This window comes from Micromys minutus, assembly GCF_963924665.1.
Source record: "Micromys minutus genome assembly, chromosome: 1".
Lineage (NCBI taxonomy): Eukaryota > Metazoa > Chordata > Mammalia > Rodentia > Muridae > Micromys > Micromys minutus.
In genome coordinates, this window is record NC_137969.1 from 247,122,154 (window position 1) to 247,194,242 (window position 72,089).

A 72,089-nucleotide genomic window follows, 5' to 3' on the forward strand; every position below is an offset into this window, starting at 1 on the left:
AAGCTGTGACTCTTTCCCTTTCCAGGATTTGCTCCCAGGAGCTCCTCATGGCTGAGCGGCTGAGCTTCCCAGAAGATTTAGTTCAGTCCAGGCTCTGCAGGACAGGGGATGCTGCCTCTGCACTCCCGGGATGGGTGTTTCAGGAGCACATGGACGGGCCCAGGGACTCCTGCCAGCTAACAGGGACTGGCAGGCAGCACAGGGGCTTCAAAGGGCCCCTACGTTCTAACAGAGCACGAGACCCGGATGTGGGGCTCTGGGTGAACTTGGGATTCTTGTTCCAGCAGGATAATAACCTGGGCACCATCCTGATCTATTCCACCTTTCTTCCTTCCTAAGAAAAAAACTGGATTTTACTGGAATGTTCTAAAGTTAATGTGTGGGGTGGGCAGAAGAGGTAGATAAGAATTTAGCCTTATGTGGGGGTTAGGATTTGGTGTTAGACTGACAAGCAGGTACTTTCTCCACAGGACAAACTAGTAGTAAAGACTTGAAGTACTTTGATAACCAGGAAGTCCACTCAGGCTAGAGAGAGAGGGTGGCTCAGTGATCTCCCACGGGCACATTAAAGGAGGGAATAGTCCACATCTCTCCTCCATACTGACCTGGCTAGAATACAAGGTTGGGGTGAAGGGAACGGAGGCCCCACCACTGTAGGCTGAGCTTCCTGGGAGTGGAAATGGGGTGTGATCCCTCCGGGATGTATCTGAAAACGTACATGTCCAACAGCCACAGACAGCCTTGGGCCTCCTCAGGGCTCAGACACGGCCCAGCCCAACCTTGAAATTGTCGAGGCCCAACCACTGGGCTTCCTTCCCTTTCTGCTATGCCCAGGTCCTGCTGTTCTCCCACACGTGATGTTCTCCACACAGTCCCAGCCACATTTAATGAACAGCTGTGAGGCATTCAGGTATCCCCATCTTCCCCATGTCCCCTCCATGGCCTCTGAGCTCCTGATAAGTTGAGCAGCACCTTTGGGAGTGCGGGTGAGCCGAGCCAAGGGCCAAGGTCCTAGTCTGAGCTCAGTGTCTTAGACAGAACAGACACCTTCTTGTCTAGGAAATCTGAAGGCCAGGGCCTCACGCTGTTTACCCTAATGTTCCAAACGTATGGCCTCAAGAAGGAATTTTAGGGGTTTGTTACATGGGTTAGAATAAGGAAGGGACAGTGACACCTCTCTCTCTCTCTCTCTCCACCCATCCATCCATCCATCTATCCATTGTCTATCTTCCCCCTCTCTATCTCTTCTCTCTTTCCCTTACTCCCTCCCTCTTTCCTTCTCTCTCATCTACCCTCCTCTTCCAATCTCCCTTTCTTGCTGTCTCCTTTCTTAAACAGCGCTAAACACCAGCAAGATAAAGTCTGGCCCCTTACACACTGAGTGTGCATTCGTGGCCCTCAGCCTCTGTGGTCTCCGTCTCTGCTCCCCTTTGCCTGTTTGCCATCTGATTACCACAGCCTGATCAGCTCAAGCGCAGAGTCCCAAACCCTCTAAGGAGCTTGTTGATCTGGTCAGTCCTGGCTCCACCCTCAGCCTCTCTTGCTGCGGGGCAGCCTGAGAGACACACCTTTGGCACCTGGTCTTCCAGGAGTCGCTCACTAAGGACCTGTCAAACTCCTTGTCCAGGCTGCAGAACGACCTGTTTCCTTCCTCTAAAGCGTCTTAGGACGCTCCGCCCACAGGGAAGTGAGGCCAACAATGGAGGGCTTCACAGTGGGGCGGCGCTCCAGGTATGTGGCACGCCACGCCTCTGGGAGCAGTGCGAGGATGAGGATGATGGGCTATCACCTACAGGGATGTGACTGCTGAGGTGAATCCCTAAAGAGCCACAGGCTAGCTCACAGGAAGCTAACCCCACCCCAGCAGTGCTGAGGGCAGGGCTGCCACTCAGCGAAACTATTCCCAGAAGCCGTGGACACCGCAGCCTGATGGTGTCGCCCCAGAGCCCTCTCCTCCTGGCGTGAGCTTCAGGGTTCAATTCTCACCAAGATGTGGGCAAGCGGCTTCATAGCTTTACATGCCTCGGTTCCTCAGCTCACATTTAGGGGTAAAGAACTCTCAGGCTTGAATAGGGGTGGGCAGCATGGGAATCGATGAAATGCCAGCCCTTTGGTGCCAGCTCCCCACGGACGCCATTGCTGTGTCTAGGGGCAGCCCCGCTGTCCTTTCTGCCAGTACCTCTGGGGCTTCATAGCTCCCCTGCAGTCATTCCATCCATGTTGTGGACAGACTCTCTGCCCATAAATGCACCGTTCTGCTCTCGGAGAAGGGATGGGCAGAAAGGGCAGGGAAGCACACAGGTTAGGGACGCAACGGTATTGATATTGGCAATGGATTCTCACACACTTCCATGGGCCAGTTTATAAAGGATCTACATGAGCACTGTCTGCAGGACAAAGAAACAGGAACACATACACACACACACATGCACTCACACACTTATGTACACACGTACAGGTGCACACATACACATACAAACACACACATGCACTCATACATACACATGCACTCAAACACACATGTACACACATGCATATGCAGCATATGCACTCACACTCAAAAACATACATGCACTTACACACGCATGTACACAGAGATGCATACACACATACACACAAACACACACATGCATGCACTCACACATGCACATACAAACACACACATACACACTCATGTATACATGCACATACACACATGCATACACTTACACATGCACATACAAACACACACATACACACTCATGTATACACACAAACACACACATGCATATACTCACACATGCACATACAAACACACACATACACACTCATGTATACATGCACATACACACATGCATACACTCATACATGCACATACAAACACACACATACACACTCATGTATACATGCACATACACACATGCATGCACTCACACATGCACATACAAACACACACATACACACTCATGTATACATGCGCATACACACATGCATACACTCATACATGCACATACAAACACACACATACACACTCATGTATACATGCACATACACACATGCATACACTCACACATGCACATACAAACACACACATACACACTCATGTATACATGCACATACACACATGCATACACACATGCACTCATGCATGTACATACAAATACATACACACACTACACAAAGATACATCTCTCCAGGGACACCTTCCAACTCTTTGATAGTTGGCTAGGACACATCATCACAGGAACAGGTGTCTGTCCCCATTTTAAGCAAAAGAAGCTACATCTGAAAAGCGCCCAGAAATGGCTAGTACGTTATGTTCCGGCTATATTCATATGAAAGCAATAAAAATATCAGTCTCCTCTATTGAAAAGAATGTTACACAACCAGCAGTCCACAGTGTCGTTGTCAATAGTTAAAAGCACAGCCACGTTGCCGCCCTGCCCCACCCCCACCCACGTACTGCAGTTTGACCCTCCCCAACATTTACCAGGAGACATGCCCACATTCAGAGCAAACAGCTTTTCTCCCCCCTCTCTTCAGTTCTGGTTGTGGAACTCAGGACTCACATCTGTTGGGGAAGTGCTCATCACTGAGCTATGTGGGGAGGTTTGCTATAACGAATCTGGTACTACCTGAAGACTGTGGGAACCAGTCCACTTCTGGCTGTATAGGTTCTTGCTGTGTGGCTACGGGTGAGTGACTTACCCTCTCTGGGCCTCAGGTTTCTTATGTTTGAAATGGGAATGTGGATATGGAAGTATTGATGGCCCTTGCCACAGTTCTTACCAAGTGGTGGACCAATGATCTTGGTGAGCATCGGGACTCGGCTACTTGGGTCTGAGATCAGGGCTCGGCTATCTGGGTCTGACTGAGGTCAGGGTTCACCAGCCCCTGATTTCCCAGCAAAGTGGCTGGGTGCAGGGAGGGCCTTGTGACAGGGGTGGAGGTGGGGTGTGGTGTGGGGGTGTTACAGACCAAGTCAGGGTCATGAGCCCCAAGATGCTGCTTTTCTGTTTGCGGATATCCGACCTTTCCTGGGTACCATGCTAAGAAGCAAGCTGCACGCATTATGGCCTGTGTCGGGCATGTGTGTAAGTTCAGTCCCTCTTAGGGCTTTAGTATTTGCTGTGTTTAAAGTGCCTCTCTGTCTGTAACACTGATGATGATAATGATGAATAGGCCTGAGAGCAAACACACACACACACACACACACACACACACAAGACAAATTCCATCTGTAAAAAGGGAGTGTTAAGTCTTTTCTAAAAGTTAAAAATAAAAAGTGTCAGTTCAAGGTGAACCTGGTCCAGTTTTAAAGCACTTAGGAATCATCCCAAAATTTCCTGGTTATGTTTCCAGTCTTAGGCTTAACCTGGGATCACCCAGGTGCCTCCCATCTGTGCCTGGAGCTCCCCTTGCCTGCTCTTGCCTGGGGTCAGACAGTGAGTCCCCGACCCACGGGGGAAGGTAGGACCTGCCCAGCCTTGTAGACCCAGCAGCCTGCACAGTCCCTTCTCGGAAGGGAAGAGAGCCCCCTTCAGATGGTCTGAGTCTCTCCTCTCTGCTTTGGGTGGGCCCTTGAGCCCTGGCCTGGTGGGGAAGGATCTCTGCTCACACCCAGGCTGCAATGGCACAGGCCTCCCAGGGCTGCCACAGGCCACTGCAGTGTGCTTCACCCCTGTGCATAAGAATAAAAAGCCAAGTTCATCTTCTTCTTTCTCCTGGAGAAATAGATAAACCCAGCCACTTCCTGAAGACAGGGGTCGCAGGCCTTCCTCCCCTGTCTGAGTTATCAGAGGCCGCTGTGCCGGGGTCGGGGTATCGGCGCCATCATTTTGTGGAGCTTGGTTGGGTCCCATCTTTACAGTTCTGCTGCTCTCATGGTGTCCCTGTGACACATGTCCAGTCTCGCTGCTCTGGCTAAGCCAGTGCCGGATCATCACGGCTCCTCTTTATCTGGCCCACAGCCCAAGTACCTGTGGCTTTAAAACTAGGCGCATTCATAAGTCCCGGGGCTCCGAGATAACCACTCAGAGGCTTCTTCAGCAATATCTGGATTTCTGGGAGACAGGTTTGTCATAAAAGTAACGTGGTTTTTTTCCCGTCCCCCAGGGATAAAAGGCACAAGCGCCACAAATCCCATTAGAGAAACTGCCAGGGGTTTCCCTAGGAGCAAAGAGGCGTGGTCTCTGAAGTTATCTACACTGAGCATGTACGAACATGGCATATAAAAATTCTGTACATAGTTCCTAACCACACACAGTACACATTTCGTATAAATAGACAGAAGCAGCATCAAATAGACAAAAGGCAAGTCTGTTCGGGGAACCGATGCAGCATTTGGTCTAAGGCTGCTGTGGGTGTGTCTGATCGGCTACTGTGCCCCCAGCAGCCAGCCTCTGAGAGACTGAGGAAGGTCACCTGTGCGTCCAGAGGGCTAGGTGGGCGGGGGGCCGTTGTACCGAAGCATGAGAGCGAAGGAGCGCGCAAAGTTGTTGGCCAGGGCGCAGCTGCGCTCCTCCTCGCCGGCCGGAAGCAGGAACAGGAGCAGTAGAAAGAGCAGGAGCAGGAGCTGCAAAGGCAGTGCCACCCTGCATGCTTTCTGTAGGAGCGAGCAGGGACTCCGCCACCGCTTCTGCCGCCGGCTCTGTGAACCAACAAGAGATACGGGTAAGTGGCTAGGAGGCTGGGGGCTGGAGGGGGAATGTGAGGCAGGGAGGACATGCTGGGCCAACCGTGTGACCACAGCACACTGTGAAGAGGGGTGTGGTGGGCAGTCTTGGGTGTCAATCTAGAACCGCGAACCTCTGAGCATGCGTAGGAGGGAGTTCTAGACTGGGTTGGGGTGGGGCAGACCCAACCTAACAGTGGGAGGCGCCAGCTCATGAGCTTCGAGCTGAATAAAAGGAGAACATGATTAACCGAGAACCAGCACCCATCTCCCTCTGCCACAGTCCTCAAATGACAATGGTTTGACTTGGAAAGCACAATATCCTGACTGGAAACCACACTTCAGGCTTTAACTGTTACTCTCTTCCGGGGTTAAGTAGGCCGCGTGGTCTGGGCAATAGCATCTGAGCAGCTCCGCAGCGACACCGTCACGCAGGATGGTGAGCGGTGTGCTGACTACCGTGTGGACCCATGTTGGACCGCTGAGGCCCAGAGGCCCCTGTGGTTTAGCCATCTTTAGCCATGGTTTCTTATGAGGTGCACCCTGTAGGGTGGTGGGGAAGCCTGGGTTAGTGTTGATGGAAATCGAGGCTGTGTGTGACCTCAGACTGCTGACTCTCCCATAGCCTTACTCTCCTCCTCTATAAAATGGGCAGAGGACAACAGCCTCGCAGGGCAGTTGAAAGCATTCAGGAAGCCCGTGAGGAGTTGAGCATGAGGCCTTGGGTGGAGAGTATGTACAGGTCAGAAGAGGAGCCCAGATGTTCTGGGTGGACTACTGGGGTAGTGAAGATGTTTACAGAGAGTGGGCAGTCTCTGTGGTCTCCTCCTGGGCACGGGGGGATAGGCAGATGGCCAGAGCACAGAGAGTGACACTCTGCTATTCAGCAAATGAAGGATGGAAGCCTCGCCCCCAGCTCCGGTGGAGCCCCTACTCTCTTGGATGCTTCGAGTAGGGCATATGTAATACTCTGCAGAGAAAGGGAGGCTAGGATTGTCAATTTCCTTGTTGGCCCCTTAAAAGTATTTGCTAGAAGTCTGTGTGTGTGTGTGTGTGTGTGTACACTCAAGTGTATGCATGTGTCTACACACGGGTGTGTGTCTGAGCTTTCGTAACTCTCATTAAAAGATCCCCTTTCTTTCAGATTGTTTTTGCAAACATTTTAGAATTTGGAGCCCTCGGGAAGGATGCAGACCTTCCAGAATCAACAGCAGAGCATCTGCAGACCCCTCTCAGCTCCAGCAAGGCCCACATGGAAATGCCAACAAGACATCAGGGGATAGGATGAGTGAGCTAAGAGAACACTACTTCACGTTCTGCTCAGTTCTCCTTTTCAAAATTTTGCTATTTGTGGTGTGTGTGCAAGTGTATGCATACGTGTGTGAGCTTGTTGCACTGTGGTGTGTGAATGGGCATGTGTATAGTATATGTGTATGCCCATGTGTGCACACATGTATGCATGTACATGTGTATATGTTTGGTGTGTGTGTCCTGGTGTGTGATGTGAATGCATGTGTGTGGTCTGTGTGTGTATACCTGTGCACATTTCGTGCACACACATGTCCATATGTGTGTGCATGTGTGCACATGTGCATGTCTGCGAGTGTGTACACATGTGTGTGTATGGTGTGTGTGTGTGTGTGCGCATGTATGCATAACATAGGGAGGTACTTGCTGACCCATGTGGGCATGCACAACATTTGGAGAAGCCAAAACTTGATATAAAGATGTCTTTCTCAGTGTCTTTTCCACCTTTGTTGCTGTTAAGACCTGGTTTCTCCCTGAATCTTTGTGTTCACAGCCTGGTCTGATCATCAGACCTCAGGACCTGCGTGTTCCTGCCCCTCACCCCAGAGTGCAGGGCCGAGTGTGCAGCTTTGACATGGGTGTCAGGATCTGAACTGGGTCTGGAGGCCTACACAGCACTCACTGTAATCACTAACCATCTCGCCAGCTTCTTCCATTTCCAATCAGAAACTGCTCATAAGGTAGTCCATTAATTTTTTAAAAAGCTACTGGCAAGGAAGGTTGATGGAAGGAAAGGAAAGGCAGAAATACTGAAATGATGTCAAATGGTAAAGTCAAATAAAATATGGCTTGCTGTTTAAAAATTTTAAATACATGTCATAGGTTAAAGCATTATATGTTGTCAACATTGAGTATCATCTTTACATTTGGGTGAGTGGGGAGACAGAGAGGAGGCAGGATAGCTGAAGAGTTAGGGCAGCCTCCGGAGGAGGTGAATCGGCAGTTACAGGTTCCCTGGCTGCTGCGAGTTTCTGAGAAGTCTGGTGGAGTGGGAGAGAGGAAGGCTTAGCGATGGCAGGGCTGCGATCAAAAGGAAACAGCCCATCTAGATAAAGAGGATGAAAGCAGGGTTTAGGGTTCTGTGGGTGAAAGGAAGATGGCATCAAGTGGGGGCTGGAGGTCAGTCGGGGCCAGAAGAGAGGGGGGAGCTATTTCTTGAGAATTTGAACCAAAAGCAGGGACTCCCCCAAACAGATGGACTATCTGTGTACCCCAGCGTGTAGCCCAAAGAAAGCCAGAATGAAATGCAATCAGCAGCAGAGATTTTGACTTCCAAGGTTCCCGAGCAAAGGTGCCCTGGTGGGCAGGAGGAAGCCATTGTGAGTACTCCCCGGGGAGGCTAGATTGGGACAAAAATCTAAACTCTAACAAGGTGAAAAGGGGGGGGGGTGGTGAATCTTAAAACCTTGGAAATACAATCAGGTATACCCAGGGCCACTCCTAGGTGGGTCTGTACACCAAGAGCCGCACTGTGTGTTGCCCAGCATACCAAGAGCCACACTGTGCGGTATGCCGAGGAAGCATGTGCGTCCAGCCCCTGCAAACCGCCCCGATCTGCCCTGGAAAACAGAAGCACCAGTCAGACTAGGCCTTGAGTGAAAAGGCCATTTTCAGGGAGGGTGGCATCACATCCCAGGCCACAGAAAAAGCTTGAGATGAGTCACAGCCCAAGCCCAGCTGCCATCCAAAAAGAAACTACAATTTATGTGTCTGAGGGCTCCAGGCAAGCATCTGCTGGCACCGAGCTGGCTAACACATTGGCAGTAGAAATCTAATAAGTCTTAATTATTCTGTTTATGCAAACAAACAGGCTGGAGCTGCTGATGTAGCTGGAGTGTTCCATGACTGGAGGCCGGAAAAGAGTGAGGGAGTGTGGAGAAGCGACCGCACGTAAATCGTCAGCCCAGCAGTGGCTGTTCCTCCCTGGGCACTGAAAATAATGCACAGACTGTTTTGAAGTTGGTGAGATTACACAGCCTCTGCAGAAGCCACTTCTGTTCTACCTGGTGGCCTCTGTGTATGTTCGTGTACGGACGTGCATGTGTGTGTGTGTGTGTGTGTGTGCGTGTGCATGTGTGTGTACAAGTATGCATGTGCATAAATGTGTTTGCATGTGTGTACAAGTATGCAATGCATAAGTGTGTGGTGCATGTGTATATGTATGTACAAGTATGTATATGCATAAGTGTGTGTGCATGTGTGTATACATGTGTATGGAGTCATGTCACACTTGCATATACCTAACCAGATAAATAACAAGAGACAGACTATGAATTTGGACCATGAGTGTCCCATAGAGACTCGTAAGTTAAAGAACTGATCTCTTCACTAGCTATTTGGAGAAGTGGAATCTTTAAGAAGCAGGGCTGCACATGAGTCAGCTGTAAAGAACACTGTCTGCTCATGCAGAGGACCTGGGTTCGATTCCCAGCACCCACATGGCAGCTTATAACAGTAACTTCAGTTCCAGGGGATTTGGTGCCCTCTTGTAGCCTCTATATACACTACATACATGTGGTGCACAAACTGCAGGTGAAACACTCAAACGTAAAGTCAGTAATAAGGATAAAAGGTGTGGAGTCTAGCAGAAGGTCCTTAAGCCATTGGAGGTGTGTGGGACAGACACTGGCCTTCTCTTCTTCTTCTTTTGCTCCCTGGCCATGAATTGACTGGTTTTGTTCCCACCATTATGTGGTACTTCATACAGGTCCAAAGTTACAGGGACAAGTGAGTGACCTGATGAAAAATTCTATAAAAGCTGTGAACCAAATAACCCTTCCCTCTTGATAAGCTGATTTCCTCAAGCATTCTGTAACAGTAACCGAAAGCCGACTAACACGAGACGTCTGTCACTGCTCATTCTGCTCTTGGAAAAAGTAGGAGTGTCTACAGGCATCCGAGGCCCTCATATACACGAAAATCGAGAGCCTACTATGTGCCAGTTGGCAGTATATTCATTTCCTTCATGGAAAGATCATGGTTGAATCATTTGCCAAATGTCTCACACACACACACTCATGCATAAAACGCCATGTCTCAAAGTGTGGTCCCTGAACTGGAAATGTGAGCAACACCTGGGAATGGTAGGAACACAGACTCACAGACTATCCAGACCAACGGATTAGAGCATCAGCAGGGCTGGGCACAGCCATCTGGGATCACAAGCCATGCTGTAGGTCATCTCTGAGTACCAAGCAGCTGTGAATGGCCTCCTTCTTTACAGGATACCAGGGCTTCCTGGCTTAGAGAGAAGCCAGCACAGAAGCCAGCCTTTTATATGCCTCTGTGTTTGAGTCGGTGTGGATATACACAAAGAACCTTCTGGGCTTTTTATACTCAACAGAACAATAGCTATCATCTCCTGGCTGTATCTCAACAAGGCTATTTGTTAAACTTTGGGGCCATGAACCCTCACGGCTGCTGCTGTCAGAGCCTCCTGACCCAGAGACCGCCCAGTCCCAGCTCCACATAGCTGCCCCTGCCACTGTGCACCCAGCCAGATGCTCATGCCCTAGGGTGGCGTACATCCCTTCTGGTTGGTGTGATTTCAGCACCTTAAACAGCACTCCACACAGAATCAGCAAGGACTCCATATTTACAAAATAAACGAATGACTGACAGGAAAGGCAGTTAGTAGGACCCATGACTGGACCAGGGATCCACTTATAATCTTTCTGACAGATACAATCCATGGCCCATGTGTCACATCACAGCTAGGAATGTGGTCCAATGCAAAACTACAAACTTATTTAAAATATTGTGAGTTGTTTTTTTTTTTTTTTTAAAGAAGGAGAAGAAAGAAGAGAAAGAGAAGGAAGAGGAGAAGAAGAAGAAAAAGAAGGAGAAGGAGGAGGAGGAGGGGGAAGAGGAGGAGGGTGAGGAGGAGGAGGGGAGGATGGGAAAGAGGAGGGGAAAGGAAGAGGAGGAGGGAGGGAGGAGAAGGGGAGAGGGGAGAGGAGGAGGGGGGGAGGAGGAGGGGAGAGGGAAGAAGAGGAGGGGAAGGGAGGAGGAGGAGGAAGAGGAAGAAGAAGATGATGAAGAAGAAGACGGTGATGATGAAGAAGAAGACGGTGATGATGAAGAAGAAGAAGGAGAAGGAAGAAGGAGGAGAAGGAGAAGGAGAAGAAGAAGAAGGAAGGAGAAGGAAGAAGGAAGAAGGAGGAGGAGGAGGAGAAGAAGAAGAAGAAGGAGAAGAAGTTGTTCTTCATAACTTGTTCTGTCTCAGTGTTAAAAGGTTGGATAGCCATGATCAACTCTGGACTAGGATACATGGATGTGGACTCTCAACCATGGAGGGGAGGAGCTTAAAGTGCAGCAACCACAGGCTGATTGAATACTGATCTCAGGAGTTCCATCTTCCACCAGGGGCTACTAGGCCGGACTCTAAGGGTCACAAGCCCTTTCCTGACACCTCGGCACCCCACAAAGCTCACATTATTCTGAACTAGGGGGTATCCTGGGGGAAACACACCCGCCTCAGTATGTTCTGGTTCACAGGAGCCTTCAAAATTAATTCGCGGAGTAAATTAAGCCAGTATTGATATTTCAATTTCACACACTGGGAAGAGAGACCTAAGGCAAGGTGATTTGTCCAAGGCCAAAAAGCTAGCTGAAGGACAAAGGGCTCAGCCTTGGTCCCCTAAAGCTGCCAGAACCCAGGAATGAACCCAGAGTGTCCACACCAGGGATGCTGACTCTGAGGCATGAGGGGTCTGACGTGATTCCAGGTCCTTTAAACTAGAGTGTGCTGGGGGCCCATTATGGTCAATGTTTGAGAGGAAAAATGATGATAAGACAGGGCGAGCAAGGGACAGGATTGAGAAGACCCTCCAAGCCCCAGGGAGGCCTCCAAGGCACCTTGTGAAACAGTGAAGCATTAGGTGCTGAGGCCCGAGGGCTGGTGGGCACATCCACTCTTCGTGATACCTTCCCCCTTGGGCTTAGAATGCAGTTAAAGCTATTCCTTGTCGATGGCAGGGTGCACTGAGATGCCCAGCCACAACTGTCCTGGCTTGAACTGCAAATGTCCCCACAGGCTCATGGTTTTTATGGCTTGGTCCCTACCTGGTTGTCCCTGTTAGGGGAGGTTGCAGAGACTATGGGAGTTGGGACAGAGCTGGCTGAAGCGCCAGGCCTCAGTACTCTATTTCTCTCCCCTCTCCCTGCTTCTTCTCCTCCCTCCTCTTCTTTCCGTTCCACAGCCTTTCCCTCTCCCGTCATGGCAAGTTGGTCAGGAAGTGAGTGACAGCTATTCTCTGCCACAGACTCCCAAAGCAATGACACACTGCCCAAGCACACGAGTCAAAGACCGTGGCTGTAGTCTCTAAAACCCTGAGCCAAAGCAAATCCCGTTTTTTTCCTGTTGGATATTTAGTCACAGCACCGGAAAGGGAACTGAGACCACTAAGCCCCAGTTCTGGCACACAGAGCCTAGGCTGTGTCATCTGGTGTGACGCCTAGTGTCACTCTAGGAGTGCCACCTAGAGGGCAGGAACTGGTACTGTTCTCACTTTCACCCTGACTAGCGTGGGAAGAGCCTGGACGGCACCACCTTTTCTAATGAGGTCCCCCCCCCCCCCGGGACCAAAGGGGCCACTCGATCTATTTGCCCAGGATAGCCCAGGCTCCGGGGTCAGTCCTGGTTTACACCTGCTGTCACAGGTGTTATCAGAGCAGCATCCAGTCACTCTCCAGAGTGTCCCAGGGTCTGGATGACAAATCCAGGGTCCCTCTTCCATCTCCTGTCAAGGCTAAGTCATCTACACACACCTCAGGGCCCCAACCCATTACAGCCCAAAGCTGATTCTCCATCTGTGCGCTCCGACTCTTGTGGAACGTTCTAGAAAACCCAGACACCCGGCACCAAGAGTCACAGTTCTTCTAGCCTTGCACATTCTCTGTGTGGAGCAGATGGCAGACACGTACCTTCTGGAATGTAGTCAGCTCCCCTGGAGGACGCTCTGTCTGTTATTTTAGGGAAGGGGGAAGAAATGGGGTAAAAGTCAGCTAGGCGCGTAAAACTTAAACCCCAGCAGAACCGGTAACAGAATATTCATTTTGTCAGGGGATTATTTCGTTCAAACTGCCGGTCATCTGGACAGCCCGCGCCAGCAGGAGATCCCATTTAATGAGCTTTTTAACACACTTCAGGTCCAGGTGGCACTGTCTGAATAGCCTAGTCCCCACAGCTGGGGACTCGGTCTAACATGGCCTGGGCTGAGCTGACACCTGGTGGCCAAGCTGGCAGTTGCAGAACCAAAAACAAAACAAAACAAAAAAGCCTGGCTTTCAGAAAGCTGTGGCTTCTCCATTCTGAGGCCTGAAAGTTGGGGTCCAAAGGGCCATCCTACCTACTCCTTCCTGGGCCCAGGACACTTAACTTCTTAGTCTCGCTTTTTGTCGCCAGTCTGGAGAGAAGGATGCCCCTCTCCTAAGTGAGTGAGTTAGGAGGCCATAACATTTAACAAAGGGCTGTCATTACCACACCCAATGCTTTGCCTAGGAGACAGGAAGTCCGGGAGATAAAATGGCTGGGTCAAGGTCAGAAAAAGAGGGGAGCTGAGCCTCAGGACTCAGTTCCCTATGGCATCGCTTTGGCAACACCACACCCCAGTGAGGTTTGCATTGGGGTTAGAGGTGGGGCTCAGCTATCCCCTCTGGGTGCAGCTGTTCCGTCAGAAGACGGTTCTAGGACCAAAAGGGAAACCACATAGAACTGTAACGTGGACGGAGCACGACATCTCTGCACTAGGCAGGAATCACTGCCCTTAGTCACAGGACTCCAGCTCCTCCCAGAGGTAAGATGGACAAATAATGTTACACATCAAGAACCTGAGGCCCCCGGCTGGAGAGGTTGCTCAGTGGTTAGAGCACTGACTGCTCTTCCAAAGGTCCTAAGTTCAATTCCCAGCAACCACATGGTGGCTCACAGACATATGTAATGGGATCTGATGCGCTCTTCTGGCGTGTCTGAAGACAGCGACAGTGTACCCACATACATGAGATAAATAAATCTTTAAAAGAACCTGAGACCCAAGAGTGTCCCTCTCTTCCTTTAAGCAGCAACATTGGAATGAACATATATAGATGCAAATCTGTCTCCCCAAGACATGGTTGCCTCCTGGGACTCCCAACCTTTAGCCCCCAGCACCTACCAGCAGGTGGTCAGAGTCCTTGAGCTTGGACTTGTACAGCATCCACCGGTAACGCAGGTCTTCCAGCTCATTGGAGGGGTCCCTTGCCGGCCCAAGACGAAGCAGGTTCTCAAAGAGGTGCTGGCCTTCTGGGATTCGAGCCTCCAGCTCCTGAGAGAGAAGGGCAGCATCATGCCACAGCTGCCCAGTGGCTCAAGAACCCCACCTGGCTGGTAAGTAGGCCAATCAAGTGCCTGCCACCTGAGGCATGCTGGGAGATGTGGACAGGACCAGTAATATGAAATTCTCATCCTAAGTTCAATTCTCAACACCCAAATGTGAACTCACAACTATTTTTAACTCTAGTCCCAAAGAATCTGATGCCCTCTTTCTGGTCTCCAAGGGTACCAGGTACCCAGGTGGCACGCAAGGGCACAAACATATAAGCAGATAAAATTTTCTTTAAAAAAAACTGGTCCTAGATGTGTTTATTTATAGGCATGTATTATATGTATGTATTTATATGCATGGGCATTTGCCTTCCTGTATCTGTGTACATCCTGACTGAGCCTGCTGCCTAGAGAGTTCAGAAAAGAGCATCCGATCCCTCGGAACTGAAGTTATGTATGGATGGTTCTGAGCCCCATCTGGATGCTGGAAAGTAAACCCAGGTCCTTTCCAAGAGCAGTAAATGTTCTCAACTACAGAGCCATCTTTCCAGCCTTGCATCCAGAATATCAGAGAAAGCCCAACATGCGGAATAGCAGTGAGGCTGTTGACCACAGCGGTTACTCCCAACACTGACAAGCTGGGACCACGAGAGGTTTGTCACAGTGATCATCATGATAAAATGATCACCTTGAGATGGCACTGCTGGCATTTGAGACTGCCAGGGTAGGCGCTCAGTCGGGTAAGCTTTTCTGTCTAAGTAGACCACAACTTTACTCTAAGGTGACACTTTCTCTTCCCGGCAGTCCTGAGAGATGCTGTAGGGTGCATGAGAGGTCTACAGGCTGGAGCCTAACCTTCAATCCCAGCTTTGGACCCTGGCTAAGCAGTGGGTGGGCAGACTTGCTGGTGAAGTGCAGCTCCCTCTGTGGGATGAGCCATGCACCAAGAACATGGGGCAACATTCAAAACTAGCAATGGATTGACAAACAGGCTCAATCCTGTTTTGTCCAGTAAGGACAAAACTGAGGAAGGGGGTGAAAACATAGCTCCACAGCAGAGAGCACTTGTTTAGCATGTCAGAGGCCTCGGGTTCAATCCAGAGCACTGAAAACCAAGTAAAACACCACAGAAAGCCCTAGACACGGACAAGGCCTGAGAAGGAAGACCAATGTCCAAACCTCCTTTTGCTCTTAGGAGTTTTGCCAACCTAGGGAGAATAACTCCAGCTTTAAAGCTGATATATGTTTCCGTAGCCTCCCAAGGATAAGGAGATGAAAGCCGAAGCCTGGGCTTGGCAGAGGCAGGGACTTATTCTCTTTGTAGGTGAGATGCCCACAGCCTTGTTCTCAGGATAGAGAGAACCATAAGTGAATCCGGGAACTATAGCCTAGTTCCACATCATCTTAGTGGTCCTTGAACGTATACTCTGTGGTCCCAGAATCATAAAGCACCCATTTTTTTGGCAATAGCAAACAAAATCATCTCTGGAGGAAGAGATTATCCTAAGTCCCAAATTAGTCATATGTATATTTTGTCCAGGACAGAAAGTAGCCACACAATATGTGAAATCAAGAATGAAAAGTATGACACATAAATATGTCTAGACACCTGGAGATAGCAGAATTATTTATCAATACAATTATGGTAGATTACAGTCCAAAGAATTAAAAGACAAGCTTAAACATGTCATCAAGATGTGATGGAAGCCAAAGAATGGAACCAACCAGACCAACCGGAACCAAGTAGAACTTTAAAAACTTTTAAAAATTGTCACGACAACCAATGTTAAGACCTTAACAGACATACATAAAGGCGGATAAGACACAGGCAGAAAGAGCTAGTACTGAATGGAAGATGAGTCAGAAAAAAATGTTCAGAATTCAACACTCTGAGTCAAAGGTGAAAGATACACGAAAGAAACAAAGAGAAAATACACAAAAGAAAATACACACAAAGAAACAAAAAAATCCCGCAGTGTGTGTGGGATGTAGATTTCAGTGACATTTGAGAAAGAGAAGGAAGGGCATCAAGGCAAAGGATATGATTGCCAAGCAGGATAAGGAAGAGGAAAAGTGGACTCTGATATCTGACTGAGGTCTCACAGAAATAGAGGGAAGATGTAGACTGGGCTCCATTAGGGAGGTCTTCCCTGTGCACTGACGTAGGCTTGAATGTCCCACTAAGATGTTTCCATCAGGGTGTCAAGGTCACATTGGTGATTCTGTTGGGTCACGGCTCACTGCAGGAGACTTGGCGGGGTGGAAGACCACCAGAAAGGAGGCCATGGAGAAAGCTGCCGCCATAGTCACGTGAACACCGACAGAAGCAGCCACTCAAGAGTCAGGTGAGAGCAAATGCAGAGGGGACAGAAGCATCCAAGGAAGACTCGAGAAAGGTTTGGTGACTTCTATGGGTTGAATGGCTGTCCTGTTCAAACTCATGTGGACAGTATGGGGGGATGGGACCTTTGAGAGATGACCTGGTCTGAGGGTAGGGTTCACAACCTCAGAGGTGGGTGGGACTAATACTGTCACAAAAAGGCCTTTTTTAAGACCCTCCCCTTTGCCACTTTAGGCCACCTCCATCATTTCGCCATATTATGATACAACAAGGAAACTGGGCAAGGTTCTGGTACTTGGACTTTCTGGCCTTTGGAAGGCCAGAAATGCTTGTTTGTTATAAACCATCACTCACTCTGCCTGGAGTATTTTATTATAGCATTATAGTATAGCATTGTATCAGAAACAAACCAAGACAGTAGCAAACAGTAGCACAGAGGAGAGAGTAGAGTTGGACAGAACACAAGTGTCTGATTTCCCCGCCCCTGCCCTGCCAAAACCTTTACATCACGTGGTGGAGCCTGGTTTCCCTTCCCCTGAACCCCAGATGGCCTGCTGACTTTCTTTGTATAACACAGAAGAATCTTTGTGAGCTAGCATGTGACATTAGCACTCTTGTCCCGAACCGAGGCACCTGAGGGTCTTGCCTCTTCCCACATGCTTCCTGACAGTCTGCAGCCACCTGGAGCAGTCTGGGATGTCCCATCCAAGAATAAAACAGACATGCTCCATGTCCACTACATCTCCACCAACTTCCAACCCCCTCATCCCCCCACCAGAGCCACCCAGCTGCCTCACATCTGGTAAAAGATCTGCTTGCCTGGAAGGTGTGTCCTGCCTGACCCCAGAACTGTTAGAAATAAGGCTGAGCTCAAATCACCTCGTGTCAAACTTGTGAATTAAATGATAGCTGTTGTTTTTAACCAACGCAACTGCCACTGAGGTTTATGACACAGCAGCAGCCAACCAGAGCGAAGTGGTCAGTGGTGAGACTTTCCAAAGAGAGAGAGATAGTTTATGGATGCATGCATGGACAGAGATGTAAGGAGAAGTTCTTAAATATTTGAACAAAAAAAATTAAAACATTACTTAGAGTCAGGATGGCTCACAAGCTACTATTAAGAATGAACTGCTTCATTGGAGGAAGTCCGGATGGCACAGACACCATTAAGGGTTATTCCTTGAGACAGACCTGCAGTTTCACCTCTCTGGTCCTCAAGTCCTTGGCTGTGGCTGCTCTCGTTGTGATGATTCTAAGTAGCTTGGAGTTTTCTGCCTGTAGCCACTGTTCAAAGTCCCTCAGGAGCTGGGGATGATCTTCATGGAGGTCATGCTCTTCCGGTGGGTTTGCCTGCAGGAAAGCGTGTGACTAGAGGTGAGAGGCTTGCTTACCATGTGTCCTGGGGATAGCACCAAAGCAGAATGGTGAAGAGGAGGACAGGAGATTCAGGGGTCATGGGAGAGGTTTGGAGAGATGAGGAAAAGTCTCTAGTCATCTACAGAGTATCCCTCACCATCACCTCTATGGGCATCCCTCACCATCACCTCTCTGAGCATCCCTCACTATCACCTCTCTGAGCATCCCTCACCATCACCTCTATGGGCATCCCTCACCATCACCTCTCTGAGCATCCCTCACCATCACCTCTCTGAGCATCCCTCACTATCACCTCTCTGAGCATCCCTCACCATCACCTCTATGGGCATCTCTATCCATCACCTCTCTGGGCATCCCTCACCATCACTTCTCTGGGCATCTCTATCCATCACCTCTCTGGACATCTCTATCCATCACCTCTCTGGGCATCCCTCACCATCATCTCTCTGGGCATCTCTATCCATCACCTCTCTGGACATCTCTATCCATCACCTCTCTGAGCATCCCCAACCATCACCTCTCTGAGCATTCCCAGCCATCACCTCTCTGGGCATCTTTATCCATCACCTCTTTGGAGTTCCAGAAGTCACTGCCCTTCTTGACTAAGATGCCTACCCAGTAGCCATCTTCCCTCCATGTTTGTAGAGTTCTGGGCAGAATGAAATGAAGGCTAGTCCAGCTAGGTCCTTCCCTGTCACTTGGTGGGTCTTCCCTCTTCCCCCATGTGGCTAGAGAGCTCTGGGTTCCGGTTCTACAGGCTCCCGAAGGTTGAGTTGCCTCCCCCTCTTCCCTCTTTCTCTCCTCCTCCCACTCCTCCTTTCTGCTGCAGCCTGCAACTGCATCTCAGCCCCTTGAACTTAGGCTCCCTCTCGGTCTCCGAAAGCACTGTCCCCTCTACTGAGAACATGCCTGTGGTGGCTTGAAGGACAGCAGTCCCTATATGCTCATAGATTTGGATGCTTGGTTCCCAGGTAGTAGATTTGGGAAGAATTCGGAGTGTAGCCTTATTAGAGAAACTGCATCAATGGGGATGGACTCTGAGGTTTCAAAAGCCTGCACCTTTCCCCTTTAGCTCTCTCTCACTCTGCTGTGGATCAAGGTGTGAGTCTCAGCTACTGCTCCAGCATCATGCCTGCCTGCTGCCGCCACGCTCCCTGCCATGATGGTCATGGACTCTGAGGCTCTGGAACTGTGAGCCCTCAATAAACCTTTTGTTTCTATAAGTTACCTTGGTTGTGGTGTTTTGTCATAGCAATAGAAAAGTAGGACGATGCCTCCCCTTCCCTCCCTCTTCTGCCCAGACTTGAGGGTTTCACTCATATTTCATCAACACTAGATGGGCTTCCTCCCTCTAGACGTGCATATAACATCCAAACTCAGCGCCAGCATATGCCACACCCTTTTTTAAAAACCTGCTTAACTTCCTAGACTCCCATGTCTCTCATACTGTGTCCCAGAGCCCAGCAGTACAGACCATCTGTTGGAGCTCGTCAGCAGTGCAGAATCAGGCTACTGGGTCAGGGCCTGTATCCCCAATCTGTGTGTTATCTGAGGTCAGCAGTAACCCTTTCACCTCTCCCAACAGGAGCTGCTGCAGGGGGTTCATGAAATGAGGGCCAGTCTTGTTTGGGGATCTTCCTGACCTTCTGGTGTGATCTGAGACCTCTAGATCTCAGACCCTCACGAGCCTCAGTCCTCCATCAATTGACTGCTTCCGGGTCATACCAGGGGAAAAGTAACAAGAAAGTAGACACATCCCATGCGCTGAACATATATAGTCCAGGGCAGGAAGGGAGCTGTGCTGGAGGCCCCAACCTCCTCCTTTAACACTGGATGTGATCTTTCTCCCAAAGCCTGGGACACAGTCTCACCCCATGCCGTCTCCTGGGAATGGGATCCCGGGGGTCGATGAGAAAGCCAGCCTTCGGGATGTTGTTGGTGAAAACCTGCTTCTTTCCTGTGTCCACCTCTGTCCTCTGCAGCTGCTGGTTTCTCGTGAGACTGGAAAGACAAAAACACTTACTCAGGGCAGCCGTGAGAGGAGTATCCATTGGTACCAAGGGAAGCAACGGGACAGCAGTACCAAAAATAGGAAATACTCCTGGGATTCACTTAGCTGCCAAATTTGGAGACCATCAGAAGGCTTCCCTGGCATGTTCATGCCATCTTTTATTTTAAACTCACCCACCTTACCATATCAAGAAGGAACTCACGCCTGTCAATGCGGACAAAGAAGCAAGCTCAGGCAAGAACAGGCTGGAGGCTAACTTCCTTGTGAGAGATGACCTCAGATCCTCGACCTCTACCAGAATCACTAACCGGGCCAAAGGTGGGGATGTTCCCCGGTTCCTGGCACCATGCCTGGCACACAACCTAGCGGGAGCACTCTGCTTTAGGGACCCCAGGGAGTAAGGGGGCATTGTGTGACACAAAGTGGGGGAGCAAAGAAGGCCCTCACCTCAGCATGCTCTCCTCTAGCAGCCGCAGGGCCTGCCAAGACTCTAACAGCTTCCTCAGTTCCTCCTGGACCACAGCTGCCCCCTCTGGGGAAGACTTCTTCATCACAAGCTGGCCCAGTGCTTGGAGCAGGGACAGCTGGACCTCTTTCTCAGGGATTTCAGACAGCAGGCTCTATGGGAAACATGAGTGAGCACACACACACACACACACACACACATAGATGTGAGACACCGATGTGGGGGGAATGTCTCTGTACTCCTGTATAAGGGTCATCCCAACTGCTTTAGGGGAAAATGGCAAATCAGCACCTTACCTCGAGTCCCGCCTCTTGGCACTCAACATCCCACGGACGCACACCTCCTTGGTGTGACTCCAGCGTCTGTGTGGCCATGGTGATCCATAGCTGTAGCTCCAACAGCCTGTGACTGAAGGTACAGTGTTCCTGTACATTCTGCTGACACCTGTCCACAAGGTCCTGCGGCATAGGGAGGAGGACCAAGACAGCTGAATGGTTCTTCTTCTTTATTTAATTTTAAAAATTATTTATTTATTATATATGACTACACTGTAGCTGTCTTCAGACACACCAGAAGAGGGCATCAGATCCCATTACAGATGGTTGTGAGCCACCATGTGGTTGCTGGGATTTGAACTCAGGACCTCTGGAAGAGCAGGCAGTGCTCTGAACCACTGAGCCATCTCTCCAGCCCTTAATTTTTAATTTTTTAACTTATTCACTTTACTTCCCCCTCACTGCCCCCTCCTGGTTACTCCCTCCCATAATCCTTCCTCTGAATGCTACTTGAGGCAGAGTCTGGGTGCCACCCCAATTCTGGAAGGTGACTAGATCTGGCTTTACCCCCGATTTACCCCAACAAGAACCTTCCAGGCCAGTCTTCCCCTCTATGTGGTACAGACCAATTCTACCCTAAATACTTTTGAGACTGTCTTATTTCCACAGAGACTCCAAAGTATAGGTGCGGGTGGGGCTCCCATCCCCGTGAATCTGGGAAAACCAGAGGTAGGAATTTGGCAAGGCACAGCACAGATGTAACATCTGACCCAGCTGTGGCTCCTGGTTTTCAGAAGACCAAAATGCTGGCTCTGAAAGGCACGTGTACAGAATCACCTGTAATTGCTCCAAATCAGAAGGCAGCTACAAAAGCAAAGTGGGGGATATGGGACATAGCTCAGTGGTACAGCCTTTGCCTGGTGTGTGTAATTCGATCAGCATGGGGGTTAGGGTGGGAAAGCTTATGGTAAAACATTCGCTCCACAGAAGGTTCTATAGCCCTAAGAACAGCTCCAGAAGTTACTGCAGAGACTTAAAACTGGTCAGCTTAAGTGAGAGGATTGAGTCTCAGTCCTGAATGGAACATTGGTACAACCCCCTGTGGTAGTATGAATGAAGGTGGGTACTACAGGCTCAAGTATTGTTCCTGAGTTTAAAGTGTTTTGAAAGAGGAGATGTGTCCTCATTAGGGTAGGTGTGTCCTCAGAGGAGGTGTGTCCTCGCTGGAGTAGGCGTGTCCTTGTTCAAGGAGATGTCTGGGGATGGGCTATGGTGAAGCTCAGACCATCTGTCTCTCCCTCCTCCTCCCCTTACCCTTCCCCCTCCCCATCTCTCCCCATCTCTCTCTCTCCATCTCCCTTGCCCTCCCCTTTCCCTTCCCCTCCCCTTATTTCTTTGTCTTCCTCTGTCTTCTGTCTATGGGTCAGAATGTAGCTCCCAGTTTCTGCTCCAGCACCACGCCTGCCTATGTGTCACCATGCTCCTTCCCATGACGATAATGGACTAAGTCTCTGGAACAGTTAAGCCAGCCCCCAATAAAATGCTGCCTATTTATAAGAGTTGCCTTGGCCATGATGTCTCTTCATAGCAACTGGCCCTCAAGGATTAGGCGTGATCAGGGAAGATGGGGTAAAAGAGGATGTTGGACATGACACAGATGGAGGACTCAACTGCAGTTACCTGTACAAAAACAAACCAGTTTATGCTACTGGGATAAGGGAGGGGGTCTTGAGAGTCCAGCCCTACCAACGGGCTCTTGGCAGTTGAAGGCTGCTGGGGGATGAGGAGTCTCCCCCCCCCATTTGGCAATGTGGCCTCTGGTAGGCTGCCCATGTTCTAGTGGATGCCCACAGCCTTCCCCTGTGGGCGGCACTAACTACTCAGTGGAGAGCAGCAAAGTAAGAGGGCGTGAAGACAGGGACATGTAGAGGCGGGTTCAGGAGGAAGGAGCAGGGCCTATGATGAAGATACAGTGTCTATGATGAAGACACATTGGATACCCGTATGAACTTGTCAAAGAATAAATCAAACTAGTCTTTAAAAAAGTGAGCAGCCTGCGACCCCTGCAGCACTGGGGAAGAGTCTGCTTGTGGGAAGGTGGAGCTCTGAGGTCCAACTGTCTTCCAGGGCAAGTGAAGGGATGGTTTATGGGGGACACTGGCATCACCCTAGGTTTTGTCTGGAGGTGCTCACATGGGTTTGCTCTTTAAGATTCCTTGAGTTAAGGCAAAATGTTTTCTTTTCTGTATCCAATTACAACACTACATAAAGATTTGCAAAATTGCCTGCCCCCGTCTCTCTCTACATGCCCCCCCCCACCTCTCCCCCATCTTCCTGGGTGCTGTCTCCTGGGCCTATCAGTTTCTCAGAAGTCTCAATCACCAGCCATCTCTTCTCTGTCTTCTAGAAAGCTGGGCACTGTCTTCAGAAGGATGGCCATTCTCCATGCTCCTTGCCTGGGACTCTCTGAGCCCCCTTCTCAGCCCACCAGGGCCATTTATACTCCAGTCTGCGGCCACTATTCTCCCAGCATTACCCTGAAGGCCTCATGCTTCTATGCTGGGCTCCCAAAGACCCTAAAAATCAACAAAACCGCTGTCAGAGATAGGGATGCCATGCCCCTGCCAAGGGGGTTGGAAAGTCCATAAAGTCATAGAGTTGTAATTAAATACAGTCCAAAGAAGGATTCAACATCCCACATTCTGCATCTGCCTTCAATCACCCCATCAAAGACAACCTCAAACATTTTCTAAATACTGATTGTCTGAGTCTGCAGTACCAGGGTCAGGTACCAACAGTAACTAACTACCTATAACAGCTTCTTGCCCAAGGGCCTGTGGCCTCTGGCACAGAAGCATGCTCCCTGTGGGTATGTGACAGTTAATCTTCCTTGTCAACTTGACTAGATCTAGAATCACATCAGACACAAGCCTCTGGTCGCGTCTCTGAAGGGTTGCCTAGGTTCATTAGCTGAACTGAGAAATTCCACCATAATGTGAGCTGCACCACTCTCTGGGCCTAGATTTAAAACTGAGTGAAAAAGGAGAAAACTGGAAAGAGTTGGATCTCTGTGAGTTTGGGGCCAGCCTGGGCTTCCCGGGACTGCAGAGTTCCTCATTCAATACTTTCTGACTAAAGCCAATGGCTGCTTCAAGCTCTGGCCACCATGGACCATACTGGACTACACACTGGACCTGTGGACCAAAGCAACCCCTCTTTTCTCATGCTGTCTTTGTCTGATACTTGGTCACCATGATGACAGGACATGAAGGTGACCCGGCTGTGAGCAAGGATAAATTTAAAGTCACCAGACTTAACAAGCTTTGAATGTCTCAAATGAAGAAGGACAGTTTCCCTCTACAGAAACATGATGGGGTGTCATCATCTCGAAACCTCTAATGACACTTGGTAAACATGTCCTCTAACAACTAGCCTACCTCATCATTTAAATATAGTTTTTAGAACTAACATTTGTGGCCTCCAAGGCCTTTCCCTCCTTTACCCCTGAGACCACAGATGCTGCGTACTGAATGGAATTGGTGATTTCAATCAGATGCAAGGTGCCACCCAGGCCTGTGTATGCCACAGGCCCTGCATATGGCATCACATTTTCTAGAGACTCCTGAAGAAGTATTTGTGGCCAAGCCTGGTGCAGGGGCAAAAAGTAACAGACAATAATGTGTCATGGTTTGTAGATGCTTGACCCAGGGAGTAGATATTGGGAGGTGTGGCTTGTTGGAGTAGGTGTGGCCTTGTTGGAGTAGGTGTGGCCTTGTTGGAGTAGGTGTGGCCTTGTTGGAGTAGGTGTGTCATTGTGAGTGTGGGCTTAAAGACCCTTATCCTAGATGCCTGGGAGCCAGTATTCTGCTAGCATTCTTCAGATAAAGATGCAGAACTCTCAGCTCCTCCTGCACCATGCCTGCCTGAATGCTGCCGTGTTCCCACCTTGATGATACTAGACTGAACCTCTGAACCTGTCAGCCAGCCCCAATTAAATGTTGTCCTTATGAGAGTTGCCTTGGTCATGGTGTCTGTTCACAGCAGTAAAACCCTGACTAAGACATAATGAAAGTGTGACAGGTGCTCCCAACACTTATCACAGATTTGTCTCCTGTCCTTTGTGTCTCGATGCCCTGGGATTGGTGTCTAACTCTTCACACAGGAACAAGAGGTTTTTGAAGTTCTAACAAGGCCCCTGGCTTCTCCGTAAACAAAGGACTTTGCTTCGGTTTGGTGGAGATTTTACCCTCACCAAAGAGGTATTGCTGCTGGTCATGTTGCCTGAGGTGACATTGGTGGCTGTGTCCTTATGACCAGGGCTTGGCACTTGCCTATAACTTGATTATAACGTCTCTTTAAGAATTTCTTTCTATTCTAGACGTTTCTAAATTGCCTGTGAGAGTGATGTGTTCACCTATTAGCGTCAGGATGGTAAAGAAGATGCTTCCAGTGGAAACAGAGTGTTTAGGGCCACGTGGGCTAGAAGTTGGCCTAGAGTTAATTTTTTTTTCTTGAGCTGTGACACCAGGGGTCAGTTTGAAACCAATGAAGCTTGAATCAAGGGGAGACCCAGGCCTGTGTCGATCTGAATGTGTAGGGAACCTGCATCTCTATTTGTCTCAGTGGACTGTCCAGACGTCTGGGGTTCTGAACATGTAGCTGCAGGGAGTGAGAGCAAACCTGTGCACCAGAAAGTGCTCACGGGGCCACTAGAGGGTGCTGCAGACAAGGCTCTGAAGCCACCAGGGCTGGGGGGGGGGATCACACACAAGAACTGTATACCCACCAAGGTGTTGAGACAAGGCCATCACTCCTCTTCTCCATCTGTGGCCCCCATCACAATGGGAAACCCTGGCTTCACTCACCCACCCAATCCCCAGGAAAGCAGAAGAAAGGCCCCGGGATCGTAGGAGTCTAGGACCTGGCTCACTCTCAGGTGAGTCACTGGCCCCTTACCTCCAGGGACCGCTGCAGGGTTTGCTGGTCAGAGGAGATCTGGTCTACTTTGTGCTGGTGCTTAGAGTTCCCATGGGCAAGAGGCCTCACAGCCTCGATCTGTGTCCCCAGATCCAGCCCTTCTTCCTGTAGCCTCTGTAGTAGAAAAACAAGTGAGCTGCACTACGTCCCCTTCATCCCAGAGGTCCCTCTATCCCAAAGACCCCCCCATCCAGAAGACCCTCCATCCATCCGAGAGGCCCCTTTATCTAGATGACACCCCCGTCCCCCATCCTGGAGGCCCAGTAGAGTAGGGGCTGAGTTAGGTTCCCAGGAGAGTATGTTCCTTCTATCGGTGGCTGATCACTTGGGTGGTCCAACAGATTTCTTTTCAGGGCAAATGAAACTTTAAAATTCAGACACAAATATCCTGGGGCACTATAAAAATAAACGATAGGAAAGATCCCAGACAGCATCTTGGGAAAGAAACTCACGTCTGGACTCTCACTTGGTGACCATTGGTTGTTATGAGGAATTATACCTACTTCAGTATTAAGGACTCAAATGGATCATGCTTAATGTTTTCCAGAGAAGGCTGTCAGCTCATACACAAACCGTGCTTGGGTTTAGAACAATAAACATCATGTCGTGAGCCTGATAAAAACCAGGAAAGCTCCTCAGCCGGCCAGTGCTTGCCAGCGACCCGCCTGTATGCAGTCCACACATGATAGAAAGCATATCTTCCTAATCTCAAAATTGGTTTACTCAACTGAAAGTCTCCAGACTCACTGAGAATAGTTCCTATGACAGTTAATCTTTATTGCCTACCTGACTAGAATTTGATCATCTACGAGAAACCTCTGATGCGTCCACGAGGGAGTTTCCAAATACAGTGATTTGAGGAGGGAAGAACCAGAACCACATCCACGGGGACTATGGCTGGCACCACCCCATGAGCTGGAGTCTCAAAAGAAATAGAGAAACAAACCGAGCATTCACTGCTCTGCCTCCTGATCTCTTTTCAGACTTCAGAGCCCCAAAGAACTGCTCGTCAATGTGTTAAACTCAAGACTCAGCAGCTCTGTGTGTGTGTGTGTGTGTATATATATATATATGTGTGTGTGTGTGCGTCCCACTGAGGCCAGGGCTGCCAACTGAATAAGCAGAGATTCCACTGAGCCCCAAGTCATCCCTGTAGTAATGGACAAAAACCACCAGGAGGGGGCGCTTCCAAGCAGACAACAGAGCACCAGGTGACAGCCACTCCTCACCTGCAACCTTAGGAGCTGGACCTGCTTTCCAGCAAGGTCCCGCTGAAGCCCTTTCTCTGCTTGGATCCTGGCTTGGAGGTCTAGGAGCTTCCTGTGTAGAGGATCAAAAGCCACCCCAAAGTCCTTGTGCTGAACAAGCAGGCTCTGCAAATAGAACCACAAAAAAGGAACGTTTCTCACAGTGCCCTATGAGACCTAACAGTAGGCTGGGCTGCTCTCCTGAATCACCTCCTCCAGGAAGCCCTCCCTGGTGAGCCAATCCTGTGTTCCCTTATCACACTTTAGCCATGGTCCTAGCAAGCAGCTCCTCCCCTATACATCAAGAAGATTCTTTATAAATATGATTTTTTTATTTTTTTAGAATATGGCCAACCTATTCATTTCCTTTTGATTCTCTGCTGTAGAGACAAGATGGAGACAGCTGTCCCACAGACATTGCCACTTCACTGCCTGAGCCTCATATAGACCCCTACAGGCTGCAGCAGTCTCTAGACCAGAGATTCTCAACCTGTACATTGCGACCCCTGTGGGGGGTGGAGGTTGAATGACCCTTTCACCTAAGGCCATCGGGAAACATGGATGTTTACATTGCAATACACAACGGTAGCAAAATTACAGTTATTCAGTTTGGGACTCCACCTCATGGGGTGGGGCCATCCACGTTCAGTGTGGGTCTTCCCTCTTCAACAAAAATAACTGTATGGTTGGGAGTCACCACAACATGAGGGACTGTATGAAAGGCCCCCCCCCCCAGGCGTCTCTTTCTGTCTGGATCCCCCAGCTCCTGCCACCCTGCCTTGGCCTGCTGATGAGGCGAGGTTGCTGGACTGGGACCAGGTGATGCAGCCTGAGCCCTGACCCTGTGCAGGAGATCCTGACTGACTGTCCCCACCTGTAAAACAAGGCGACAGTGCACCTCCCCCAGAGGGTCAGCTGGACAAGGAGTAGCAGGTGGCTGGCCCGGAGCCAATGTCGGTAGACCATAGCCATGGTCCTCGCCATTACTGGCCACTCAGCAAACATTTGGCAGCTAGAACAGGCTGCCCACAGAGTGCCAGGCTGTTGTTTTGACTGAGTGTAGCCAGAAGGATGCCTTTGATAACACTTATTCCTAGTACTGTAGTGGATTAAAGTTAGCAAATGCGTGTATCTGCTATCTTCTGTTGCATTTAATTTCTTTGTGTGTGTGTGCGCGCGCGCACGTGTAGTCAGAGGACAAGTTGTAGGAGTTGGTTTTCTCCTCCCACCACGTGGGCCCTGGGGATTGTCAGCAGGTAGAGGCTGGGCAGCAAGCACCTTCACTGGTTGAACCACCGCACCCACCCCATCTTTGCTTGATCATCTTTGCTCTAGAGAGATAGTGTGATTTGAAATAAAGAGAACGGGGTTAGGGGTGACCAGCAGCAGACAGGTAGCTAGGGAGTCAGTCAGAGAGGTCATGTGAGAGTCGTGTCCGGTCTGGAGCACCTGGGATTGTGGGAAACATAGGCACACATTGCGAGCCACAGGAGCAGGGGTGGGGCAACCCCCACCCCATGGCCAGGCTCCAGGGAGGAAGCTGCTGATGCCCACCTGAAGTTTGCTCTTCCGCTGAAGAAGGCTGTTGTGCAGCAGGTCTCTGTCCCTCACAGAACTTGTCACCTGCTCCAGGAGGGTGGCTGCTCCTTCCTGACCAAAGACGCTGCCCAGCAGGTCTGCCTTCAGCTGCAGCATTGCCAGCTGCCCTTTCAGACGGGAGCTTTCGGTGAGAGCTGCCTGTGGGAGACAAAGTATCCATCTGTGCAGCTCAGACGGCCAGGGACACACCTTTTTCTATTGTTGCTGCGCCAGAGCTGTGACTCTGCAGGCACGTGATGGCTAACATTGTGGAAACAGACTTGCAGGAGTGACTTGGGAGGCCCTGAGTTTTAAGATCCCTGGGGGTTTTGTTTTGTTTTTTTACCCGCCCATCCCCCATGCACCTCATTACCAAAGGCCAAGTAATAATTCATCCTCTTTCTTGTCTGTCCATCATCACCACAAGCAGTTCCCACCAACAACAGAGGTAGATGCTCAGCCTCCCACCTGGACCATAGCTCCTGCCTGCCTATTGCTTCCAAGCCGGCATCTCCGAGGTGACCCTCCACACCTCACCAGCTTGATCCTCTATGCCTATACACAGCGACCCTCCCTCACCAACAGGCTCTCTGACATCCTAAAAAGACAGCTCCTGGGCCCCTGGGCAGTTCCCACCAGTAACAAGGGGCAAGTGGATCTTGGTGAGTTCATGGCTAGCCTGATCTACATAGTGAGTTCTAGTCTAGCAAGTCCTGCAAAAAGGAGACCCTATCTCAAAAAAAAAAAAAAAAAAAAAAAAAAAAAAAAGAAGCTAAATAAAACAGTTAACTAGGGAGAGATTAAAGTTGGGGAGATGGCTCAACAATTGAGGTGCTTGCTGAACAAGTCTGAGGGACCTGTGTTTGAATCCCTAGAAAGCCAAATGTGTGCTAAGAGGGCTTCGTGAACCATTGTAATCTCAGTTTAGGAAGGTAGAGGTGCCAGGGGATCCCCAAAACGAAATGGTTAACATGACTAGCCACACCAGTGGGCTCCTGTGTCCAATGAATAACACAGACATGCAATCAAGGGTAATTCCCAACACCAACCTTGGGCTCACACATGTGCAAGCTGCAGGCGGAGCTGCGTGCTCTAGGGGGACAGGGCCAAAGTTAGTTAAAGATTCTCCCAGCAACACCCAGTAGACCAGCAAGGGTAAAGGGGAAACTGGTCCGGTGTGTTGATGGAGGCCCTGTGCCTTGTGGGATGGTGGGTAGTTTTTCATTTCTCCTGGACTCCTTACAATCTCTGGGTAATACGGGTATATATTTATAATCAGAACAAAAACTATGCAAATGAGGTTGACACCCAGTACATTTTCTTGCCTCCCTCTGCCCTGTGTGTGTGAGCATCCCCCGATGCAAGAGCATCTCACGGGCTGACAGCTCAGTGGTGACATGCAGGGTTTATGAGCCAATGAAAACCCCAGTGTTGAGGGACTTTGTGGTGGATGCTGACAAATGCTCTTCCCAACATTCCTCTTTCTCCAAACAGCCAACCTCTGTTTTGGGAGCCAAGTGCCCAACTGAAGGTGTAGAGTTACTGGTTACAGAAATCATGAGGAGTTCATCCTCTTCAACCAGGCCCTGGTTAAAGGGTGGTCACATGACCTGCCTGCCGAATGAGATAAAAGGTTTCCAGAAAGGCTTTCCCTTCTAATTGGCAGTAAAGAGGTGAGGGAGGAAGCCCTAGGCCCCACCAGTAACAAGTACCGTTTGCTACAAAGTTTTGCAGCAAATACTGTCAGCTAAGTTGAGGACCAGAAAGAGACATGTCTTGGAGCAAGGAGAGCCTGGGATCCGGATGACTTTGTTGAACCATAACACCGGCCTGATCAACTCTGTATTTAAAGGCCCCACTGGCCAGGCCGTTAGGGCAGACCAGACACAGTGAAGGCAATGGCTTGCGACACTGTTCTCTTGCAGAACCGTTATTACTCTACCTGTAGTGGGGACTCTGGGGGAGACAAAGTTCCATGTGGGAGATCCATGAAAGTCACACCCAGCTTTACCTCTACCTGAGGACTAAGGATGACTTTTGTCCCTGAGAACAAATGTAATCCTCCCTGTGTACTTGGTACTTGGCTGGCCCAGGTATCTCGAGGACCCAGGAATGTGTTTGTCCCTGGGAGGGGAGCTGAGATTCCACACACTGGACCAGTGGCCTCCCCATCCCCACGAAGCCGGGTTACCTCAATCTGGGGAAGAAAGGTGTGAATGGAGGCCAGGTCGGGCAGGCTGGTGGTGATGTCCAGGAGCCTCTGGGCCAGAGCCTTCCATAGCTGCAGGTCATCGAGGGGCCGCTGGAAACGCTGCCACAGCTCTGCCCTGGTTGCATTGAGGAGCCTGGCATTCTTTCCCTTCATACTGCCAGGGCAGCGCAGGGCACAGATCCGGAGAGGAGAGAGGGAGGTTAGTCCCGGGCCGAGGCCTCTGCCCAGGCTGCCAGGGCAGGGGTTGTCCTCCTAACACATGGGCACGTGACCACCAGTGTGTCTGGACACATGCTTAGGAATTAGGTGGGAACTTGTAAGCACTGAGATGGAACGGAAGGAGAAGCTCACGTGCCTGGGGTCTACCTGAGGACAGACCCTTGACTCCCTCAGGCATTCAGACCCTCAAGGAAGTGAGTCTGCAGTGTCTAAGGGCAGGAGTCTAGAGGCAGGCAGAGCCACTGTGCCTTGCCTGGTTTGGCGCTGTCCAGCCCCCTTTTCCTCATCTGGAGAATGAGTAACAGAACGCTCCCAGAAACATTCCTAATCAGGGATGCCCTTCACGCTTCACACCCCCAGGGGCTTCCTCTAGTCAGAGAAAGCTGGAAGACTGCCCTTCCCACCTAGTCTGAAACAAAAGCTTAATCCATGTTTTAAGAGACCACTTAAAAAAAAAATGAGATGAGAGTTAGTCTGGGACCCAGAGCAACACTGAGGCTGAGGGATTCCTGGAAGAAAGGGCTGCAGAATCAGCCTGTGACCCCCCCACCAGGCAGGGGTGCAAGATGTACCGAAGAGATGCTATGGGGATAGATGGGCTGTTCTTAGGATGCCTCCTTAGCAAAAATAGGTGAGCGCCCCAAATATGCAGCGCTCACTTCTGCAGAGAGTGCCATTACTCTACATGTTGCTGAGTCCAACTGTGCCCATGGGCAGAGATGAGCAGAGGCTCTGACAAAGGCACACTCTGATACTCAAGTCTCGGCTCACTCATGGTAGCCCTCCCTCTCTCCTATTGGGAGAGCATGGTGAAGCTCTCCCAATGCTCAGCCATGCAAAGATCCAGCAGAGGTAGCTGGCCATCCCAGCCAGCCAGCCCACCCTCCACACACAGGGTACTAAGTATCCAGCACCCTGAGTCCCTCCCCACCCTTAGTCCTGCCTGAGTTCAGCCTCCCTGGGTACCTTTGGTATTCTTGAATGGCGGCCACCACGTTGTCAGAGAGTGACTGCAGGTCTGGGAAGGTGACAAGTTCCTTCAGTTGAGTTTGTAACCGGTCTACACGAGGTTGCTCTGAAGCCAGTGTTGCCCGAGTCCCCTGCAAGGTGACATCCAGGTGCTAGTGAGGCTCCTTAGAGGGATTACAGTGTATGTGCAGGGGCTGAGTAGAGGCCAGTAACTGGCCAGGCTGAAGGACCTTGTCATCAAAGGCATGGACTGGGGGGGTCTTACCTGTCACCAAACACATAGACTGAGGTGGGGGAGGTCTTACCCTTAGGCTCAGCTCCTGCTCCTCAACCTGAAACTTAGCTTTCCCTGTAAGCTGCCTGGCTGCACTCGGTGCCATCTTCCTCATAGTGGCACAGTGACAAATGTTACTTCATTGTAGCTGCTCCCACTGACTACACACAGCCTTTCCCTCTGGCTCTGGGGGATTGTAACCCACAGGCTCGTGCCTGGGTTCAGTCCCCAACACTGACACAAAAGACAGCTAAAGAAGGACAGAAGGGATTTAGGAATGTGGTCGGTTAGCAAGCCGGACTCACGCAGAAAGCCAGTACTTTTTAAGCACCTACATTTTTAGGTGGTAAGCACTTTCTCTGGTCTTCCTGTCATACTCCCAGTTCTCATAGCCCTGAAGTCAAACCATCCCTCAAGGCCGTCCAGAGTGAAGGAGAGGAACCTGTGTGAAACCGTACAGTCTGGCCCCACGATCTCCACTCTCAACCGCCACACTGCGCTCTGACTCAGACTAAAGCAGGTGGCCTTTGAGGACGCATGGCTCATTCTGCAGAGATGCAGTGCGACCTGGCCTGCTGGGAGGCTGGATGAAAAGGCGCTCACGTTCGTAAAAGATGGACAAGAAAACCTTAGCACCGTGGTGGGGCAGAAGGAAGATAGGGGGTGACACTTTTTTTTTTTTTCTTTTAGGTATTTTCTTTAATGGTTCCCCCACCATTTGAGGTGCTAGGGAAGGCAACCGGAACTTCATGCAAGCTAGACAAGTTCTACCACTGCCAGAATCCTGACATTAATGGTAAAGTAAGGGGCCGAGGGGGGCTGGGAATCTTTATCTGAACACTGTAAGTCAGGCCTTCTGTTGCAGTTTGGGTGGTAGAGAAAGCAGTGCTGTGAGCTTTTAGGGGGACCAGGGGGAGGAGCCCTGGGGGAGGAGCCCAGGGAGAGGAGCCCAGGGAGAGGAGTCCAGGGAGAGGAGTTAGAAGTATGTCACTGAAGGAGTTCATAGGGCCTTCTTGTCTTGTCTTCCTGACTGGCCCTGCTTTCTGGTTTATCAGGCAAATATATGTATTATGTGCCATAGACTGTCACCATGACATGTTGTCCCTGCCTGAGGCCCAAAGCAATGCAGCCACTGGATCTCAAATGGCACCTCTAGGACATGTGCCACACAAACCTTTCTTCTTCATAAGTTGTTTGCCACAGCTGTTTTGTTACAGTAGCGTGGAGGTGACTAAGACTTTCTGAGTGTGTTGAAACCCAGACTGCTTTCCCTAAACAGGAGTCCTTGCTCACCTCCCCAGATCCCGCTCTGTGTTTTCTTTTTACTATCTCTCCACTATGAGCTTCCTTCCCCCTCTCACTTCACTACTACCTGGCCAGAACACCCATCTTCATCCCACTGCTGAGGAAGGAAAGGGTTTCAACCCTTATCTGGATGTCCTATGTTCCTTGGGTCTTAGTCACCAACTTACTATGTGCCTTTAGGGGGAAAAAATATTTCAGGTCTCAGTTTTTTTCTTCTGGAAACTGGGAAGAAACGCCTACTTTCTCTATGAGCCTTTCAGAGAACTCAGGTGCCAAAGAATCAAACATACCAGAGAGGTGTAAGGCCTCTCTGTGATTGTGATTCTATGCCACAGAGTAACTTCAGCAGCCCGAGGCCCAGCACACCCCTGTACTCACGGAGAACAGCCTCCAGTGGGCCACCAGCTCATCCTCTGTGGCTGTCTTCACCATGGGCTCCAAGCCCTCCTGTGCCAGCCTCTGAAGGACTTTCTTGAACTCTCCCAGTTCTGCCTCCAGCTGCCGGATCTGCTGTTCACAGGCCCCCTTGCACTGGAGCAGACCCCTCAACCTCCCTTCCTCCTCTTTCCAGAGGACTCTCAGCTTCTCCAGGAGCCCCCGCATCTCCTCCAGCTCCCCTGCGATCTTCTCTGCACCCAAAGGGGAGGTGTTCCGAATGACACCCGCAGCCTGCTCCTCCAGTCTGTTCAAAGACTCCTCGCCCCCAGGGAAAGCCTTGGCGATGTCCTGGGTGGGGGGGGAGACAGCAGGAGAGCAGAGGTTAGCTGTGCTCGCAGAGCCACCAGGGGACCATCCCGAGGGTGACTGTCTGCTCTAGGTAACGTGGACTTGTGAGATGGGAGTGTCCCCTCCTGAATCTTCCAAGCCATTGCGTGTTTGCGGAAGAACACCTCTGCGATACGTGTGGCATCTGTTTCTTTAAAACAAATCAGCTTGAAGCTGTGCACAGCTTATGTAGCTTAGGTTGACTGCAATAACTTGCAAAGGATGGCCTTGAACTTCTGACCCTCGGAGTTCCCAGGCGCTGGGATTACAGACATATATAACCATGCGTGATTTTTTTCATATTATTGTGCTGACTTCCCCCTTCACAACAGTGATCCAAGTCTTCTTTCCTTTCCGTTTTGTGGCAGGATATGATTACAGACATACATAAATATTTGTATTTATCTTTCCCAAGCTGGCCCGAAAGTTTCAATCCTTCCGATACCCTAAACTCCAGAGCTTTGGGCTACAGGCTGAACACCCCCACCCTACTCTAAGCTTCCTTTCTAAATAGTGGCCATCTGCTTCTTCCAAGGCAAGATGATTCAAATACAAATTAGTAGACACCTCCGAGAGAGCTGAGAAGCAGCTCTCGAATTGCTGGCGATAACTTGCTGTCTGGTCCAAAGAAAACTCCAATTCCAGACTCCAACAGGCCGTCCAAGTAGCCCAAAACAAGCTCCACCTAGACCTTATCCCTGAGAGGCAGGCTGTTCTCACAGTTCTCTGTGCCCAGTCACCTGTCCTCTCCCCTCCCGTGCAGACAGCCCTGGCCACGTTCAGTCTGTTTCTTTCTCTCTCTGTTCTGGACTATCCCTGATGCCTCTGGCTGTTTTCTCTCTCTCAATAAAAACTTTCCCCTTAACCATACTACAGAGCAGTCATGTCGAAAGTGTCTTTACTGCACCCACACCGTGCATACATACGGTGCCAAAACCCCTGTATACACTCACAAGGTACAGGGTCTAGATGCTCCCCCAAGGCCATACGGTATAAAAGGTGACGTGGACCCACTCCTCCTGCTCACCTTGGCCTTTGAATGGGATGACTGTCCACTGTGGTGCTTCCCTGGCCACTGTAGGATCTGTCACCACATCCCTAGCCCCCGTCATCTGGGAGGCAGGAGCAGCTCCCACTCAGACTTCTAATGAATAAAAACCTCTCCTGACATCCCATGCACCCCACATCTGAGACCCACAGGTCTAGACCAGGCTTCTGGGATCCTACATGTCCTCTCTGTCCTGTCTGTTAGCTGTCACCCCAAATGTTTTGTACTAGATCCTCTGATTCTCTTCCCAGGAGTCTGTGCCGTGGGTACAGGTGTCTGGTGTGAAGAGCTAGGTTATTCCCACTTGTGACAACATGAAGTTTCTCTCTCAGCAGGGCCTTCAGACAACCTATCTGGGATACAGTGTCCCGGCGGGGTCCCAGTGGTGTACCTGCAGCGCAGAGAGGCGACACTCTGTGGCCAGCTTGCAGTTCCGCCCCAGACAGCTGTGTACCTTTTCCACCAATGCCTTCAGCCAGAGCTGGAACTCGTTCACATCCTCCCGGTACTGCTCATGGTCCTGGGCCACCTGGGCCAGGAGGTCCACCCTGTGCTGTAGGGGGAATTGCCTGTCATGAGTGTCTCCAGTCTGGTTAGGAGCCCGATGCGTGAGGCTGAGAATAGTAACCGGCTTGGCAGGAGTGTGAGGGAATCTAAGGATGCTGGCTGATGTCCCACACTTGCCAGCACTTGGCCTGGTCAACCACACAGCTAGCATCCTTTCCTGCTACGTCTGAGGAACAGGATAAGGGAATAGCACGATAAGGACCACAGAGCCTTCGCCCTCGCCCTCACCCTGCTGGGGCACTGCTAAGAAAGTTACATGCACACTGCGTAAATGCACCCATAGGGTGCCTCTCATTTTTAGCCCAATTTGACAGTCAGGGACTCTGAGGCTCGGAGCAGTGAACTGACATGCCCAAAGTCACCCAGCTAGAACAGCCAGAGATGTGGGGATTCCAGGCTGTATAGGAAAGGTAGCTGACCGTGACCTAGAGAGGAAGCCATAAAGCAAAGCGGGACAGAGGGAGAAGGATCAGGGGACTCCCACAGTGTGCATCTTGTGTGGCCTATGGCATCCATAAGCCATTGCTCACAGAGCTGGAGCTAGGAGAAACGGGGACTCTCATGGGGCCCGAGCTGAGATCCAAACCACAAGCATGAGGCTACACTCTCCATCCCTACCGAGGGACGATGGGGGACCCATAAGCTGGGGACTCCAAACTTTTGGCTTTGCTTGTCCTGTGGCTCCTACTGCCCTCTCTAGACCATCCGGGAGCTACTTGCATTGTGTCACGCAAGCAGCCAGACTGTGGGGGCAGAACGGCCCTGTTCCAGCAAACCTTTCATTACAGGTCCCAGAACCTGAACTTCGTGTCACTTTTATATATAAGAAAGTGGTTAGCTCTGAAATTTCCCTTACCCATTAACACACCCAAAACCTGTTTTTAGCCTAGCGACAAGCAACCACAGGAGAGGACAGCCAGAACAGCAGCCGAAGAAGCCTTGTTACCTCAGCTCCTTCCTGTAGAACAGGCCATGTCTAGGAAGGGCCTGACCCTCTGGGAAACTAAGTCACAAGCCCTCCACTGAGGAGGGCAGACAGGCGGATCCGAAGCCTTCTCCATCGGTCTGGGCATGGCTCCCCTCCTTTGAGACATTGTTCAGCAAAACCACACAATACCAGCTCATTAAACCTCTGCAATAACAGCAAGCACAAGAAAATCTCCCCATTTTAGAGATGAGATAGCTAAGGCTTAGGACCAGGTCACTTAGGAAAGAGATGAGAATCTCAGGATAAGGACTGCCTACATCCTTAGATGTATGTAGACAGAGCCTTGGCAGGGGCTACCCCCTTCACAGATCAGTCCTTGACCTTCAGAAAGTTGTTAGGGCCGCTTCCATCCCCTCAGTGGCTCCAACTTCCTGAGCTATGGTTTGCACAGTTCCCTCCGATCCCAGTGGTTGAGACTCGGGGGAAGTTTGCCAGGAACCTCAGAGGCCAAGCCTGATGTTGATGAGGGGGGGGTTGGGGTGGGAGGGAGGTGTCCTCCCAGGAATGAATGGTAAGTACCCCTGCCTGTGTAAATGAATGATGAGGTGCTGGCACCCAGAAAAGTCTAGAGTAAACAAAAATCCCTATGATGAGGAGCAGGCACCAGCAAGGAGTGGCAGCGGGCAGGAATCCAGATTAGCTGAGTGCCAGGCACAACAGCCATTTCTAAACCAAGCTCAGCCCGTGGGAGAGTGACAGGGGAAGGAGTGGATGAGGGCTCCGCCTTCTCATTAAACCAAACAATTAAACCATCGGCAGCAGGCAGAGTTGTCAGCAATGTCAAAACCGGAGCAATTAACAGGGTGGCTTGGATTTATGTCCCCAACAAAGGGCTGCAGGAAGTCTAGGACCCAGTGGCCTGAGGCCAGGCAGCCCTGTTCTGTGTAGGACTCGGATGTTGCTGTTTGCCCCTCGGAAGAAATGGTTTCAAATCAAACAAGAAAACACTGCTGGCATCAGCTGGCCTGCCTGCCTGCATCTCCTTCCGGTGCTTTGGGAGGACAGAAGCATCTCTCCGCTAGACACAGACGCTTCTTCAGGGTTGGTCCCAGAAGCCAAAGGGGGTACACCTGTCCCCACCCATAAAATTAGACAGGGGGGGGGGGACAGGGGAGAGGTGGCTAAGCAGATAACTGTCTCTATGCTGCCAAACCTAACAACAAAGATGCACAGGGTAGGAGAGAGAACTTGGAGAGGTAGCTCAGTGGTTCAGAGTGCATGCTACTGATTTTTTTGTTGTTGTTTTTTTAAAGTATTTTTTTATTTATGAATATCAGTACTCTATTTGCATGTATACCTGCATGACCAAAGAGGGCACCAGATCCCATGACAGACGTTTGTGAGCCACCATATGGTTGCTGGGAATTGAACTCAGGACCTCTGGAAGAACAAAGCCTCTTAATCACTGAGCCATCTCTCCAGCCCCCACGCATGCTAGTCTTACAAAGGATCCAAGTTTGGTTTCTACCAGCCACGTTAGGTAACACACACACACACACACACACACACACACACACACTCACTCACACAAGTATGAGTGTGATATCACATGGGTCAGGCCACTTCTGGTTTTTCCAAGCCAGCTGATCAGTCCCCATTAAATTCTTTCTCTAAGCCCTCTGGAGTCTCAGACCTACAGAGAAAATCAAGGGTTCCCAGGCTTCACCCAGTAGCTGAAAGGTAAAAACATTCCACTTCTGCAGGACCCAGTCCTCTCCAATCTTAATACCTTATTTCCATGTGGGGGTTGAACTGACACCTATACCAGAAAAGCTAACTCCTCCCCATCAGCCTTGCTGGTCCGGTCATGGAGACCTAGTGACCATACATCCAGCTAAAGGAAGACCCACCCTCCTCCAGGAGCCCCAAATCCCTCTCTGTGCTGATGTGTAGCGAGAATTTTGGTTTCTTTAATACAACCCAGAAATAGAAATGTGCATTTGTTTTAATCCCAGGTGTGGGATGTAGGGCCACTTCAGATTGTCCACAGTAGCTGACTGTGATTTGCCTCATGTTCTAGCAGGGGTGTAATTTTGACAGGGGGAGCTGGGAGAGCACTGCTTCCAGCTCAATACAGAAGTAATCATGGTTCATCGCCTTTGGGAATCTCTGTCCCCTCTTTGATCTGAAGCTCTCCTAGGCCTTTTCTCAACCCCTTCTGTCCTCCAGGGTTCTTACAGGGCAGACAGAGAAGATGTCACCAGGCGTATTTGTATAAGCTCAAACCATAATAAAAAAATATTTTCAAAGGCCAGGTCCCACTAGCCTCTACTCATACATACACATATATGAACACACAAAACTCACATTTCAGCTCCTTGTTCCCTGTACTCAGGGCTCTGCTGACTGACAGAGTACCTGGTATTGTAAGTCACAGGGAAGGGCCAGGCAGACCCAGAGAGAGATTTCATCTTATGCCTCCCCAGCCATGTGGGATTGGGTTGTCCAAAAGAAGGCAACTAGACAAGAGCCAAGTCAACCTGATACCATCTTGTCCATCTGTCCCGACCCAGGCTAGAAGCATGGGGAGTCAAATGCCCTCCAAAGTGTGTGTGTGTGTGTGTGTGTGTGTGTGTGTGTATGGGGAAATCTCATAAACAGTTCCAAGCACATGCTTCGTGTCAAACAAGGATACTGTTTCTGACTGTCCTTCATATGCTGAGAATGAAGGCCACCCTTTACGATGGCCGAACATTAGCCAGTTCTCAGAATTCAAAACCTAGTGATAGTTAAATGAGTGGCTCATATGCTGGGCAGCAGCAGAGACAGGCCTGGAAGCCAGTCCCTTCTCGGTGACTCAGTGTCTCTCATGGGTTTCCCCTCCCTGCTATCATCTTTCGGATCAAAAAGTTACCTCATGGCTCGTGTGTGGGAGGTTCGTGTTCAGCTGGAGGTGCTGTTGGGAAGTGATTGGATCCCAAGGGCACTAACCTCATTAATGGGACAATCCATTGATGAGCTTAGGCAGAGTAGGCTGTTGGGAAGCAGAGATTACTGAGAATGAAGAGACTACTGAGGATGAGGAAGAGAGCAGCCTACTGGACCACAGCCTCCTCCCGCCATGATGCTCCACCTCATCCCAGACTTTAGAGCAGTGGAGTCAGAGTAAGCCAAATTAAAAACCTCAAATTTATATTGTTTTCTTCTGGTACTTTTTTCCACATGCATGTGGGTGGAAATCAGCACGCTGGATCATTATAGAAATGCTTTCTTTCCCAGCAGGTGGTGATGGTACATGGCTGTAATCTCAGCCCTTGGGAGGCAGAGGTGGGTAGATTTCTGAGTTTTGAGGCCACACTGGTCTACAGAGTGAGTTCCAGGAAAGCAGGGCTACACATCGAAACCCATCTCAGAAAACAAAACGAAACCAAATAAACAAACAAAAGACAAATTCTTTTCCATAAAGCATGGACTGAGAACCCCAAGAGACCCCAGCACTGAGGATAATTTAAAAAGTAAATTTCCTCCCACAGCATCAGTAGGAATATGGGAAAGAGAGACAATCCTATGAGAGTGCAGACCACAACACTCCACAGAAAGGAACTCTTTGCTGCAGAAGTAGGACACTGTGACCACCAGCCCGAAACATACAGCACATCTGGGTCTTGGGTGCTGAATCTGGGTCTGTTCCTTCAAATTATAAGATGGCTTCTGTGCCCAGAAGAAGCAGAGACCCTGCAGAGAGACAGAGTCCTGGAGAAGTGCCTCTAGTCCTCATCACAGTGGGACCACGAACTCTCTCCCACAAATGCACATATGGGAAGGAGCAGTTACTTAAGATAGATAGATAGATAGATACATAGATACATAGATAGATACATAGATATGTAGATAGATAGATAGATAGGTAAGTAGGTAGATAGGTAGGTAAGTAGATAGATAGACAGATAAATAGATAGATAGAGAGATAGATGATAGATAGATAGGTAGGTAAGTAGGTAGATAGATAGATAGATAGATAGATAAATAGAGAGATAGATGATGCATAGATAGATAGATAGATAGATAGACAGATAGATAGATAGATAGATGATAGATAGGTAGGTAGGTAGGTAGACAGATGAGAGATAGATAGATAGGTAGGTAGGTAAGTAGGTAGATAGGTAGATAGATAGATAGATAGATAGATGATACATAGATAGATAGATAGATAGATAGGTAGGTAGGTAGATAGATAGATAGATAGGTAGGTAGGTAGATAGATAGATAGATGATAAATAGATAGATAGGTAGATAGATTGGTAGATAGAAAGATAGATAGACAGACAGACAGACTGATAGGAAGGCAGGCAGATGTGGTGTCGCACACCTTGAATCCCAGCTCTCAGAGGCAGGTGGATCTCTGAGTGTGGGAGACCAGCCCGATGTGCATAGTGAGTTCCAGGCTGGTCACTACACAGTGAAACCCTGTCTCAAAAACAAACAAACACACTCACTTCAGGAACCCCCAAACTAGCCTAGTGACAGAGAAACAGGGACCGTGAAGGTCCATTCCCAGGGTGACTGGCTGAAGGAGACATACATGTGCTAAGGGCAGATTCAGCCATGGAGATGTACGTCATGCTCTGATGCGACGAGCTCAGCAGAGCCACAGGGAAGCAATCCACCCATGCAGGAGACTCAGTGACACTGAGTGATCATCCCTTCTGCTTCTGCTTTTAGACATAGATGCTCAGTAACAAATAAAAACATAGCCCCGCTGCAGGCTGAGGTGACATTTGCTAAAATGGAAAGGAACAGGTGGACACGCTGAAGACCCACAAAGAAAATCAGAATTTCTAGAAAGTAATCATTTAACACAGTAATCGAATGAACTGTCGCAAGAGCACAGCCAGGATGAGGTGGGGGATGGGCAGAGGCTGGGGTTAGGACACGGAGCAGCAGTGGATGGGCTGAAGGGATGAAGGGGAGAAACGAAGACGAAAGGAAAAGAGGGAAGTGGAAAAGAGAGTGGGCGGGACAGACAGAGGATGAAGGAAACCTGGGGACACAAACAGTACAACCTGTCAATTCGTCCACATCTGTGGGAAGCTCTGAGCGACTCTGGCATATGGGTAAGGGGTGGAAGGCTGGTGATGGGTGACCGGGTGCTGGACGGATGAGGGTGAGTGGGCGGTGTGCAAGAAAGCAGATGGAAATGTTAACGCTGGAGAGGATGGCTGGACGGGGAAGTATGTGGGCGGGCGGACGGCTAAGTAGATAAATAGACTAGTTGGGGGATGCCAAGCTGATGAGTGAGTGACCAGACAGATTGGAGAGGTAGAATGTGTAAGCAGGGTAGGCAGAGGGAGGCTTGCTAATACTTCCGGGAAGGGAGCAGACAGCCCAGCAGGTTGAGTGGAAAGTGGATTATGGATGGACTGACCGTGAGGGAGCAGCAGAGGGGCTGGAGGGGCGGATGAGGTGGGTAGGTGTTTGGGGGACGGAGCCATCACCACTGACCTGGGCTCGAGCCTTCACCGCATCGTATTCTGCCTTCATCCTCTTCTGAGCATCTTCATCCACGCTGGGGTCCCCAATCCTGCTGAACAGGGAGCCCGCCTCCTCCAGCAGCCTGTCCAGGAGCACAGCCTGATTGTCCACATTGTCCAGCAGCACCTGGGCGTGGCCCAGCTGCCATTGCTTCTCCTTCAGGCCCAGCTGCAGCTCCACGGGGGGCTCCAGCATGACCACCATCTTCTGGAACCAGCGGTAGAACTCGTCCTGGGCCAGCAGGTACTCGCTCCAGTGCAGCCACACCCACTCGATGCGACTGTGGGACACAGGTGGTGGGGCTGAGAGGCCTGCCCACTGGCTCCTGTCACTGACCCCCCTCCCCCCAGGTTCTAGAAGCTTTGTTCTGAGAACAGGATGATGCCTTCTCTGGGCTCAGTCACACTCCAGATTCTAGACTTTCCTTCTTTCCTGTGAGATCTCGTGTCCGGTGAGAAATCTCCCAAGATGAGGCCAGGTACGAATTCCATGTGTACCCTCAGCCTCCTGCTAGGGATATGAAGTCCAGGTGGCCCTGAGCCACCAGGACCCCAGATTCTGGCTCTGAACTTCCAGTACCAGTAAACAGATCCTTCACGCTACACAGTAGCCCCAGGCCCTTAGAATATGCTGCCTGGAAGCAATTAAAGATTGCCCCTGGGACTTTGCCTGATATTAGGCAGAAAAAAAACAATCTGTGGTCCAATTAGTGGCCACCAGGTAGGGATGGGGATGAAGGACCCATGTGAATTCTTAGGGTAGAGTAGCCCTGTGCTTTCATCCGCCTCAGTTTCCACCTATCTAGCGTGGAGATGGCTCTATCTTGGCAGCCGGTACCAAGATGTTGGTCTGTAATGTTGGATGGAAGGGTTTGGAAGGCAGAAAGCTCTGTCCTATCATAAGATACCACGCTCAGATTTGCAAGCGCTCTGGGGATTCAAACTCAAGTCTTCACACTTGCACAGCAAGCACTTTGCCCACTGAGGCATCTCCTAGTCAGGGCCAGGCCTTCTTATGTCTGACTTCACAAAGAGAACACAAAGAGAATTCAGGAGCCTATTATAATTGCTGGGTTCACCACCATTATGCCTGTCTGTTATTAGAAAGAAGCACTGTCCTGAATTCAAAAAAAAAAAAAAAAAAAAAATTCTGTTCCCAGGACCCCTGAGTCTGGAGAAGAGTCACTCAGACAGGGGTCCCAAGATACTAGGGCGATGGGCAAGGAGAGTCACCGGCATCTGAGGATGTGGCGGTGTGGTCCCCTGACTGTTCCCACCTGTGGCAGTGAGTCATGTAGGTGACTGTCTCCTCCCACTGAGACTTGATATCCCTCAGCCGGGCCAGGATCTCAGGTTTCTGGCCCTCCTGGCAATTTGCCAGGAGAGCCTCAGCTGCCCGCAGGACCAGCTCCACCTTCATGCACCCTTCAGGCTCCCGTTGGCAGATTTTCTGTGGGTACAACAGGCAGTTTCTGAGAGTCAAACATGGCACCACCAGGCACAGACAAGGGACCCGCACCAAGAGCTGGATTTTGAGGCTAAAGTTGTTGCAGCTCAGCCTAAGGCCTTACACCCCCCTGATGTACCCCGAGGAAGCTGCTGAGGGCTTTGGGAAAAGAGAGGGAGCTCTGGAGGTTAGCTCTGTCCTTGACCACTGAGCTGCACCCAGCTTCTAACTCCTAAGGCTTGCTCTCTCCTGGGATGTGCCCTTGTCCTCCTGTATCATGGCACGAGCCGGCCAACCTCTCAGACTTTTGCTCAGAAGAACACATGCAGGCAGCACGTGTCACTGTGTGCCTGATGTCAGCACGTATGTGGCCATGAAGTGACACCCTCAAGCTGGCTGTCAGAGGCCATTGTGGTTCCCACCCAGCCAAGGCTCGAAAGCAGTCACACTGTTTTGCCCTTGCTCCGAGGTCCTGCTCCCATGGGTGACAGAAATTGTACAGCCCATTCCTGAGGGACACCTCAGAGCCTTGCCTACACTATCCTATCTGTCCCTGACCTGTCTCTCTCAGTCTCTTCTCTCCCTATCTCTCTCTTAATGTATTATTTATGTGCATGTGTGTTGTGTGGGGGTGTGTGTGCTGGTGCATGTGTATCCCAGTATACATGTAAAGGTCAGGAAGTCTGTTCTCTCCTACTGTGGGTCCCGGGAATCAAATTCACATCATCGGGCTCATGACAGCTTCAGCTCTCAATTGATATAACCTAGACTCACCCAAGGAGTCTCAACTGAGAAATCTCCCCTAGCAGACTGGCCTGCTGCCATGCCTGTGAAGGAATTGTCCTTAGTGTCCATTGATGGGGGAGGACTCGGCCCACTGTGGGCGGCACCAAGCATAAGCTTGGCCTCCTGTCAGGTGACTCGACATATTCCAGGGCCATTTATGGACTAAAAGATCACTCTAGGATGACTTTTGCCATATGACTTCTGTACACCAGACCTGTGGCAGGAAGGGAGGTAACAGTCACAGACAACACCGGGGCTGTAGTAAGCCCCACCTTAGCATGTCGCCTGGCCTAACTGCACTGGCCGTCAGTAACCGTCCACTATTACTTTTTTTTTTTCTTTTCTTTTTGCAGACAATAATCTCTTTATTTTATTCTTTTTTATTACTTCTTACTTTACTTGGTTTCTTGGCACCTCCCCTGGCCCAAACTCAAGATTAGTTGTCAGTTTTCACACCCTGGACAGCCTGGTTATCTCTGCTCCTTGTCAGTGGATGGAGAAGGAAGGGCTCCTGACATTCAACTGTGGCCCTCAGACAGCGCGTGACCTCAGGCAGATCTCAAGGCTACTCTATAAAGTCCTTTCTCTCCAGGGGCAACACTGCATTTCCTGCTGTGTCCAACACACACCCCGTTGTTAACCATACTGACAAGGCAAGTAAACACTCTGTCGATTGTTGAATTGTCAGACCTTCCCCAGCACGTGCAGATAGTCCCCACCCTATCTTCCTGGCTCTGTATAACAAAAGCTGGCCGGGTTGGCATGATACGGTTGTCAAAGTGATAATATGGAGACTTCTCACACACCTTATAAAGAGTGAAACTTTAAAGATTCCCTCCCTTTCCCCCATCTCTGGATGGGACAAAGCCCACCACCAGGAACAGGATCTTGCAGCATGGCTGGGTATGAATTTTTGCCAAGCAGAGCTTAGATCTGATTAATAACAAAAATTAGGAGACAGCATCTCTCCTGATCAGCTGTATGAAGAAGCATCCACAAGGTGGATGTATAGCTCACCTGTTGTACAGTTAAGAACGCTGAGGACCTACAGAAACCAGAGACTAAAGCGACCAGGAAGACTCCTAGGTCCCTAAGTCCCAATGGACTCCAGTAGCCTTTGAGAACCAAGAGCCCCTTTCATGTGAGGAAGAAGTAAGATTTAACCTCTCAGGCCACATCCTTAAGGGACCTGCCCTGACTCTGAGGCGGTAAGGTCAAAGTTCTCTTCCCCAAAGTCATCCTCCCTTACCTTTGCCCACCCATCTCTCATAGGAGAGGTATAGGCTGTATTTGGGGGATTAGAAAGCACCTGAGACCTTCTGCTCTTCCCAAGCATGTAATCTTGATGCTTCCTTAAAAGGGCAAAGGAGCCGTCAGGTCCCAGAAGAGTGATCACCTAGCTCCCTTCCCCAAACTCGCAGGCTTGCCCCTGCCCCTCCCCACATGACCTGAGGGGAGGAGGGGCTGAGGCCCCTGCAGAGAAAGGGGTCAAGGAGGAAAAGTTGGTCCCTCTTTCTGCCACATCCACCCTGCTGAGGCCTGTCCCTCACCAGCAAGCAGGGGTCCCAGGGAAGTCTGACAAGGGGTGAGGCAGGAGTGGCCGCCTCCCTCTGCTGGCTTCAAGCAGCTGGTGACAAGAATGAGGTGCCAGTTAAATGGCAAGACTTAGTCAAGTGCCTCCCCTAAACCCAGCCAGCACTAGCTGACCACCAGCTGGGGATGGCACCAGACAATGTGGCCCATCCTGGGGTTCACAGGCAGGAAAGAGGGAGAACCACAGACCTCGTTACAAAAGAGCCACCTGGGTGCTCAAAGAAGACCTGGGAAAAATCCAAGAGGACTTCTTGAAGGAGGCAGCATTGATGTTCACGGGAATGGTGCCCACAATTGGAGAAGGGGGGAGGTGAAGGTGCAGAAACAAGACATAACTAGAGATGCTCACGCTCGGCCTCTAGAAGCCAGACCCCAGCACTTCCAGGGCTGAATGCATTCACACATACACACACACAAATATACATACACACATGTACATACATACACACACAAATATACATATATACACACATACATACAAACATGTACATACATACATACACACAAATATACATACATATATACACACATACATACACACGCAGATACAGACACACATAGACACACACAGATACATTCATACACACAGAGATGTACACATACAAACATACAGACAGATATATACATGCATATATTTATATATATAAAGACCCTTACATATACAAATATACATATACATGCCTACAGAGAAATACATACACACAGACACATACACACATGCACGGATACAAACATAAATACACACAGAGACATACACATACAAATATATAGACAGACAGATATACATGCATACAAATACACAGACATACACATGCATATACACAGATAAATACATACAGACAGACACACACAGAGAAACACATACACTCAGAAACACACACATACAAACAGACATACACTCTCACATAAACACACAGATACATATACACAAAAATGTGCACACACACATACAGATACATACATACATACATACACACAGAAACACACACAAATACACACAGACACATACATATACTAAGAGAAACACATACACAAATACAGACAGTCATATACACACTCACATAAACACCAGACACATACATATACACAAAACTGTGCACACACATACAGATACATACATACATATACACAGAAACACACACAAATACACACAGACACATACATATACTAAGAGAAACACATACACACATACAGACAGTCATATACACACTCACATAAACACCAGACACATACATATATACATACATATACATAGATATATATATGTGTATATGCAGCATATACATACACACAAGCATATACACACAGAGACACAAACACACAGCCACACATGTGCACACACAGACATACACACCAGCCTGGCCAACAGCTCCTCCTATGCCCCTCTCAGCCCTCACTCACAACTCTGACAGCTGCAAGGTTTCAGGTGACAGGCAGCTGAGGGAGCGCACTGGAGGACATTTGCTAAGGAACTGTGGCAGTGGGGATCCAGGGTCAGGGGCACCCGGAAGCCAGCTGGGTCAGAAAGGACTGGCTACTTTCCATTTCGCATGCTCACTCGAGGCAAGCTGACAAGTCTTCTGAGGAGATGCAGTCCATGGGCTAAGGCTTAGTGACAGGAAATCGAGAAGGAGCATGCAGATTGTGAGGGGTGACAATGTGGGGAGGGAAGCCACAGACATGAAGGACTTCCAATGCCAGACGGAGCTTAGCTCCATAGACCAAAAACTGTGGCAAGTTTTAGAGAAAAACAACAAAGACTCTTTGGATGGTTAATGTCATCTGTCAACTCGACTGGGTTGAGAGCCACCCAGGAGACTGGCAAAGCACACCCCTGGCTGCGTCTGTCACCAAACCAACATGCGTGTGCCTGTATATATTTACTACATGTGTGTCCTCAGAAGCCAAAGAGTGTCAGATCTCCTGGAGCCGGAGTCACAGGCTGTTGTGAGTTTCCAAACATGGGTGCTGGGAACTGAACCTGGGTCCTCTGGAAGAACAGCAAGTGCCCTTAACTGCTGGGCCATCTCTCCAAATTGTCCCCACCTCTTAAAATAAATTGTGTTTGTCTGCTTTTTTAAGACAAGGTTTCTCTGTGCAGCCCTGGCTGTCCTGGAACTCACTATGTGAACCAGACCAGCCTCAAACTCACAGAGATCTGCCTGCCTCTGCCTCCTGAGAGCCAGAATTAAAGGTGTGCACCACTACCCAGCTATTTAATTGTAATTGCGTGGTGTGTGTGTGTGTGTGTGTGTGTGTGTGTGTGTGTGTGTGTGCACGTGCTCGCGCACGCAAATGCCTGCAAACACTGTAAGGACAAGAGATCCTACAGCTAGAGGTACAGCTGGTTGTGAGCTAGCAGACATGAGTGTTGAGAACTTAATTCTAAACCTCTGCAAGAGCCAGACACATCTCTCCCACCTTGAACCAGAGCTGAAGGAAGAAGTGGACCAATCCAGATGAGCAGAAGCCTTAGATTCAAGGAGTGGGTACTAGGCAGAGCCAAGCCTGAGTCAGCAGGGTTAGAGGACCCACCCAGATGTACAGACACCCACCCTGGGATGGAAGGGACAGAATGCAGACTCTGTCCCTTGTGACCAAAGTATGAATGAGCAGCAGGGTCATCTTGTGGAACTTTCTGGAAAATCAGAGCTTCAGCTTCAGCCCCAGACCACCTGATCAGAATGTACATTTAAGCAAAATGACCAGGACATTTGAACACAGGTCAGAGTGTAAATAACTCGCTGGTCCCTCAGGCAGGGACAGGGGTGGGGGATGGGGAACGGCCAACGCCACAGTGCCAGCAAAGCCAGACCACTGCCTACCTCTGTCTCTCGCAGCCTTGCCTCCAGGGCAGCTCGGGGACCCTTCGTGTTGTCATTGATCTGTAGCTGCTCCTGCACCACCTTCATCCATGCCTGGGCATCCTCCACACTCCTGTCAAAGTCCTCCTGGGGCTGCTGCGTCATCGCACCTGTAGAAGCTGGGAAGGATCACATGAGGTCAGGGGCTACAGAGAGTGTCCAGGTAGCAGGCACAGCATACGAACACATCTCCCCACCCCCAACCCCCGTGGTGCTTTCCAGCATACAAGGGCCCCACTTGGCACGCTTGTCAATCCTAAGTGTCCAGAGCTAGAAATGGGCAAGGACAAAGCAGGTCTAGCCTCTGCTACAGGAACGATAGGCTGGTAGAGACATCCCGTTAGCATGTAACCTCTCTGTCCCTTTCTCTACTTTGGAAGCAGCGTGGCTTCCTATCTGTATTTTCAGGTCCTCTACCGGGGGCTTTCAGAGCTCACAGACAGAAGGTGTAACAAAAAGTGAGTTCAATTTGAACGAGTCCATGCCCTCAATTGAGGATTGCCTCTGGCATCAGCCGAACCCACAGAAACCTAGAGCACCCCTAAAATTAACGTGGAAAGGAGTTGGTCGTGGGGACTTACGCTGTCCCCACTTCACACCAGCTTGGGTCTCCAGCAGTCCTGGTATGTGCCCCTCCATGATAGGGAGGTGGGGCTACCCCCAAACACAGGCAATCAGCTGACATGCCCCCCCATAAAGCCCACCTGTTCCCTAGTGACACCAGCCAGCTGAGCAAGCCACCCACCCACCCCAGTCCCCTTGGCTGGGCTGCTCTCCTAACCTCACCCTGTACTGAGAACACAAGTCTCAGATTTCTCATTCAATGTTCTTAATTAAAGGCCCACTAAGCTGCGACAAAACTCTTCTGTATTCTGGTGCTACGTGTCAGTTGACAGCGACTAGAGCCTGCTTTGGATTAAGGTTATTTACATCCACATCCCGTGTAATGGGATTGGGGCTGACTTAGCTGCCAGTCTCCCATGATGCCTTGCACAATAATAAACCCAAGGGCACTGGCAGAAGCGGCCCGGAGTGGGTGTACGCTCCATCAAATCCCATCCCCATACGAGTTCCCCATTGCTTTGTTTTATTGAAGTGCTGGGGATGGAACACAAGGGTATGTGTCCGCTAAGGACACTCAACCGCTGAGTTTCGTGCCGGCCATGCTACTTAAAATGGCGAGATGCTTAGGACATTAGAGTACAAGATAAAATGTCTAAAAGATCACATGCTTTCTCGCATCTGCAAAAACGCATTTAAGTGTGTCATACACACACACACACACAAAGAGAGAGAGAGACACATAATGAAAACAGAGGGAGACTCTGGAATAAGGGGGTAGGGGGTGGGGTGGAGGGCTGGGGAGGTGAGCCTGAGACAGTGCAGGGATGTAGGAATCCATATACACCATGGATCCCGACATCTATCATTCTGTGTGCTGAGAAAATGAATAAAAAGTAAAGTGACTAACCAAAAGGGAACGGAAGCCACCCCCATGCCCAACCACAGGGACTTGGTCGCATATGCTGTGTGCGGCATATGAACTGCTTGCACAGGAGACTCCACAGCTGCCCAGCAATGTGATCTTATCAGGAGCTTGTGAATGTCAAGGCTGAGGACATAATACCAGGAAGCGGGGCAAAATTATGTATTTAGTAGCTACGACCCTACACCTAATCCCAGCACTTGGGAGGCAGAGGCAGGTGGATCGCTGAGTTCAAGGCCAGCCTGGTCTACAGAGTGAGTTCTATGACCAGGACAGCAAGGACAATACAGAGACACCCTGTCTCACAAAAGTGGGGGAGGAAGAAGGAAAGGCTAGACCAGGGGGCTGAAGGGATAGCTCAGCCAATAAGAGCACTGGCTACTCTTGCAGAGGACCTGGGCTCAGTTCCCAGAACCCACATGGTGGCTCACAACCACCTGTTATTCCAGGGATGTCTGAAGCCCTCTTCTGGCCTCCACAGACGCTGTATACAGACATGCATAAAGCGGAAATAAATAAACCTTTTTTAAAAAATCTCTGAAAAATAAAAACAAAAACTTCTCCACTCACATAAAAAGGCTGGGGACTCCCCGTTACCGAGCCCATGTGACCAAGAGTGGAGGATGTGCAGTAGTGTCCCAGCCCCTCCAAGACCTCATTGTCCATACATATGACCTGAGGCTTCTCCCATGGGAAGAGCCACTGTAGCCTCAGGAGCCCCTTGGCTAAGGGCATCCAACCACAAGGAGTTCAGATCACCACTGAGGGCTGGAGAGATTGCTCAGTGGTTAGAGCACTGACTGCTCTTCCAGAGGTCCTGAGTTCAAATCCCAGCAACCACATGGTGGCTTACAACCATCTGTAATGGGATCTGATGCCCTCTGCTGATGTGTCTGAGGACAGCTGCAGTGTACTTATATACAGTAAGTAAATTAATAAATCTTTGAGGGGAAAAAAAAAAGATCACCACTGAGGGTTTTTTTTCTTCTCTTATTTTTATTTATATTTTTAAAATAATTACTTATTTTTAGTTAGGTGTGTACATGTATGTGTGCATATGTACATGTGAATGTGGCTGCCCCTGCAGGCCAGAGAGGTCAGATCCTGTGGAGCGGTAGTTACAGGTGCTTGTAGGCCTCCTGATGAAGGTGCTGGGACTCAAACTCGGGTCCTTTGGAAGAGCAGTGCTCATAACTGCTGAGCCGTCAACTCTCTAGCGTTGTCTTATTTGTAACCTCACACTTTGTGAAAAACTTCAGGATCGAGCAACCGTCCTTTTACAACTGAAAAATAAAGCTAAAACCCTTTCTGGGTATGACTAAGTTGCTCCCAAAGCCTTGGCCAGGAATCTGGCTGGCCCCCAATCCCCATGGCACTGGGCGGAGGAATCTGTGGCAGACAAAGAGATGGAGACAAAGGCACGCCAGCAGTGCAGGGCCAAAGGACAAGGGTGGGCCATGGAAGGCGGCGGAGGGCGGAGGGCGAAGGGCGGTGGGCGGTGGAGGGCGGTGGGTGGTGGAGGGAGGTAGGCGGTGGGCGGCGGAGGGCAGGCCACACACTAGGAGTGGCTGCTACTAATCCAGAGCTCAGCCCCTAGCATGTTGTTTTTCTTTTAGAACTGTTTTGACATTTTTCGAGAAACTTAAAGCACACCCACAGCCACGCCCTGTCTGTCAATGCTTCTTTTGAAATGTGCCTACACGTGTGCTAGCCTCTGCTCCGGTTCTTTGCAGCTCCGAACTGCTGTCCAGTTGCATGTCCTGTATAGCTTCCGAGAAGCCTGCTTTTCTCTGTTCTCAAAGCCAAGAATGCAGGGACAGAAAAACCATCCCCGCAGCGCCCGGCACACCTGACGCCATAGTCCCCGCAATAAATAAGCAGACAGCCCCACCAGCACTCCGGGTGGACAGCTGCCCATAGAGCATGTGTCCCTGCGGGAGGGTAAGGTCCTCCTCCAGGGCAGAGAAGAAAGAGCAGCCATAAAATGGCCCAGTTACCAAATACTGAAAATCAAATTTGGGGCACACACATGCAGTCTACCTATATTAACACAGTAAATCACACAATCTGAACCATGGACCTCATAACTCCCGTAACGCTGAAATCACATTGAACGTAACCGGCACTTAGAGACACGTGTGACAGCTGCACCTTAAACTACACACACGCGTGACAGAATGCCAGGCCCTGCTAATAGGAGAGAGGCTTCGCTGCTGCCTGTGTAAGCACCAGAAAACCATCAGCTCGGGGTCAAGTGGAGGGTGGAGTTGGCTTCCCATCTAAGCTCGTGGGCCCCTGAGTTCTATCCAGGTCTCCCCAGCACTACCCCGTGTGACGGCCTGAAGTCCAGCCAATGGTGAAAGCAAGAGAGGGTAGGAAGCTGACGGCTGAAAAGTCAAACAAAGGGCTAGAGAGACTGGCTGAGGGGCTAAGAGCTCTTACTACACTTTAGAGGAACCAGGCTCCTTTCCAGCACCAGCTGGCAGCCAGCAACTTGGTGTTCACAAGTACCCGTAACTATCTGCCAATTCCAATGCAGGCAAACACTCATATCCTTACTTGTCGGTTTCGTACACTTGGGAATAACTAAACCCAAACGGCTGCACACACCTATGAGAGCGCTTTTCTTAATTAAATGTTTTGAAGTTGGGAAGACCCAGTTTTAAGATCCATGTTTAATCTGGGTCACACCTTCTGCTGGTCACCTACACAAAGAACATGGAAGGAGGAAGCCCCCTCCTCTCTCTGCTTGCTCGCCCTCACTCTCACTGGTAGGTCCATTCCGTAACTAGCACTGGACTCTTTGGTGCTCCAGTGTATACTGAGGACCAGCCGAGACATCCAGTCCCATAGACTGAGCAACTACTGGATTTTGTACTTTCTGTGGGTAGTCAGCCATTGTTGGACTTGCTGAACCATAGCCTGTAAGCCACTCTAATAAATCATATATATGTGTGTATATATTATATATATATGATGCATTCATTATATACATTATATAACAAACATATAATATATGCATATATACACTTACAAATGTATACATACATATACACATATACATACATATACACACATATACATGCACATATATATATATTCAATTCCCAAGTAGACATAGTCTTTTAAAAAGAAACTATGCTCACTATAACCTGTTGCACATTTTATGAAGAGCTAGACTAGAAGGGGCTTGAAGTTTCCCTACATGAAGACAGCAAGCAGAGGGCCACTGAGCACAGGACAGGGATGCTGAGAACAGGACAGGGATGCTGAGCACAGGACAGGGATGCTGAGCACAGGACAGGGATGCTGAGCACAGGACAGGGATGCTGAGCACAGGACAGGGATGCTGAGCACAGGAGAAGGATGCTGAGAACAGGACAGGGATGCTGAGCACAGGACAGGGATGCTGAGCACAGGAGAGGGATGCTGAGCACAGGACAGGGATGCTGAGCACAGGAGAGAGAAGCTGAGCACAGGACAGGGATGCTGAGCACAGGACAGGGATGCTGAGCACAGGAGAGGGATGCTGAGCACAGGACAGGGATGCTGAGCACAGGACAGGGATGCTGAGCACAGGACAGGGATGCTGAGCACAGGACAGGGATGCTGAGCACAGGACAGGGATGCTGAGCACAGGACAGGGATGCTGAGCACAGGAGAGAGATACTGGACACAGCACACCCTACACACCTGCACTGACTTTACACACTTTGCCAATAATTGTGGGTATTAATTCAGTGTCAATTCAAAAAACACACAAAGTTAAGTAAAGTTTTAAAAGAATGCTTTCTGGGTTCGGACAGATGGCTCAGTGGTTAAAGGCACACATTGCTTTTACAGGGGACCTGATTTCAGTTCTCAGCACCCACACTGGGAGGTTTACAACCACCTGTAACTCCAGTTCCAGTAATTCTACACTTTCAGCCTCCGTGTACACCGTACTCATTTGTATATCCCCACAAACACACATAGCAAAGACAAAATCTTTTTTAAAATGCTCTGGAAGAACTTAATAGATTCCAAAAATATCTTAAGTAAATTTATTTCATGCACTCTCGCTCTCAAAATTCATAAACATCCTTTTCTTCTAGTTTTTTGCTGTTCTCTCGATCTGTATTTGTGATTAGGTGTCCTTTAAACAGTTTACTGAGAGGCAATTCAAAGCTTCCACATGCATGTAATAGAGCACAGGACAAAGGGACCCAGAGAAAAGGCGATGGTGACACTATCAGACCTGGGGTGGAGGTGGCAGGCCCTGGAGCCCAAAGGAGACGCTGTGACTACAGGAGGCCTCACACAGCAGGACAGGCCACTGGAGCAAGCTCCAGCCTTCTCCTGGCTTAGCCCAGGCAGAAGCCAACACAGTGCAGCCCTCAGGACTTGGCCCTCATTACTGTGCTGAGTAGTTCTATGTCAACTCGGCACAGCTAGAGTTTTCTGAAAGGAGGGAAACTTGATTAAAAAGAAGAAGAAAACCTCTATAAGATCCAGGTATAGGGCATTTTCTTAATGAGTGGTTGATGGGGGAGGGCCTAACCCACCGTGGGTGGAGCCATCCTTAAAGTGGTGGTCCTGGGTTCAATAAGAAATTAGGCTGAGCAAACCATGGAAAGCAAGCCAGCACCCCTCCATGGCCTCTGTATCAGCTCCTGTCTTCAGGACCCTGCCCTGTTTGGGTTCCTGTCCTGGCTTCCTTTAATGATGGGCTGCAGGAAGCCAAAATATAAGCCCTTTCCTCCCCACTTGCCTTTGGTCATGGTGTCTCATCGCAGAAATAGAAACCCTAACTAAGGCAATGGCATAGGCACAGATGGGGTGGAGAGGCAGATGGGAGGAGATTGGGCCAAAGCAAAGCACACTCCATTTGAAGGCTCCCTGTACCCTGACTCTAGCTCCCAGAGCAAAAGGCTGAGGTAGTCTTGCTGGAAGGGCAGCTTTCTTGGCATTGACAAAAATGTCTAACCTGGTCTCCTGCCAGCTTGGCTCCAAGTCCTGTCTCCTGGGGTCAGTTAGACCTCTCTTCTCTCCCTTCCTTCTTCCAGGCTGACATGGCAGGTGAGAGTCCCATCATTGGTGAAGCACTGTGCCCCTAGCCTCAATCCCTCTGTGCTGGTTAGTTGTTTTTTTATTTGTTTGGTGGGTTTTGGGGGAGGGTTGTTTTGTTTTGTTTGACAACTGGGAAGAGAGAACCTCATTTGAGAAAAATGACTCTATCCGATTGACCAGTAGACAAGTCTGTAAGACATTTTCTTGATTAATGATGAATGTAGGAGAGTCCACCCTGGTCAGGTGGTCTTGGATGGAATAAGAAAGCAGGCCAAGCAAGCCATGAGGAGCAAGCCAGTGAGCAGCACCCCTCCACGGCCTCTGCTTCAGGTCCCGACTCTAGTTATCCTGACTTCTTTCCTTCATGATGGATTATAACCTGTGAGTCAACTAAACCCTTTTCTCCCCAAATTGCCTTTGGCCATGGTATTTATCACAGCAATCCAATCAGACAGACAGACAGTCTCTCTCTCTCTCTCTCTCTCTCTCTCTCTCTCTCACACACACACACACACACACACACACTTACCTAATGTCCCCTTTCTAAAGTTCACTGAGCATGACCTGCAGCACTGCCTGTCCTCCAGGGATGCCAGATGGATCCCTGCTAAGAATGGTGTTGAGGACACCCCTAAATCATGAGCATATCTTCTCAAATAAAGCAAGGGGCAAAGTCAGGCTCTCAAACTAAAGCACAGTCCGGCATTATTGGGATTATTCTGCAGTGAGGGAAACATAGTCAGAGAAGCATAGAAGCAGCCCAGAAGTGGTGATTCCAGCTTCCTGGTGGTTACAGCTGCACCAGTGCTTCCAGGACATCCTTCATGTGACTGGCTCCATGGCAACAGTTCCCAACCTGAGGGTCATGACCCCTTTGGAGCCATTGGAAAGCATAGATACCATTCACAACAGTAGCAAAATTACAGTTACAAAGTGTCCATGAAAATAATTTCATGGTTGGGGGTCACCACAGCATGAGGAACTGTATGAAAGGGTTACAACATCAGGAAGATTGAAAAACACTGCTCTAAAGGAAGCATTGATAGTTATTCGATTATTACAGATTATTAGACAGATCCACACAGGCACAGACTATTCTGCTTCCTGTGGAGATAAGAAAACTGGGGTTCATGGATACTAAGAACCCTGAAAGTAGCACACACAGGACTTAAACCCAGTACAGCCCAGATATAAGCCCTTTGTTTTTAGCTCCAAGTGTTACACAGTTTGCCTGCCTCTGCCGGTGTTGGGCCCCCGTTGAGAGCAGCCATGTGATGAGGGGAGCTGGGGTAGCCAGCCCTCTGTGAGCTATCTTCAGAGACCCAGATCTCAGCTCAAAAACCTAGAGTTTGGGATACACTCCATTGGGGCAGCTAGTCCCCCTCAGTCTTGCTGCACTGGATACGTTCACCCTTGTGCCCTACCATCTGCCTACTGGCACTTCGTTCAGGAACCCAGAAGGTGTGGAGAGATCATAGCCAAGGAAAGCTAAGGTTCTGCGGTGGCTTTCTGAGTGGTGACGTTCTAGTGTTCCTAGCTGGCCCACCACAAACTGATCCTGAGTCCCTAAGGGGTATGTTCCTTGTGCTGTGACTCATCAGCCTCGGCTGTGACTCAGTCCTTCCCACCACACATGGTTCCCACCCTTCACTTCTCCTTCCTTCTGTCCTAAAATATACAGAAAAAAAAAATTAATTATCTGAACCGCAGCTGGTTTTAATCCCAAAGCTTCTCCAAACATGCTATTGCGAGGTTCCCTTCCTCCGTGCTAAGGGGGATGGCGGAGGATGTGGCAGAGAGATCATTGCCCAGAGTGCCAAGGGGATGGTCCTTGGGCCTCTCTTTCATTGCATTTACAGAAGGTGATTCTAGGAATGGAGAATCAAAAAGGAGGGCAGGGACTCCTGGAGAACACGAACCAGCTACTGAACCAGGTACCTGCATGCTGCCCAGTTAACCTTACATCCCTCCAGGGCAGAAAAATCTAAAGTATGGAATGTTTTATCACATTTTGAAGGTAACAAAACAGTATCAACCAGGCTCAGGGACTGAACAAAATGCACATAAGCTTTGGGTAGATCAGGTTCCACTGGCGCCTTGGTCAATTAGCTGTGAGGTCAGCCCTCCATGACCATGGCTTTCAGATCCATTGATGTGGCCATCAGTGATAAGGTCTCATTATGTACCCTTGGTTGGCCTAGAACTCACTACATAGACTAGACTGACCTTGAACACATAGATATTGTCCCGATTCTGCCTCCTGCCAGCTGGAATGAAACGTGTGTGCCACCATCCCTGGTCTCAGGTTTTTTTGCTGTTGCTATTGTCTGCATTTGAGCTGGGCACAGTAGTGTATACCTGCGATCCCAACTCTCCGGAGATGCAGGAGAATCAGGAGTTCAATGTCATCCTCAGCTACAGAGCAAGTTTAAGGCCAGCCTGGGCTACGTGAGGCCCTCAGACAGCACCTCTCCATCACCACCACCACTGCCAATGATATAGCTCTTGCATTTCTCAGCACACTTCAGCAATCCCAGCACACAGGGGGTTAAGGCAGGGAGACTGGTACAAGTTTCAGGCTATCCTGGGCTACAAAGTGGCTTTCAGGTCAGCATGAGCTGCATGACAAGACCCTCTCTCTCTCTCTCTCTCTCTCTCTCTCTCTCTCTCTCTCTCTCTCTCTCTCTCTCTCTTCTCTCTCTCTCTCTCTCTCTCTCTCTCTCTCTCTCTCTCTCTCTGTGTGTGTGTGTGTGTGTGTGTATGTTCGATCTTAACATTACAGGCATTTTCTAGTCATTTCCTGAGAAATACAGCATATCAACTATAGAGAGCACGTTGGTTGATTTTGTGCCGGGCGTACGCAGGACTATCCACCCACAGGTTCTAGTACGATGCCATTAGTGAGGTCCAACACATTTTTATAAGGGACCTGACCATGGATAAATTCTGGAGCAGGGTCCTAGAACCATCCTCCAGGGATACCGAGATGTGACTGGCAGTGGTTATACACGTCCTGCTCTGAAAGGGAGCCATAGAGCTCACTTCAGTTAAAGCCACTGAGTACGTAGGCCAGCAATTGCTGTCAATAAAGCACTCTGAGCCATTTGAGATCGACCTCCCATCACAGATAAACAGTCCTTAGCCAGGAGCTGTCCCAAGCTCTCTATCCGTAGGCCTAGGTTGGGAGATGCCAAGATCCCCTCTTGGGAAACTATGGGAAACTATGCATTGGCAACTCAAAGGCAGAGGGCCACTTTGGGCAACCCTAGTGCAGGATGGGGCTCTGAGATTTTTCTATAGCTCTGTGGAGGACTGCCAATCACAGGGGTCCTTAGGGGGTCCTGCACACATAGGGCCAGCTGCTGACAGTGAGCAGTGGTGGTCTGCAGGCTCGGGGCTAGATATCTGCTGTAGGCAGGTCATGCCAAGGTGGGTGTCGGGACCATTGGGGTCTGGCTGAGATGTAGAATGTCCCATCCGAGGCTGATGCCAACCCTTCAACACAGCAGGGCTTTATAGAGGACATGTTAAGTATCTGTGTTTCACACTGAAGGTGGTGATGAACATGCGCATGGGCACACACACACACACACACACACACACACACACACACACACACACACTACTGAAGACCAACTAGGCAGGTGCCCCTACCCTCAAACCCCTCCGGAGCCTCTGGAAGTCCTGAAATTTGCCAGAACGTATCCATCAGTTTCTTAGATAGAGAGACAGGCGCTAGAATGATGACTCAGCACTGAAGAGCCCTGCCTGCTCTTCCGGACTGACTTGAGTTAGACTCCCAGCACCGACAGGGAGGCTCACAAGCTTCTGTAAGCCCAGTTCTGGGGAACCGCATGCCCTCTTCTGGCCTTTGAAGGCACTACATGCACAGAAATACTCGCAAGCAAAATATACCCATATACATAAAGTTTAAGACAGAGACTGAATGGGAGAGAGAGAGAGGGAGAGAGAGAGAATATGAAGGTGTACGAGTGTATGAGAGAGTGTGTGCGTACCTGGTCGTGTGTGCACATAAATGAATCCAGAGGTCAGAGGTCAGAGGTCAGGCTTGGTGTTCTTCAAAAGCCATCTCTCTACCCTGGTTTTTGAGAACAGGGTCTTTCACTGCCCTGGAACTTGATTGGATTTTTCCCTTTGTCTGTGGGAGATCCTGGGGGACCTGAGAAAAGAGTGGGTGTGTGCATATATGCCTATGTGTCCGATGTGCGTGGAGACCAGAAGACAACCTTGATATCACTGGGGCCACTCGCCTTCGTGTTTGCAAACCTGGAATTCTCCAAGGACATCAGACTGGCTAGCCAGTGAGACCTGGGTCTGCCCGTCTACCCCCCACACACACACACACACACACACATTGCTGGGTTCACAAGCCAGTGAGACCTGGGTCTGCCCGTCTACACACACACACACACACACACACACACACACTGCTGGGTTCACAAGCCTTTAGCCAGTGAGACCTGGGTCTGCCCATCTACCCCCCCCCACCCCTCACTGCTGGGTTCACAAGCCTTTGCCCAGCTTCCTCAGCCATAGATGTACATATCCAGCTACTGATGAACATTTCAGGATGACCAAGGCTCCAGGAGGCCGGGGCTCATTCCAGCCATGTGCATATATGTGGGGTGAAGGGCGAGGAACAGACATAAAACTCAGTCACAGTCCACCGTAGTTCCCTGCCCACTGCCCTACACTGCCTCGGCCATTTCTCTTCCAAAACACAGAGCGGGCTTCCTGTTTTAGAGGAAGACAGAGCACAGCCAGGCTCTAGATTCCAATGGTGGTCACTACAGGAAGCTTCTAGTGGATTCTATAGAGAAATTAATGCTCCTCAGTGCTGTTCTTCATCTCCCCAGAGGCACCTGAGGAGCTGGCTGCTCTCCCAGATGGCAGGGCTCCCTGATGTCACCTCCCCGTGGCAAACATATCTCCCAAACCTAGGCCTCCCAGAATTCTTAAGCTGCGGCTTTTGTAGGCTCTGCCCGCAGCGACATCCCTGTGGAGCTCAGCATTCACCCTGAGGAAAAGGTACCAGCAGAGTCTCATTTGGGAAGTGTGGTCAGGGGCGCAGACAAGACCAGACACCTTTACTTAGGGTGCCACCCGAAGCCATTCCCGCAGCATGGGGAGAGGGGAATTCTGGGAAGGCAGATCTTCCCTGCCTATAGCTCAGTGAGGAACATAACGTTCACTCGTCCAAGTACTTGCAGTGACTTCCCAAGGGCCTGCCTGGCTTGGAGGATGGTTCACCAGCCCCACTCCCCACCCCCACCCCCAGCCTGGAAACCCTCCCTGTGAAGACCTGACTCAGCAAGGAGGAGTCATCCAGGAAGTCACATCCTGTCCCCCAACAGGGACCTGTCAGCCCCAGTATCCCTGTGTTCAGCACTCACTAGTATTATTTGGTGCTGGAAGACGGGGCACATGCCAACCTAGCGTTGGCTTAATCCCCAGATGCTCTATCTCCTCGGGCACGATTTTTGCCCACATGATGAAGTCCCAGAATCCACTAGACCTGCCTGGCCAGCTAGCTACTTCCTGGGCCTCTCTCTTGAAACCCATGCCTCCTCAAAGAGCGGTCAGCCACAGTGACCATCGCCGCCCACTGAGACTCTTCAGACCTAACAGCTCACTCACTTGCTCTCGCCTACGTCCCGCCTTATTTTACAAGACAGGCTCTTGCTCTGGACCCAACCGATCCGTCTGACTCAGCCTCGTGCGTAGCTGGCACTGTAGGCAAGTGTCATCATGCTGGCCTCATCTTACAGAGTCTTATACTTATGTTCCAGTATTCCCTTCCTGGGCTTCTGAGCTCATAGACCCCAGCATGCACTGCCCGGGGCTCTCCACCTTCAGCAATCCTTAGCTTGCTAGTGCTGCGCACTGGCTCAAGGCCATGGGTGATGGAGAGCCAACAAGAACCTAATTCAGGTCCAGGATGCTGTTTGTCAATTCCTAGAGTAAATGGTTCCCTGAGGACAAAACCAGGCACGCTGAACCAACCTTTTATACCCTTAGGCAAGAGGGTATAAAACCAGAAAAACAAAGAGATTCAGACTTGTGCAAGAGGCAAGCTGAGCTCCAAAAGACGTCTCTACAAGCTCTGTCTCACCCTCCTGAGGACCCCCAGCAGTCCTCTCCATAGGACCTGGACGGCCACATAGTTTTTTGAGGCTGCCACAAACAGCATCAACACTGAAGATGGAAAACCCTGATACTCAGCCCTCTGGGCTCTGAGCCTGTGTGCCTGTGAGAACCTAAATACACGCAAGGCCTCGCCCGGACTGCTGATTCCAATACCTGGAAAGCAAGTTCTCCTAAACAGGTGTAAATGGAGAGATAATAAACCTGTACACAGAAATCTTTCTCCTGTTGGTGCTTAGTAGGTCCCCAAAATGTGCTCCCTGCTTATTTCATTCCGTGATATATGCTTTCAGCCCCGTCAAGCAGCCTGAGAAAGGCCAGAACTAGAGGCCTTCAGACAATGCTCTCTAGTCACCCCCAAGTAAGAGCTTTCTGTTGGCCACAGGTTGGGGACACGGGTCCCAGTGCAGGTCCCTCCCCTAATGAGCTCTTTACTGCTAAACCAGACTGGCTTCCAGGTCCTTCCAGACTAGTAAGCTTTAAAAAAATTTTTTTTAATTTTTAAAAATTTTTTTGAAGATTTATTTATTTATGTAAATGAGTATACTGTGGCTGTCTTCAGACACAGAAGAGGGCAGCAGATCCCTTTACAGACGGTTGTGAGCCACCATGTGGTTGCTGGGAATTGAACTCAGGACCTTTGGAAGAGCAGTCAGTGCTCCTAACGGCTGAGCCATCTCTCCAGCCCACTATTAAGCTTTTTAAGTGGGAAGGTTGCTGCTAGGGGAAGGGGCACTGGTTCACTCAGGACATTAATAGACTCCTGGGAAATACTGGAAACGTTTGCAGTCCCAAGGATGAAGCACCATCATTAACATCTTCTGTCTGATCTTCTAAAGGCTAACTGTGCCCCATGTTACCATGTAACAACCATGTTACAAAGTGTCTCAGCCCTGAGCTGGAAAACCAGAGGCAGAGTGGCCTTAAGAATTCTGTGTTAAATGCTACATTGTCCCACACTACAACTCCGGTCATTGTCTACAGTCTTCACGCTGCTCTAGGGGGGTGAATCTTCAACAGGAGGATACTATAATTAATTCTCTGTTACAAATAAGGAAATGAGACACAGAGATATTAAATAACCTGCTCACATGCCCAAAGAGCCAGAACGGAGTCCAGAGCAATTTGGCTCTAGAAGTTTCTGACAGCTGCTTGTCCAGCATCCAGTTGGTCAGTAGGTTGTCAAGTTGACCAGCTGATGGGCAAGTATGAGAATTATATCCCAGAGGTCTACTTGCTCCTCGGTGCAATCTGCCCAGCCTCTAGCTTTGGTTCAAGGTTTGCTGAGTGACCCAGTTACTAGAACGTCGTGTTTCTGAGCCTTTGGTGCACGATGCCAGCCAGCATGCCCCACAATTGAGATTGCTTCTCAATTCATGTGTCTCCTGCTCAGTGCACAAAGCCACCATATAGTAGCCCAGAGGAGCAGGCCTGATGCTCTTTCCACAAAAAAAAAAAAAAAAAAAAAGGAACACTCACAGACATTCTCAGACACGCAAACCTTGGATCTCACAGGGCCAACCTGGGACTGCTCCCGCCAGATCTGTGCTTCTAGGTCTCTGACTGCATGGTACGTCTTCACGGCACAATAGGGCCCTCTAAAGAGCTAAGGAGAGGAAGGTTCTGGGCAGACTCCTCAGTCTCTGCATGTTACTTGGATTCCGTTCTCAGAGGTCCTCTCCAGCTAGGCTGTTTTTCAGATAGTTTAGCCAAAAGAGTCACCTGGGATCTTACTTTGAAAAGACACCTACGTAGCCAAGGCTGGGTTCAGGCTGAAGATGGCCCGGTTTAGTCTGCCAGAGGGCTGGAGGTACGGGTGTGACACTAACATTTAGCTTGCCGGGACCAGAGTACAGAGGTAGGGATATGGCCAGGATTCAACTTGGCATAAGAGAAACCTGGGCCTCTCTGGGGAATGTGTGTGTGTGTGTGTGTGTGTGTGTGTGTGTGTGTGTGTGTGTACTTCTTCACAAGGATCTGAAGATAAAGGAATAATTACCCTCATAGAGACACATTCTTAGTTTCCACCAAGGGTGCCAAGAACATTCACTGGAGAAGGGATGGATTTTTCAACAAAACATGTTGGACATCGCAGACAATGGCATGGCAAAGCTCCCCCATATACAAATCCTAACTCAAAGCCAACAAAGGCTTAAATGTGAGAGTTAAAAACAAAACGTGGTGAAGGAAATACTTTCAGAGCACTTGAATGGTTAGAGCCGGTAGAATTGGACATTCAAGGCCATCCTCTGCTGTGATCAGGCCAGCTTGGGCTACATGAGACTTCACCTCAAAGGATATTAAAAACTGTGGGCCCTCAAGATGGCTTAACGCGGCCCATACCCTTCATTCCAGGAGGCAAAGGCAGTTGGGTCTCTGTAAGGTTGAGGCCAATCTGGTCCATACAGCAAGTTTCAGGACAGGCAGGTCTACACAGAGAAACTATCTCAAAACACAAACCAAACACAAACAGAAAGATGGCTTAGCAGGTAAAGGCACTTGCCTCGAGTATGATCCCCAGAACCCACATAGTGAAAAGAGAAAACCAATTCTCAGTTGTCTTCTGACCTCTATATGCATGGTGTGGCATGCACACTTGCAAGTATGCACATGTGCAAGCACACACACACACAGAGACACACACACATTAGATAGATAGATAGATAGATAGATAGATAGATAGATAGATAGATAGATAGAAAGAAAGAATCTGGCTGGTTTTGTGTCAACACAAGCTAGATTCATCACAAAGAAAGGAGCCTCAGTTGAGGAAATGCCTCCCTGTGTGTCTGTTGGCAGCAACGATGCCAAGCAGCAAACCGGTAACCCAAATGGGGAAGTGAGTCACAGGCAATAGAGGGGGGCTTCCTTTTCGTGTCAGGACAGGACTTCCTCTCACACCCAGAAGGATGCAGAGATAGACAAGGTAGATCTTAGCCCCATCATCAGGAGACCCTATCCATATGATGTGGGGACAAATGGGACAAAATGCGGGGCTTGGACTTAGACCTGATGACCCTTTCTAATGTCTTCTCAAAGTACATGGCTGCAGGGGAACTGGCCTGGCCTAGGATGGACAGCTAAGTAACACTCAGCTGGGCCCTCCTCATCTCATGAAGACACAGTATCCCATCATCTGGGTGTGGTACCTCTCATCTTCCCACGGATACCATGGTCAGCATCTCTTTTCTCCTGAGCTTGGGAGACGCCAAACTGATCTGATGACGGATCACATTTCAACGCCCACTCAGGTCTGGTGGGCGAGATCGCAGAGGTGAGTAAGCACGTTCCTGCCACCCCAACCACAGAGCCCTGCTCCCAGCTCACCCTGACCCAACCCCTAGGCCTCGTCCTTCTACTGGAAAATGGCGTCTGTACTGAGTACTCCTCACACCTGCCCTGCTTCCCCAGTCTGAGACACAACCTTCAAGGACCCACCACCAGAGTATAAGTGTCCTTTAGAAGTGTTCACTAGGGCTGGAGAGATGGCTCAGTGGTTAAGAGCACTGACTGCTCTTCCAGAGGTCCTGAGTTCAATTCCCAGCAACCACATGGTGGCTCACAACCATCTGTGATGAGATCTGGTGCCCTCTTCTGGCTTACATGCAGGCAGAACACTGTATACATAATCAATAAATAGTTCTCACTAATGTCGCTTTCCAAAATGGATCGCTGTTGGGCAACTGGAAGGGCCACTAAGTGCATATACATGTGTACAGTGTACGGCTATCACTGTATAGAAAGACATTTTGACGTGTCTTTTTCCCCCAGGAAGAATGTCTGGGATTCTCATGAACCTCACTAAGGCTTTTGGCCCAGGGAAAACTAACAAGCTTGCCACAGGAATCTTTGCTTTTGGCTATTTCCGTAAACGGCCCAGGGTATTCTGCGGAAGAGATGCCTGGAGCTCTTCTAGGCTTTCCTGATTCCTGGACACCATGCCCACTGTATTCTGGTTCCTCAGTCTAACTAGATCACGTGTGCATTTATCATGTGCTTAACGACTGGTGAGCTCCAGGCTCCTTGGGTTAGTAAGCAGAGCCCTTTAGGGCTAAGCCACTATAGACCCCCTGGGGCTCTGCTGGGTTTGGCCTTCTGTATAGCACGGGGCCATTTTCATCCATAAAGCACCATTGGTGGTCACTTGGGCCAAACAGCCTGGCTATCAACGATTAGACCTAAAGATTACAGCAGAGCTAAATTTGGGTGATGTGGTCTGCTGGGTGGAGTAGGACCCGGGCCTGTGAGTCACAGCCTGAACAGCCTTTGCCTTGCACATAGGGTTCCCGGAGGCTGATCCCCCCAGGACACCTCTGCACATGTAGCTGGTCAGAGCTGGAGAGCTCAGGCAGCCTGCCTGGATTCAAGCTGACCTGAACGCAGCATTAGCCAAAGGAGGTCGCGCCTCCAACTACAAAGTCAGCATTGTGACTCGTCAACTGCTGACCTGAGGATTGGTATTGGCATGTGCCCACAGCGGGCTCTGCGTAAGTGTCTGTTAAATAATCCATTCGCCAAATGCCTGTCCGGCTGAAAGGGGAAAGCCTAGGCACAGTAGATCAGTCCAGCAAACAGAGAACAGAGAACGCCATAGGAAAGTAAGTGACATCCACCCGGTGGAATATTCTGGGCTGTTTGCCGTGAGAAATGTGATGACTAATATTGGGATGAGGGCTGAAGAGAAGACACAGGCTGCCGAACCGTGAGTTCCTGCACCAGGAGCCAGCCAGCAAGCTTTCCTGGAAAGGGTCAGACAGGGAACACACTCTGCGGCCGCATGGTCTCTGTCACTGCTTCTCAAACCTGCCGTGGACGTGTGAGAACCACAGCAGATGACCCACGAAGGAGCTGTCTGTGCTCCAACATCTGATTGACAAGAGTGGGCAGCACTGGTTTGTAGTCCTACTGTGCATATCCTAACTGCGTCAGAAAAGAAAGGGGGACGGAAACAAATGTGGGAGACAGAATAAAGGGATGGATCCTCAGCACACATTCAGGACAAAATCTAGCTGCTGGGGGTATGAGCCTGAATGTCCAGCACTAGGGTCATCCTCAGGTACAAAAGGATACAAAGGCCAGGGCCAGCCTGGGCTACATGACACCTCTTCTCAAATAAGAAGAAGATAATGTCCTGAAAGGGATAGGAGCAAGGGATACTTTGATTTAGTTTTTAGATTATGTGCAGATCAGGGTGTGTCTGTGTCTGGTTGTGTTGGTGGGTGTAAGAACCTGGAGAGAACAGAACAGAGCCTCAGGTGCCCTGGAGTTGTTAGAAACCTCTGATGTGAGTGCTGGTAGTGAGAACTCAGTAAGAGCAGTGGGCTAAGCCACCTCCCCAGCCCAGCCCCCATTTGTTAGTTGGAAAAAAAAAAAAAAGAAACTTTGGCAGAGGTGGTGGCAGCTCTGGGGAGGTAGAGGCAGGAGGATTAGCCTGGTCCACAGAGGGAGTTTCAGGACACCCAGGCTACACAGAGAAACCCTGTCTTGAAAACCAAACCAAAACAAACAAAAGAAAAAGAAAAATAGGAGAGTGAGAGCAAGAGAGAGAGAGAGAGAGAGAGAGAGAGAGAGAGAGAGAGAGAGAACTCCCTAAAACTTTGCGTAGGTTATAACAAGAGTCAAATACAACACTCATCATCAGCTTCCTAAAAACCAGGTTGTCTTTCAAGCCCTCGGAGCAACAACTGAATCTGGTTTCCTCATCTACTAGCTGCACGGCCTCAGGACATGCAGGGCCTCAGGGTACTGACCTCTCGGCTCCTGAATTTCCTTATGTGTAAGGTGGGTGGCTTCATATTCAATTCGAGGGAAACACCTGCACCAGTTCTCAGGTCTTATAAAACAGCCCAAAGCACTTGGGTTTCACTGATTTAACAAAGGGGCCAGGCTGTGGACGGATAAGGGGAAGACCTGAGAGGCCAAGATGGGAGTAGGGGAGGGGCATACCAGGGTACCTCCACTAGTTTCTCAGAGAATCTTCCAGAGAATGTGAGCCAGAGGGATGACAGAGTCTTAGCCTGGAGTCTTCAAACAGCCACAATGCAGGAAGCCCGGGCTGTTCAAAGCCTCTCTATTCCCACCACCTGCCTTCCAACTCTGACTGCTTGTAGCAGGAACCTCATAATAGCCCCCAGGTTCAGCCTTCTGCTTCCATGGACCCCCTTCTTTTTCCCTGCCTCCTTACCACCCATAAGCTGACATCACTGCTTCCAGGAAGTCTACCAAGTGTCCAGCAGCGTTCACAAAAGCTCCTCCTACTCTAACTAGATAAGAAACCCCACAGCTACCAGCCAGAACTCTTGGTCCCTGGGAAAATGAAGGCTCCCAGGAGGTGGTCTCTGGTACTCTGTGGGTCTTGCAACAAGTTGGACTGTGACAGAAAGTCCCATAGACTTCTCACGTGGCCCCATGGGGTGTCACCTTGCACCCTCAGCAGAATGGGAACTATTTTAAAGCCCCTAGGCAATAGAAATGTGTCCTCCCCCAAGATCTTAGGGAGGAGTTTGTTTCCCAAGCACCAACTGCTCTGGTTTCAGCCTCAGTGGGGGCAGACTGTATCCTCCTTTCTCCCCCTCCCTCTGCCACCCCATGGAGGCTTGTGTTGGGTGAACTTCCAATCAGACCCAAGAAAGAGAACAGTGCTGGTTGTTGTATGCAAAGCTCACCAACACCTGCTCTCTCTTTGGCTGGAGGGAGCTGGGAGGCTCTGAGACTCTCAGAAGCAGCTGAGAGTACCCACCTAGCTGGTTGGCGTGTAAGCCCTGATCTGTACCCCCTCTGAGGGTGGAGCATACACACACACACACACACACACACACACACTGCACAAAAACCCATCTCATTCTCTAAACTCACTCTCCCTCCTCTCAGACAATGCTGGCTTTAAAGGAGTTCCTGGAAGAAACTGATAGCCACAGGCTTTGCATGACAGGCAAATGTCCTAGTCCCCAAATGAACCCACAAAGAGTAAAACTGCCACCACCTTGTGGGAAAAATCATTCCTTTGGTCACCAAGGGGAGCACCTTATATCTGGGCCTAGGCTTCTTGTGCTTCCCCAGCAACCGTTAAGCAGTTGGCAGGGGTTCTAGGTCTGACCACTTGTATGCATGCGTGCATGTATGTATGATGTGTGCACACTCGTGTGCATGTGAAGGGAGAGGGGTGCATGTGTGGAGATCAGAGGACAACTCTGCAATGTCAGCTCTCTCTTTCCAGCCTTACCTGGGTTCCTGAGAAAGCACATGTGATCAGACTTTTGAAGTAAACACCTCCACCTGCTGAGCCATCTTATTATCTAGGGCTGGTGGCACTTATGACCGGCTGTCACCTTTCTGGGTATCTGTTTACCTGCTGAGCTGCCAAGCCACACCCAACCCAGGAGCTGTGACTGGCCTCAAACATTTGTAGATCACATTCTGATGACAGTGTAGTGTCAAAAGGTTGGACGCACACTTAGGGCTGGGGAGATGGCCAAGTCATTAAGATAATTGCCGCACAAGTATGAGGACTTAAGTTCTGTAATGGTTAAAAGGGAAATGGCCCCCATAGGCTCGTAGGGAGTGACACTATTTGAAAGGATTAGGACAAATGGCCTTGTTGGAGTAGGTGGGGCTTTGATGGAGGAAGTGTGTCACAGGAGGTGGGCTTTGGAGTTTTTAATACTTAAGCCAGGCCTAGTGTCTCTCTTCCTATTGCCCCCTGATCCAGATGTGGAACTCTTGGCTCCTCCTCCAGCAGCATGTCTGCCTGTGTGCTGCCATACAGGAATGACAAGAATGGATTGAACCTCTGAACCTATAAACCAGCCCTAATTACCCCCAGTTAAATGTTTTCCTTTGTAAGAGTTGCCATGGTCATAGTGTCTCTTTTCAGCAATAGAAACCTTAATTGAAACAAGTACCATCTCAAACTCCCATGTAAAAAGCTGGGTATGCTGACATAATCGCAGTGTTGGGGAGGCAGAGATGAGATGGTCCCTGGGCCAAGTAGACAGGCAGCTCCAGAACAGTTAAAGACCCGACCCGGTCTCACACCCAAGAGAGAGGGGGGAGGGGGCAGGCAGGCAGACAGACAGACAGGGAGAAAAAAGAAAAAGAATACCCATGAACTGTAGTTCCTTCTAGACTGCCAATTCCAATGCAACCACAGCTTTTCCAGTTCTGCCCATCTCGGTTCCCCTACCCAGGGCAGTGTCTGGACAGAGGACACCTTCAGAGAAAATGAAAGGGCCAGCCTCTCCCGTCAGAAGTGAGCTTCTCTCATTGTGTGGAGACAGACTTCCAGGGCTTCCTTGTTGCACAGCCCACTCACTGAAGTACCACAAGCAAAGTAGCCCCAGAGAGAGGCTGAGCCAGGGTCAGTGCAGAGGGGACTCTGTGGGGAGAGGACTTTGCTCAGGAGAAGACAGGGGAGAAGGTGACTCCCTGGAAGGACAATGAAGGTGGCTGGGGAAAAGGCTTCCATGCAGAGCATGAATTACCTTTGCATTCACTTGTTCACAGCAAGGAGGAAATAAGGAAGACCCTCTAGACCACACATTTACAGGGATGGGAATTACTAAGCATAGGGTCCTAGGCAGGCAGGATTGGCCTCAGGACAATAAAGCTTCTGCCTTCCTGGAAGAGAGAGGAACAGGGTGTTGGAGATTTCCAGAACACGAAGGTCCAAAGGAGAGGTAATACCTCCTCACATCCATCTTTTGTCAGAACAGCAGGGCTAACCTGGGGTGATGTTCACCATCTGGGTGGCAGAGATGACCTGGAACAATCACTGGTCCTGAGTTGGTGGGCACTTTTTCAGTCCTGGACTCGGATGGATATTCTGTCTGAGGCAAACTGAAGACAGCTGACCAACAACTTTCATGTTCCCTCCAAGGTCTGACCGTCCCCTTCTCTCTTGGCCACTCACAGTATCCTGCAGCCTGCACATACACTCTCAGAGGCAGCCAGAAACCAAGCAGCTCCTCCTGGGGACCACAAGGGATGCCTTCACCAGGGACCAATGCCTGGGTGTCCCCATCTCTACAGCAGATGCAGAAGACCCTGGCTCAGTTCATCCAGCTTCTAAAGACAGCGGCTTCCGATCAGGTATTACCTCATGTGCCCAAGTTTCATCTCCCAAGGCCTCTGCCCAAGCTGGATTTGACATTCATTGTAACACTGCTCAGCACACACACCCAGTGAACAGAGGAAGCAGCAGCATCCGTGAGGACACACCCACCTCCACAACACAAAGGACAACCAGAGCAAACAGAGCATGCTGCACATGCCTGAAATCCCAGTACTTGGGAGGCTAAGGCATTTGACTTGTAAGTTCAAGACCAGCCTGGGTTATAAAGCAATTATCAGGTCAGGAATACATAGCCAGACTTAAAAACAAATAAAACAACATATAAAAATTAATAATCATCATCACACTATAAAGTGAAATCTCATGCTGAAAATTGAACCTACAAAACACCAAGGTTAAACCTTGCCAGAGATTTCTCTCCAGTGTTTGCTTCACAACACCTGGAGGACCACATTCTTCCAAATGGACACTCCAGAAATCCTGTTTCTAGAACCTTCTGGAACCTTCCTCACCTGTCCAGAAGAAACTCAGAAGAACATAATCCTTCCCAAATGTTTGTCTGTAGGCTAGAGCCTCTAACTTGGAACTCTATGTGAAGATATGTCTTCAGTCTGGAGCCACGCCTAGCTGTGGGGCCCCTCAACAATACTGGTCCTTCAAGAACGCCAGGCACAGCAGAAAGGAGTTAGAGAGCCCTCACCTCTGGATAAAGAGGCTGTCAGGTTAAAGGCCAGAAAGCTCACAGATCACCTGAACGTAATCTCCTGCAGGGCCCTGCAAGGGCATTCATTGTTCGGAAAGAGCTGGGTATTTCTGGGTAAAGGAACAAATGGGATATCTCAACCCTAGGCTCCTTCCTGGTCCATCAGCAGTCATAGCACTGAGACCTGCTTTGACGCTGAGACTGTGGCCGAACTTAAATTCATGCCAGTGCTCCTGTCTCCGCCTTCCTACACACAGGAACTACAGGTGTGAACCATGTCCAGTCCTGGGAACCCCCAAGGCCACTTCCTGCCCTGTGACTTGGGTCTCCACCAGTTTGCCCATGTTTCAGTGAGGTACTAGGCCCCTGTGAGCACTGAAGTCTTGTAATTTATCCACCAAGTTTTCAGGACAATGGTAGCTCCGGAAAAGATCTTGAGGACCAGATAGAGAGCATCTGAGCGTGCTTTGGGGAAGAGGCAAACACATCATGCCGAGAGAATTCTCCACAGCAATCTCAAGGGCTGACTTAAAGCCTCTTGGGAAACGCCTTGGCCGCTGCAGTGGAACCCA

At 49.9% G+C, this 72,089-nt stretch overlaps 1 protein-coding gene across 2 annotated transcripts; it reads right to left on the reverse strand.

Annotated features, from left to right (window-relative positions):
- Positions 1-5,339: 5,339 nt before the first annotated feature.
- SYNE3 (spectrin repeat containing nuclear envelope family member 3) lies at positions 5,340-49,149 on the reverse strand (the record flags this gene model as incomplete). 2 transcript variants are annotated; one of them, XM_080917164.1, is made up of 17 exons in its annotated part: positions 5,340-5,629; positions 12,887-12,925; positions 14,116-14,265; positions 17,797-17,955; positions 19,854-19,983; positions 20,441-20,613; positions 20,756-20,917; positions 25,691-25,825; positions 26,941-27,084; positions 28,513-28,695; positions 30,728-30,902; positions 31,934-32,067; positions 33,894-34,241; positions 35,720-35,881; positions 42,326-42,635; positions 43,632-43,804; positions 49,006-49,149. In XM_080917164.1, the coding sequence occupies 17 exons, from the start codon at positions 49,147-49,149 to the stop codon at positions 5,420-5,422; spliced, it is 2,931 nt and encodes a 976-aa protein (XP_080773290.1). In that variant the 3' UTR covers positions 5,340-5,419. The 2 variants fall into 2 exon arrangements, with proteins under 2 accessions (XP_080773290.1, XP_080773291.1); XM_080917165.1 differs by lacking the exon at positions 43,632-43,804 and having other exon boundaries at positions 49,006-49,061.
- Positions 49,150-72,089: the final 22,940 nt, after the last annotated feature.